Raw genomic sequence first — 52,866 nt, 5'->3', positions numbered from 1 at the left:
TTAGTGTTGCCGAGTATAAGAACACATTATTTTTCATCACACGTGTGTTTTAGTATAAGTTTTTAACCGCGTATCTCTTGCCTTTGTAGTTTTTACTGCAAATTACATATTATAATGTTATGAACGAGATATGTACCTATTCTATGAGTAAAAAGTTTCAGCGAGTTCCAGATTCGATGCGTAGTCAGGCAGACATCTAATCATCTAAAATTTAGATTCTAAATGATTAAGATTATTTAATTAATGAATGAATGAAAATTAAAATTCATTTTTGAAACATTTATTTATTTATTTATTTTATTGATCTAATTGGAACATCCAAACACATTATCCTCCGCTGGGTAAAAATGTATGTTATGGTATGTTACTAATGTACAAAATTCTAAATATTACATATTGGCACAATGCTTTAACTTTTTCCCTCCAAGGCATTCGAAAATAAAATTTTCACGTTACTACAAATCCAAATACAGTTTTTATATATGTACAGATTCATGTTAGTTTAACAAAGTAAATATTAGATAGTAGCTCACGACCACCAAATCAGCCATGCTGTCCCCAAGGACTCAGTTGGAACACCGATTTTGGTATAAAATAAACCTAGTTCGTGCGTTTGAGCTTAACATAACCTTCGAGATAAGAATACCCTATAGAATCGCTATTTCCTTTTTTCTATTTTTATAATTCATTTATCGCCCTATAACTTGCGATGTATCAAAATCCACACGCTTCCCTTATATGAGCGGAGATGTATTGCGGGTTTAGTGTTTTTATCTAAAATAGCTAGGGGCATGTCTTGAGCTGTTAAGCAAACTAACACTCCGTGTGCCTTTACATAATTTTCGAAAACCAACTCTTATGTCAGTTCCGCTTAAAACGTAAATATCGACGAAATTCATTTTTTCCGCGATCTTGCAGATCATTCAACGAAATTGCTCGTACTGTTGACCCATTCTATACCAATGATTCGCAACTTAAATCTAAGCTAGCTAATAATTTCTTTCTTTCTTTCTAGACCAACTCATTTTGATTACACTTTTTAGGTGGACTACATGATCTATTTGTTTTCATATAAAAATACAACTACAACTACAACTTATACTGATATTTCCAGCTACGTAAAATATCTATAAATAACTTTGTAAAGCGTCATAAACGCATTTTTATTCTTCCACGTGATTTCATCTTTTTAGGTTCAACGAAATATTTTTGTAGGCAAAAAATACTCGTATTTCATCCGTTAGGTAAGCTGTATTAAATTTGTAAAATATATAAACGAGATAAAATAATTTCATATTTACCTTAAACGACAAAGGGACATGTACGAGTGAACATAAGAGGCCTGAAAATATCTTGAAGATGATGATTTCTGCCTTATAATAGTGTTCAGCACTGTGTTTTGGTTAAAAGGGTGTCATCATCAACCCATTACTGTCCCACTGCTGGGCACGGGTCTCATAATGAGAAGGATTAGGCCATAGTCCACCGCGCTGGCCAAGTGCGTATTGGTAGACTTCACATACCTTTGAGATTTCTTTTTTTTTTATAAATCTCTCATGTGTGCAGGTTTCCTTCCAGGCCGAGATTCTTAACCATTAGGCTCTCACTGCTTTAAGAGGGTGTAGTTAAGGAGAAATACTAAACACAAAGCATTCCGACTTAGACTTAAGGGATATCAACGATTCTATTGTTAACCTCAGGATTTTAAGTCTATATGGAGATGATTATAGAGTGATAGATCGTCTTCATATCAAAACACCTTCCGAAGCGGTGGTAGTTTAACCAAATTAGGTTGGTTCGTAACATTTTATTTAAAGGAAAGGAATCCATGTTTTGTTGATTATTTATTGCTGTATTTTTGGCAGAAAATAGGACAAGCATGCAGTCCAAATGATATGTGGCTACTGCCTGCCATGGATATATGTAATCAACCCCAGATTAATTAGAGTCCTGCCTGACGTCAAGCACAAATGTGTTGCTGACCCCTGAGGGCTATCTTTCACTACACCCTTCAGACCAGAACACAGCGCTTAACTTTGAAGATGATTACTTAAGCATTTAGTGCAGAAAGGCAGAAATAGATTTGGCGGTGGCGTTTTCGAAGTCGAATTACAAAAACCTCAAAAATAACACGCTGCTATAGCAATAAAGAAGTCAAAACTATCTTGTTTAGAAGATAACTCTTGACTTGTTGAAATAATAAAAGTCGGCGATGCATTGGCGACTCCTCGGGTGTTGCAAATGTCCATAGGCGGCGTTGACTACTATCCATCAAGTAGCACGTCCGCCTAATCGTTAGGTTAGACTATAAAAAAGTTATATTTTGCACAGATAACTCGGGAACAGTTTTATGATTTTAGATACGTCTGTACAGACGTTGATAAATTAATTGGAAGCGTGAGTCTGAAGTGCAAGTTAATAATAGTCGCCTCGTTTTAATTAATTTCTAAACGGCATTGTTTTCGTAGATGGAATAGAATTTAATTTGAATAACAATTGTCATAACATAGCGTCTAATTATTGCAGACGTTTCTTTAGAGTAGAGAACTAAGAGAACTCATTTGTAGTCTTAAACAGACATCTACTTAACCTTATGTTAGATAATTGCGTTATTGTTTTTCGTTTGTTATAGAGTACTTAACGAGCGTGCAGTTTACTTAATGATAAATAAGCCATGAACGTCAAATTCCAATTCATATCTCACTCATTCAAAATTGATGTATATAGAACGCTTTTTATATCACCTTTGCATATTCTTCATCATCAACCCATTACTGTCCCACTTCTAGGCACGGGTCTCCTCTCAGAGTGAGAAGGATCAGGCCATAGTCCACCGCGCTGGCCAAGTGCGTATTGGTAGACTTGACATACCTTCGAGATTTCTTTTTTTTATATAAATCTCTTAGGTATGCAGGTTTCCTCACGATATTTTCCTTAACCGTTTAGCAAGTGATAATTAATTTCTAATACGCACATAACTTTGAAAAATCAGAGGTGCGTGCCTGGGATTTGAACCTCGGACCCCTCGATCGAGAGGCCGACTTTCTTAACCACTAGGCTATCACTATATCACTTTGCATATTATTTTTTTATATATAGGAGTGGCAGACGAGCATGCAGTCCACCTGATGGTAAGTGGCTACTGCCGCCCATGGACTTCTGTAATCAACCCCATATAGGATTAGATATTCCTACCTGAGGTCGCCCACAGATGCGCCGCTACGTCATTAGGTAGAAATAGGTGTGGCGGTTGTGCCGCCGGAATCGAACCTCAAAAGGTTCTACCACCTTCATATATAAATTAATGATTACTTTTTCTAACGGTGCTGGAAAACATCATAAAGAGACCTGCACAGATCTTTAAAAAATCTCAAAAGTATGTGAAATCCACCAATACTTACCGGGCCCGCATGGTGGACTATGGCCTAATCCTTCTCATTTTGAGAGGAGACCCGTGCGCAGCAGTGGGATAGTCATAGGTTGACGGCGAAAAATCTTTTTGTCCAAACAAAACATGAATCCTTTTAAATAAAATGTCAGTTACCATCCTAATTTGATGGTATCTTTAAAATTGTTGAAACCTTATAATAAAGTTTGTGACATAAACACTAATTAGGCAGCCCGAATAACTGTGTAACATAATATTTATAAGACTTCGTTGTTAAAACTATTAAACTTTGTGCGTTTTACTTCGAGTTAAAATCCAACAAAATGAATTGTCTCCTTACTAACGCTGACATATTTTAAGTAAATCTGATAAAATAATAAAATTTCCATCCATCATAACAACACAACGTTCAAAGAAATTATTAGCAATTCCTCGACAAGGCTTCTTAGGTTGCAATATATTTTCTTAGACATGGAATTTCCAGGTTATTTTTAGGGTTCCGTACTCTAAGGGTAAAAACGAAACCCTATTCCCAAGCCTCTGTCCGTCTACTGTCTGTCACAGATCATCATCTCTTAACCGTAATAGATGACACTTGAAATATTTAAAAAGTGTATAACTATGGTCGATGCAACAAAAAATAGAGAAATTGAGACAAATAAAAACAAGCCATACAAGAAACCGTTATTTACTCGTATCATCATTTTTCGCCCTATTTATTGAACCGTTAATACATAGACAGTTCATAATTTCACAATGCATTTACTTGTATGACTATCATTATAACAAATACTTAATATAAAAATATATGAGAAATTGTTGCTACGGAATCCGTATACGGGTTCGATTCGCACTTGACCATTTTTTCCAGCTATTTCTATTAAAGTCACTTCTATGTAATCAGGCTTGGGCCGAGAACTCCACTCTATTTCATAAAAACCACGATGTATTTTTATAACCCTCTTACAATATTTACCTTTTTAAAAATAAAAGCGGTTCGGGACAATGTTGAGTCCAAGTTAAAAAAATGAGCGTGATATGATTAAATTTATTACCCGCGTGAGCCTCGTACCAAGGTTCTAAAGTAGTGTACCAATTTTACTTCTAAAGTATATCATTTTATTTCAAACACAATTAATTAATTGACAGATAACTGTTTGTATAGTTAATTGATATGAACTAACAAATCTATGGAGCTTTTAACGTCCTGTTAGAATTACTAAAAATTCGTTTTAGACAACAATAACTAGCCAGTAGGTAGTACATAACAGTAGATCGAGAAATGGTTAAACAACTGGTTTCTAGAAAAAAATAATTTATTCGGCAAAATACATAAGCATTAAGCACTATAGCATAAGAAAATAATAAAAAATATTATAACCCTTTTAAACCGAAAAGGTATCCGCAGGTACTCAGCTTTTTGTTCCACAGGTACTCAGCTTTTTGTTTCAGGTAAATAACCGTTACCTGCAATGCTGGTATGCTGTAGAGCCTATATTATCACATTGTGCACGAATTAGAAAATGGTACTTATTGCAAAGTAGCCAACAAAAATGTCGTCTTTATAATATTGATACTATTATAATTTATTGTATATATTGCCGCCTATAACTTGGACCACATGAGTAAATCTGCAGATGTAGCAAAATGTAGCAAAACACAGCGCACTCATTTATCCCATCTGCGGTATACCGGAGACACTTGTTTTACAATGGGAAACTGCTTGAGCTTCTGTCAAGCCTTGTTAGAGGCCTTTTTACTCAACTGCACAGGGTTTTTAGAGCGTATATCTCATTCTTTAACTCTCCGTTAAGCTCAAACGGCTTGATGGATTTAAGCACACGAAGTGTTGTTGGATTTGTCTATATTGTGGAAGTGACACAGGCTATATTTTTAAGCAAATGTAATCAACCACAAATAGAAATATTTCTATATAAATCATTGAGCTCACCGCTGCAAAAAGTCGGAATTATTGAATAGTGCACAAATTAGGGTGCCGTAAAAAACCTACAAACATTAGTTAAGAATTTTCATGAAAATCGGTAAAACCGTTTACAACAAAGAATTACAAACACACGTATACAGGTATCGTATATAACATATGATATAGGTATTTACGTAGATACACAAACATGCATGAAGTACATAACTCAATTATCCAACTTGAGCTCACCGCTGCAAATACTCGGAATTGTTGAATAGTGCACAAATTCAAGCGCCATATAAGGTCTTCGACCATTAACAAAAAGCTTCACGAAAAACATACAAACCGTTTAGAACAATAACAATTACAAACATACGTATACAGTACGTATATAATGTGTAATATACACACGTGCATGAAGTACGTATGTCAATTATCCAACTTAAGCTCACCGCTAAATACACGGAATCGTTGAATATTAAACAAATTCAAGTGCCATATAAGGCCTTCGAGCATTAGCAAAAAACTACACGAATACTAGTCGAACCGTTTAGAACAAGAACAATTACAAACACGTATGCAGATGTCGTATATTAAACACGATATACATAGGTGTGCGCATACGTGAAGTACGTAACTCAATTATCTAACTCGAGCTAACCGCTGCAAATACTCGGAATTGTTGAATAGTGCACAATTTCGAGACGAGAAATTATTTAAGTTGTGAATGTCCCTTTGACTCGAAAATAGCTTTTAGAAACAACTTCTGAAGGTACTACGTTCTCTATAAATATTTTAGATTACTTAAAGCTGAGTTATTTCATATTTTTATGTTCTAGTAATGTCCTTCGAAAATCGGAAAAGTTATCCTTAAAAAATGTATAATGTTTGAAAAAAGTGTAGATTTGTGTGTATGTGTTTGTGTGGTAACTTCTACATACATCTTATGGTCAGTGGCCACTGTCACCCATGTACATATAGAAAAGAGGATCTACCTTTTTTTTGTTTACGAAGGGGAAAACCTTCAAAAGGTACCCGACGACATGGGAGCGAAGCCGGATTATGTGGGTTTTTTACCGCACTAAACCTCCCCCAGGTGGCCGTCCTCAACGCTTGTTGGAGAACTCCGGGATCCGGGGACTCCGGGAACACAACCGGAGTCCTCCAAGCGCGTCGCCCAACGGGCCCTGGGGGAGCAGTTTTGGCTCCTCCCACACCATCTGGTGTTTACGACGGTATGCGACCACACATACCGTCGTCCTTCCCGGGGTTGCTTGCTGGACGGATCGAGCACCCACTCTTGCCGCCCGCAACCCCGGAAGCCCCCATTTAGTCGCCTCTTACGACAGGCAGGGGATACCGTAGCCCTATTCTACTCCCGAGACTACAGGGACAAAAGAGGATGTACCTAAGGTCGACCGTAAATGTATTGTCTTTCTAGAGGACTAAGATAGCCTTATACCTAAAGTAGTCTGCGTCCATAGCCCTCCACCGAACTTTGTTTTGTTTTGCTTCACACTAGAAATAGGTGATACCTCCCCGGGCGATCCATACTGCTACCACCAAGTGGCAGAAACTTACATGTAAACCTGATATCACTTAACAGTAAGCTACAACTCAAAATTAAACTCTTAACCGGTTGTAAGTAATACCATAATGCTACTACCTATAATAGTGGCAGAAACTTGTATATAAGCCTTTTAACCCGTAACAACAAACCACAACACAAAATCACCCGCTAAACGATGTAAGTGATATCATTATGAACCACAAAACCGCCTTCAAAATTACTATGCATTAATCAAATACCATGCATAAACTAAACGCTATCCCGACATTCCGTTAATTCCCTGCTTAATAACGTGGAGTATCCGAACGCAATGTCGCGAATTACTGTCGTTAAATGTTTCAAATACTCCGGAACATTCTAATAACAATTTCGTTAAGATTCTTGGAGTTGCCTGTGATACTTTGGAATTAAGTGTTTAGTAAAGGAAGTACAAAATAACGTTGAATGTCAATGGCTTAATCGACGTTTATTTTTTGGGATTTTCTTCCTTATGACTAGTGGCAGAAACTTACATGTGAACCTTATAACCAGTAACAACAAACAACAACACAAAATTACCCACTTAACTAGGTGTAAGTAATATCACTATGAACCACAAAACCGCCTTCAAAATTACTATGCATTAATCAAATACCATGCATAAACTAAACGCTGTCCCGACATTCCGTTAATTCCCTGCTTAATAACGTGGAGTATCCGAACGCAATGTCGCGAATTACTGTCGTTAAATGTTTCAAATACTCTGCAACATTCTAATAACAATTTCGTTAAGATTCTTGGAGTTGCCTGTGATACTTTGGAATTAAGTGGTGTAAAGGAAATTAAAAATGCTGTTAATGGCTTAAAAGTACACACAGTAAAGTAAAAAATACTGGTGAATGTTAATGACTTAATCTACGTTTATTTTTTATCTTATGTACGTTTATTTTTTGGGATTTTCTTCTTTATGAGTGATAAGATTGTAGTGCTCGACTAGTGTCGGAAAGGATCGAAATTAATCTGTTTATTCCAAAAATTGCAAGTAAGTAAAACAATTTAAACTTCAGCATTCTACGAATAGATGCAAAACTTTTAGTTATAAGAGTCTTGATTTGAAAGACGAGGGTTTTGTATGTAGAACCCTTTTTGTTTCATACTAATCCAAGATGTTACAACTTAGTCTTCAGGGGTAACACACCTAATTTTTTCTTTTTTTTATAATATAGGAGTAGCAGACGAGCATGCAGTCCACCTGATGGTAAGTGGCTACTGCCGCTCATGGACGTCTGTGATCAACCCCACCTACTCGAGGTCGGCCACAGATGCGCCGCTACCCCTGAGGACTAAGCTGGAACGCCTCAGTAAAGTATGTCTCCCTTACCACACCCTTCAACACGGAACACAGCACCGCCTAACACTGCTGTTTTTAGGTAGAAATAGTTGTGGTGGTGATGCCACCTTCAGAACTAATGATTTCATAGACTATAAAAAATCAAAATGATGATTTAGAGCACATGACTATGATGCTTGCCAAAAAATATCACCAATATAATTCCAGTAACGAAAAATTTAAGTAAAATTAAAATCATCGGAATTTTCTTGCGACTTCTAGATTAAATACTCGTATACCTAAATACTAGGTTAGGTTAGATAAAGTACTAGGTCGTTATACGCTTACCTACTTACATTTTAGATTTTGGCGTTGAACACTAAAAAGTACTCACGACTTATACAGATAGCTGGGTACTTTACATAATCACTCAGCGAATATATGCAAATTAGTCAGCCTATAAAGCTTTCCGAAGGCTGACATTCCCACGGGAGTATTAAAAGTAAAAACGTTAAGACGAACTCCTGAATCTGAAGAATTCCAGAGAATACATTAACGTTTACGTTAAATAATACAGGGATGGTAGAAGTTTGAGTTTGTATTTTGGACGAAACGAGATTTGTATCTCAGACATCTTCATCTTAGAATATTACTACGATAATGTAAACATATTACAAACTGACAAACTCTTTATTATTTAACATAAAATACTACAATAACAATAAAAATAAATTAAAATTGACTGAAAGAAAGTAACATTAAAAAAATAGAGATGTCTCGCTGTATAGCGAGATTAATTATTTGAGCAAAAAACAGCTGCCAGCCCTCTGGTCACCCGAAGCGAGGATAAGCCTGTAGGATGTCCCACAAGAGATGTCTCTTTCATGAAATGTTTCATATCAGCCAATCCTTCCAAAATCCAAAATCTTAATTATCCATTAAAGTGTTACAAATGTTGGTCCTTTGGGTGCATAAGACGACACAATTTTACTTTTTACATGTCATGGGCCGGTTTATGTGAAACTAAATCCGAGTTAATGGGTGAAGGCGTAGCGAACAAACAAACTTACTTTCCCATTTACCATATTAGTTAGGATAGATACTTTGGTACTTCCATAAGTAAGAATCGTCTTTGTCCTTTTATTATGAGTGACACGACCCAGCTTTACCCAATTACAGTGGGTCGGGGGGCTCAGAACGCCGCAATGCATGGAATGGTCGGTTTAGATTTATCAACTTTTATTTTAGGACACGTCCCGGGAAATGGCCTCCTTAACATTTTATCCACGGAAGCACTTTGGATAGAGCCCTCAAATTGCATCCTTTCAAATTGGGCTAATAAAAATTTGGGTTTCAAAGTATATTTAAGGTATGTAGGGGAAAATTCCCTAATACTGGCCACTTAAGAAATTTTGAAAATTAAAATCATATATCTATTTTTTTATCGAGTACTCAGAGATGTTACCCTATTCGCATATATGTACATAGGTATACTAACATTATAGTATTAGCTTTAGTCTTGATAGGTCTGCTCCTATTCTTGAGGAAGAGATATGCTTTATGTTTACTAAATAGCAGCACCATATATAGATATTGATAAGAGAAGAAAGGGTTATTTAATACTAATAAATGTGCCAGCGAACTGACAAAACTGCCAACGATATGGTCTATGGCTTGTTTTTCTGTCTCTGATAGGAGACCTGTGTTTTGCAGTGGGATACAAAAGACGTTGACGAGGAAAAAAATGATCTCAAGTTGAAAAAAAAAGTATTTTATACGTCCGAAGTGCGGTCAAATGTTTTGTACGAAAAAGTAACACACAAACATTCATCCACACAAACATATTCGCTTATAATAGTAAAGTATAAGATCATACTTTACACTTTACATACGCTACATATGTATTTCTACAATTCTACTATCAAACCACGCTAATATTGAAGCGCCCTCTGGCGTTCCGATAATCACTTTCAGCTCTTGTCGGCGAAGACATGTAGTCATTTCGAAGTATAATTGGAACCACGATGAAACGATGTTTCGAGTAATAACTATTCTTGAATGAGCCTTGAGGTTTTGATGAAGATTTAATTAAATTCCAAATTGAAATAGACAGTCCTTATGTGATATTTCGACCATATTAATTGCATTGAGATTTTGTCTATTAACATGTTTGCTTAGACCAAAAGACATTCATATATAGTAGCAATTAAGGCTATAATTTTAGAAATAAACTAAAATAGTAATCACCACAATTTAAAAAAGTATTTTAATTATGGTGATATAAATATACATTTTATAAAATCAACTCCACAAATTATTGTAAAAAACTATCGAGAACTAATCTTAAAAATACTGTACATTTCGATATGACTTTTGATGAACTTGCTGAATAAGGTACTTTTTATTTCGCCAAAAAATAGAATTCTGTTAGAAAAAATTAAATTAGTTTGGGTTAAATTGGTTGGATAACTGAATGTATATATTTCTATTTTTATTTACCGCACATGGACATTTATAATCAACCCCAGATAAGTTCAAATCCCCAACTGAGGTCTACCACAGATGCGCCGATACCCCTGAGAACTAAGCTGGAATGCCTCGGAAAAGTCTGTCTCCCTTACCACACCCTTCAAACCGGAACACAGCAGCCCCTAACACTGTTGTTATTAGGTAGAAATAGGTGTGTCAAACCACAGAGGGTTGTACTTTTAAAACCATTTTATTTCATTTGTATAAACCAAGGGCAGAATATGTTTACTTGAACGTATTCTAATGCAAATACTCCATTCCAATTTCAACTTAGATGCATCAGAGCTTCTCAAGTTTCATTGAACATCACGTGGGACAAGTTTGAAAAACTTAGTTTCTATTTCACAAGTTCCAATGGATACCGCTTGATTAGAGATCTGACTCGAACATTTTAGATGCAATTTACTGGTATTCAGCTATGTATTACAAATGAATTATCACTTTCTATGAGAAGTAAAATATCATCATCGTTCCGAAATAGTACATTACGATACGCGTGGCCAAAGTAGCCTATTTTTGCACGGCGTGAAGTTAGCGCCCGAGCGCAGCGAGAGTGCTAAACGCCGTGCACATAATAGGCTACTTATGTCACAAGTATCGTATACTATTTTATAGCTCGTGTGACATAAACCCGCTTATACTTGTGAAGTAATATGAAAAAATATGATAATTATTTTGAAACTTATAAATGATTGAAACCTAAAAATTATGAATTAAAAAAACAATAAAAATGTGACACGACCAAAACCATTGAAATTTGATGTGAAGAAGTCCTGATTTAGAAAATTTAGTAATTATTCTGCTCTTGTGATAAAGACACATCTAACACCACACAAACGTCGAAATCTATCAAGCCATTTAGGCTACATACAGGCGTCTAAACCAATGACTTATAATGGGAACTCCACCTAAACGTTTTAAAGAAACATATGATAAGCAATCACATAATGTAGGCTAATACTTGACTTATACTAGTGATACAGTAGAAAATCGATTATCCGGACCTCAGTTATAAATATTCGCGATTATTCGGATTGACAAACGTGAACAAGTAACTTTGTTTTAATAACCCTTGTAAATCAGCCACATTTTGTGTGACGTGTGCATTTAAATTCCGGAAAGTCGCCAAATCGCAACTAAAAATTACTATAAAAAACAAAAACCTGATTGCTAAAAATATAGCTTATGTTATCTCCACAATTTAGATGAATCCAACGACACATCATATGTCAAAATTAGTGAAGTTGTTTGAGTTTGCCAAAGAATGAAAACTACATGCGTAACAAACATATAGTCGAAAAACAATACCTTCCTAAATCCGTTTAAATAGCTTTTCTTCATAAACTCAATTATCCAAATTTTCGATAATCCGAATGCCACAAACACAACAACAAGTAGGTCGCTTAGTCGAGATTCTACTATAGTAGTATTATGGCTGATTTTGATAATTATTCCTAATTTAAATACTATGGTGTGTAGCGAAAATACACAGTCAAAACAAACAATAAAATCGATAAAGCCCAACAGTTAGTCTTATAGTGATGCTATTGCTTAGTATATACACAATGGCAAAAACATTTATAAATACGTCCAGAATAAAATATTAACATAATTATAGCTTTAAACAAAATACTCATTACTCACTTTTAATTTTTAAATAGCACTTAAAAGTATGAAACGTTCATAGCTATGTTTATTTTTTACAACTGTGAGGGTAGTGTATTAATATTCGTACGGTGTAAAAATCGGCTACTTTTGACACAGAAATGCGTGGCTAAAATGGGGGTTTAGGTCACAGAGTGCTGTAAGTAAAGTTCTTAAAGGTGTGTACAATCTACTAATCATTACTTGGCCAGCGGAGTGGACTATGGCTAAAGCCTGTCTTCATCTGAAACGAGACCCGTGCCCAGCAGTGGTACACTAATAGGTTGATGACATGAAATTAATATCAGATATAATATAATATCAGGTGGCTCAGGTAATAGTCCATCGCACTGGCCAAGTACGAATTGGTAGACTTCACACGACTTTTAAGGACGTTTTTAAAAAATTTTTGGGCGTGTAGGTTTCCTCACAATGTTTTCCTTCATCGTTATAGAAAGTGATAATTCGTTCTAATACACACATAACTTTAAAAAATCAGAGGTGCTTGACTGAGATTCGAACCTCGGACACGCCGACAGAGAATCAAAGTTTCATCATCAACCCATTACTGTCCCACTGCAGGGCACGGGTCTCCTCTCAGAATGAGAAGGATTAGGCCATAGTCCACCGCGCTGGCCAAGTGTGTATTGGTAGACTTCATATACCCTTGAGATTTTTTTAATTTTAATTTCTACTACGCACATAATTTGAAAATCAGAGGTGCGTGCCTGGGATTTAAACCTCGGACCCCTCGATCGAGAGGCTGAGTTTCTTAACCACTAGGCTATCATTGCTGAGCTAAGTTTGAACCACTAGGCTATCACAACAATGAACAAAGGTACAATCAAGATAATATCCACATAGCACTATTTTCTTTATACACGTTGATATCTCATAACTCTATCGCGTAAGTTCTGAAGTTAGCAATTACACGCCCACATCATGTGGTTATGTATCTTAGAGCGAATGTTGGAATTAATTTTCTTACCTTTGACATAACTTTTAAATAACCGACTTCTAGGATCATTGTCTGGAATCATCTTGTAGAACATAAACTTATATTAACTTATAAATTTGAAATCACGGATCAAAGACTTCAGGATTTGATGAATAACTTACAATGTTAAAAATTGCATTTTTAACAGAACATAAAATTTAAGATGAAATAAAGATTGCCTTTTTCGTCAATAAATCAAAAAATATTAGGATTTGCGTATTACAAATATTCCTGTGTTTTTTGGTACCTTAAGTATAAAAAATGCATTTTAATTTGCCGTAAAATCCTTGAGATAAATTTTTCTATACGTTATTTTGAATTGAAATTAATCTCTCATATTTTAGGAGTGTTATTTCTTAGGTTTTTGAACTTGTTGACTAGACTACACCACTAGACTTTGAAAATCAAATCACTCGAACTGCTACGTAAATCATACTTGTTAAACACGAAGAGTATCAATTAAGTATGCAATATACATATACGCTTAAATCTTATATATAAAATTCCCGTGTTACAATGATAGTTACCGTAATCCTCCAAAACGGCTTTACCGATTTGTCTCCAAATTTTATATTCATAATCAGTAGGTTTGAGAATCGGCTACTATCTATTTTTAATACCCCTAAGTAATAAGGGTTGTTCACCCTTAACATTTTTTTATTTATATGGCAACACAACGTTTGCCGGGTCAGCTAGTAAATATATATAATAACGCTTTCTACACTCGCAGCCCCACACTAGGATTCCCTTTATCGTGGGTGCCATGGAAACACATACTGACAAACACACGAACACCCAGACCCAGAATAGATAGACTAAATATTTAAATTCGTCATTGTCTGGCCGGGAATAGAATCCGGAACCCTTTGCGCGTCAAATCGGTATGGTGCCTCTGCCGCCCCACGTGTGTCGTCACATAGTGAATTGATTGTGTAGTAGTAACCGATCTTCAAAGTCAAGCAACATAGTTCCTAGTCATTATCTTTTATATAGAGGTGTAAATTATTATGAAGGTAGTAGACCGCTTTGTGATTCATCTCCGCAAACACCACCTTTTTTTGTTTACTAGGGGAAAACCTTAAAAAGGTACCCGGAGCGAAGGGTTATGTGGGATTCTTACCACACTAACACTCCCCAAGCTGGCGTCCTTGCCGTTGCCAAGAGGACTCCGGGATCTCCTACGGAACGCAACCGGAGTCCTCGGAACGCGTTGCTCCTTCTGGCTCCGCCTAGGTGAGCTTCAGGACTCACCACACTGGTGTTCACGACGGTATGCGACCACACACACCACCGTCCTTCCCGGAGTTGCTTGCTGGACGGCTCGACCTCCCAATCTTGCCGCGCGCAACCCCGGAAGCCCCCTTTTAGTCGCCTCTTACGACAGACAGGCGATACGGTAGCCCTATTCTAGTCCCGGGACTACAGGGACACCGCAAAAACCACCTAATTTGCTTAATAACGGCAGTGTTAAGCGCGGCTGTGTTCCGCTTTGAAAGGTGTGGTATAGATGACATATTTACCCGAGATACAGAGAAGCGTGGGAGGATCTTGTCTTATCTGGGGTTAAGTACAGATGTGTATGGGCGGTAGTAGCCACTAACCATCAGGTCTGCAGACATGTACCTCTGACTTTTCAGTATTTTTGAATACATATATGGTTATCCATTTCATAACCACGAGAATTTCAACCACGCTAAATTACAGCCATTCTCTAACGGCAATAAACACCTACTTAAGTGATCTAAATTACAATTTCCATTTATTACCATGTAACTACGTGTTCTATTACGTTTCAATTTCCCATTCAATTACTTTCTTGTTAACGCTTGTTAGAAGCTCTTAAAAGCTTATTATGATCCGACGTTTATTGTGCGATTAATGTCACTTGGAAAATTTTACCCTCAAGAAATATAACTTGAATATTAATTAGTTGAAGGTGGTAGAACCCTTTGTGGTTCGACTCCGGTGGCACCACCGCCACACCTATTTCTACCCAATAACAGCAGTGTTAGGCGCTGCTGTGTTTCGGTTTGAAGGGTGTGGTAAGGGAGACAGACTTTTCCAAGGCGTTCCAGCTTAGTCCTCAGGGGTAGCGGCGCATCTGTGGCCGACCTCAGGTAGGAATATCTAATCCTATCTGGGGTTGATTACAGATGTCCATGGGCGGCAGTAGCCACTTACCATCAGGTGGACTATATGCTCGTCTGCTACTCCTATATTATATAAAAAAAATTAATAAGGAAGGTTTCAAATTATATTGCATAAAAGAACAAAGAGAATATCACGTTTATAGCTTTCCGTCCTGAAAGAAAAAAACAAAACTCTATTACTCAGCCTCCGCTGTCTGTCTGTCACAGGGCTCTATTTCTTGAATCCACGGAACAATAAAAACTTGAATCAGAATAGATAGCATAAATAGATACTTTTTACATAATAAGTATAACGGTGGCCGCTATCTACTCTATCAATAAATACTAAAAATATATAAATCTTGAAAATAAATAGGGGTCGCCATACAAGAGACCCAAATTTGTCGGCGTTTTTATCTATTGAACCTTAATAGGTACACAGTTAAAAATTTCACAATGCATTTACTTTTATGGATGCTACATAGATTAGTCAAGATTACTTACTCCTAACAAGAAAACGTACCCAGTTTTGAGAATTGAAATAGTTGCGTAAAAAAGTTTTGCCACGTCTCCGTGCTAAAACGTCCCTAAAATATTTGAAATAATTACTTATTTATTATGTAAATTACGCAGTATTAGTTATTTATTCGTAAATTTTCTCTAAAAATGTTTTTATTTGTCAAGAATTCAAAAAAAGAACTTACTAATAAGCCGTGTGTGGCATCATTCAATTTCAAGGCGACGAAGTATATTTACTTTTATGGGCTGCTATATAAAAAAACAAATACTAAAAATAAAAATAAAAACAATGAAAATTTGGCAATACAGAACCCAGTACAGTACGCCAGTACGAGTCGCATTACCCAATTATTTTAAAACAGCACTTACCTTACTTAAGTACTGTACCGTAAGTACTAGATACCTTTTCCAGGTTAAATTTACAGCGCCCTCAAACAATACACCTGCGACCAGCTTTATTCATAAACACTTTGAGTACACAATTACTTTTGTACAAAGGTCTTGGACAAAATTTCTTTATTTTTATTTGAAAGCTAACGCCCATATTATTTGCTTTTTTGTCTGTATGGTGAAAATACAAGTAATTTGGAATTGTTTTTCTAAATTTATTACCCGATGTTAAAACATTTTAGGGCGTACCACGGCTATCCTTTGAACTTTACTATGAAAAAATATTTTATGGTGATGTTCATTTGATACTCAGCGCGGCATAATTACCATTATTTTGTTCAGTTCATGAATTTATATGCTTTAAAGGGCGTCTTATTAAATTTAATCAATTTTAATCTAGACACATCCAACGATACCACATTTATGAAATTATATAACCTTAGATGATATTAATATGCAGACACAGGAGAACATTTTCATTTTAACCGGTATGTATTTATGACGTACGTACATATATACAGACTGAATTTTTCAAATAGGCCTTCAGGGCCAAATCCGAAACTATAAGGATTAGCGAAAATGCTGAAAGAAGCAAAGAGGCCGATTTTCATAAAAACTAAAACTGCATCGTTCGTTTTTCAAAATTATCCTTTTCCCTAGCCGGGAATTGTACGAGTTCATTTTGAAAAAAAAATACGTCTCTATATTATTCTTCTATCTGATAGTGTTGTTCATAAGGATCAAATTCCTATGCCTAAGTACATACCGATCAAAATTTAAAAGTTACTTTTTACTTCCCTGAACTCTGGTAAAAATCATAACCTTCCTCTTCGCCGCCCGGGTAAAAAAATGACGATCGTGAATGTTAATAGTCCCCAACTTGTCACGATCGCTGATGACCTGGTAAAAGCCGGTAACTGCCGGTAATTACCGATAATTGCTCACTCCGAGTCTTATCTATATTGCGGTGGAAGTGCGGCATAGCTGTTAATTTATCATGAGAACTTGAGGGCAATATTTAACGGCATTTTAGAGTAGCGTGAAGCTTGAAGTGTCTAAGTCGTTATGGTAATAAGAGTGAGATTGATGAAAAAGAAATGGTATCGAATTCAGGAGACAAAAAGTGTGAAATAATGGTCTTGCAAACATTGAAGAAACGGGAAAAATTAGCCAAGCGCAAGTCGAACTCAAATACGAAGGGGTTCGTATCACCAAAATCTTTTTTGCTTTTTTTAGTATTTATTATTGCTTCCAGTGCGGCATTGTGAGTGTTTAATTCATCATGAGAACTTGAGGGCAATATTTAACGGCATTTTAGAGTAGCGTGAAACTTGAAGTGTCTAAGTCGTTATGGTAATAAGAGTGAGATTGATGAAAGAAATGGTATCGAATTCAGGAGACAAAAGTGTGAAATAATGGTCTTGCAAACATTGGAAAAGGAAAAATTGGCCAAGTGCAAGTCGAACTCGCACGCGGAGCGTTCCAGACCACCAGTCTTTTCATTTTTTTGTATTTTAGTAATTATATGTTATAACAGCCGTATAAGGGTACAATATACTCAATTGTGAAAATTTGAACTATCTATCATTACGGTTCAATAGATAAAGCGAAAACGTCGAAAAATAGCGGTTTCTTCTATGGCGCCCCCATTTATTTTTAACCTTTTTTATTTTTAGTATTAATAAATTTGTTATACCGGTCACCGTTATACACTTCTGTTATACGTTATACTCAATTAGAAATTCAAGTGTCTATTACGGTTCAGGAGATACGAGCCCTTTGACAGACAGACAGCGGAGGCTTAGTAATAGGGTTCCGTTTTTACGCTTTGGGTACGGAACCCTATAAATGTTATGAGAACATCGTCGTCCATGCGTTATCAATACCAAATAGTATTGGAGTCTTAATTGTTGTACTTGTAACCATAAGAACCATAGAATTTGTGTTGAATTTACCTAGTAAATTATCAAAATGATTAATACCCCGTCTTCCTCAAGACTGGAGACATTTCCGACTAAGACAATACAATAATACGTTTATGTTACGAACATTTCCCGTATTCAAGATCCAGGCACAATGTCTAATCTGTCCTAGGGATGGCGATCTGAGATCGAATAATAAAGGAATCGGTCTTTTGGGCCAAAAAAATCGATTATTTTATTCGATCTCCAGTAATGGATCGATTCAGTGAATCGACCTCACAACCTAGAAAATAAAAAGTCTATATTTTCGAAGTTGGTTGACCATGTTATACCTAGACATTTTTTACTGACGAATATCTTTTTCAGTGCTTGTTTTGCTAGATGACCTTTTTTCGCTATTTTCGCCCTTTTTAACTGAACAGATTTTTGGAGCATCGATGCGTTGGGCCTCAATTTTTTTGTGAATCGATTTATTACACTTCGATTCGAATCGATTCAAGAATCGATATTTTACGGAAAGAAGCCATCCCTAATCTGTCCTGTGAGACGTCCCACGTACTCATCCGCTTACGAACATTCGTCTTCCGAATATATTCGGTAGATTTCAGAGAAATGTTGATACGTGTTTGTTTGCACTAGACAATAACGGTTCTTGTTTGTGCGAAAAACACGTACAAATTAAATATAAACAAACGGTGTGTTTGTAGGGAATTCAGTTATACGTATATGTAGGGTGGCTCAGTAGTCAATGATAAACAAAAGATCCTACACTAGCTTTATCATCAAACCATTATTGTCCCACTGCTGGGCACGGGTCTCCTCTCAGAATGAGAAGGTAGTCCTTAGTCCACCGCGCTGGCCAAGTGCGAATTGGTAGACTTCACATACCTTTGAGATTTTTTCTATAAATTTCTCAGGTATCCAGCTTTCCTCACGATGTTTTCCTTCACTATTTAGCTAGTGATAATTAATTTCTAATACGCAACTTTGAAAAATCAGAGGTGCGTGGGATTTGAACCATTAGGCTATCAACACACTAGCTTATGACGAGACAAATTCGATTTTTATTTTACTTTGGAGCGCAGATTCAAAAGTGGTTTTCAGTACAATTAGAATACTAGTGGTAGTATCTACCCTTTGAGATTCGTATCCGAAGACACTAATTTCTGTCTACACTCTTCAAACAAGTAATTAATTAAAAAATCAAAAAACCCGACTGCACTATAAAGCTAAAGTCGAATTTCCAAAAATTGTGAAATAGGCGTTTTATTATTTTTATCCAGAAAGCCAAATACATAGTTTTATAGAAGGTATCTGCTTAAAAATCAAAAGATCTTCAAACAATATTATCCTATTTTATCCTCGTAGAGCTCATTTACGCTAAATAAATACCCTATGAGTAAATTTCGAGCACTCTAAAGTACAGCGGTTTTCCTTTGCGTTGATCTTTATCACAGCAACACTACTCATTTAGTCAGAAAGTCATCTCAATATGTTTTATATATGTATATATTATATAATGTATGTGTAATATCTTTTAAGTTCCTTTATTTTGATACCCTACTCGATAGGTTTGGATTTTTTTTAAACGTGTTACTATTTCGCAAAAAAATATCCACCATTTACGATCTATAAAAGATCTATCCGGTGGTTATATTATCTCGTTGGGGTAGAATTTCATTATTTTTATCGAACAACCCTGATACAACGTTTTATAGTGTTTGCTTCAAAATTGACGGTTGTTCAAATGAACTTTTAACCCTTATTTAACCCTCTACGGGGTTGATTTTTCGGAGGGGGATAAATAAGTGCGTCCTTGTTCCTATCCAGAAAGCCAAATACTAAATTTTATAGTAGTTGCTTCAAAATTAAAGGATTTCAAAAAAACTGTTTTTTCCTATTTTACCCTCTTAAGGGAAGAATTTCCAAAAGGCCTTTCTTAGTACTTATTCACGCTATATAGAGAACCTATGTGCAAAATTTCAGAACTGTAAAGTCCTTGGTTTAGGCTGTACGTTGATTTCTGAAAAATGAAAAAGTCATTTAATTAGTCAGTCAGTCAGCCATCTTGCTGTTTTATATATATACAAATATATTTTTATAATCTACGTTTAATTTACTTTCATTTAATATCCCACTCGATAGGTTCGGTTCACTTTTTTTTTTAAATTTGTTACTATTTCGCGGCAAAAATTCACCCTTTTGATTTTTTTTTTCTAACACCTATCTAAGGACACTCGGGTCATTGAGACGAATGTAATGACACATTAACTGTCGAAATTCATCCAGCCGTTTGTAAGATCGGATCAAATAAAGAAAGACAAACATACAAGATACGCGCGAAAAACATAACCCTTCCTTGGCAGTCGGGTAAAAACAGAGCTATTACCCTGTTGTTTTAATCCAAAAATAGACCATTTTTAATATAGAAGTAGCAAACGAGAAAGCACTTCACATAACGGTATTTTTTCTACTACTACACATGGACATTTGTATGCAAGCCCAGATAAAATTATATTTCTACCTGAGATTGGCCAAAGATAGCGTACCTACGCCAGAGAGTAGTTGTGACACCTCGGATATGTCAAATCTATCTCTCTTCTACACCTTTCAAACCAGAACACCGCAGTGCTTAACGATTCTAAGCAAAAATACGTGGAACGATGATACCACCGGAGTCGAACCACGAAGGGTTCTACCACCTTGAAAAGTAAATTTGTAATTAAGTTTATAACTTAAATGTTACCCAAGATATTACTGTCAGAAATTAGATAAATTCTAGAAGGTACGGGTATTTTAGCGAAAACCTAATTAGATTGTAATATGTAATTAAGTAAATAATGAAATTTTCCACTTTACATAATTTTCTATAGCCCTCATATGAATTATATACTTACATTAAACGTAATTTAAGGACATCAGATGCTCCTCAAAACTTTGTCTTAAATTTTGTACAATGTCTGACCGAGAACGATGAACGATGTCTACATTCATAATAGCTTCTAATCATTTTTTAAAATAAAAACAGGTTTTTGATTTCAATTTTATTCTAGTTTACCAATTATTTATTTTCTGAAATACAAATCATACTTTTTTATATGAATTAAGTGGCCAATGCTTTCAGCCTACCTGGCGGTAGTATTCACTTCCTCCAGTGGACATCTGTAACCAACTCCTTATAAAACAGAGGTTCTACTCCTTAAGACTAAAATGGTGGCGTCAAAGGGCCGACTTATTGTCGAACGCATATTTACCATTAACATTATTAACGTGTGTAAGTAAAAATATCATATGCTCTATATTTTTAACTGACTTCCCAAAGAAAGAGAGGTTATCTATTCGACACGTATGAATTCGGACCTTACCTTCATTCATGATCACATCTATACAATTTTATATAACATTAATATAAACGTTAGTATGTCATCACTAAAAAGGGTGAAATAAAAAAAAATACAAAATAAAAAGTGTAGTGACATAGAACTCGGTTTTATTATTTTTGTTAAAATTTTATTGTAAGTTTTTTTAAATCATTGGTGACAATTGCGTTTAACTTTTCAGTGTGAATGGGGATTCTTATTAAAAATACATTATTAAAGAAACAACTGTTAGGTAACTGAATATCATTTAATTATAATATCGCTTATAGTTTCTCGTTGGTTCTGAAACAATACTTTAAACTGTCGTTTCAGAAGCTCCCGTATGTGGAGAGCTGACAAGTTTGAAGTTCCAAGTTGTTAAGTGGAAACTTACGAATGCCACTTCGGTACATTATGGTCTTAGATGGGTTATTGAAAATGGGTTATGAATAGGTATACGCTACACGTTTTTTGCAAATCCACGCTATTATCTGTCGACATTTATGGAAATTATTTTACTCGTAGTTCCAAGAAAATTTTAATTTATTTATACACTTTAAAGTTGTGATAGTTTTATCACATCGAAGTTAGACTTTGGAGACACCACTACCACACAAATTTCTGCCTAATTACAACAGTGTTAATTGCTGCTGTGTTCTGGTTGGAAGGGTGTAAAGAGTGGTAAGAGAGATATTCTCATTCGAAGTTTCAACTTAATCCACAGGAGAATCAACGCATCTTTACTTTACTAACCTTTTTTATTTGGCTTAAACCAATTTGCAGATTAATACAACACGACAAAACATAATTACAGAGATCAAAGCTTTAGGGCTTTTTACAATCTGATCTGTAGATAAGCAATGGCAATGTAGCGAACATTCTGTGCAGACTACATAAATATGTAGCAGACTGTCAAGTGGAATAAAAGATTAGTAGGTACTAAGTAGTAAGTCAGAATATAGTAGGATTTGTCCTTCTTTAGACGTTCCTCGCTTCACGTACCTACTAGATAGTAAATAGCACTTATTTCTGCTATAACAGTACCCTTACCATTACTTTTTATGTTTTGACAAATATGACTGTTTTGGTATTTGTTTACGTATTTGCCCATACAATTTCCAATCTGCGCCCCTAGCGGATTGCGTCAGAACTTGGAATTTGTATAGGCCAATACGTAAACAGATACCAAAACAGTAATATTTTTCAAAACGTAAAAACTCATGGTAAGGGTACAAAAGTGTTAAGCGCTGCTAGTTTCTGGATTGAAGGGTGTGGTAAATGCGATGTAATTATAAAGGCGTTCCAACTTAGTACTCAGCACCCTGTGAGATGTTTCATAGGATTGTGTTCTTCATCCTTACTTCCTTACTAATATTATAAATCCGAAAGTAACTCTGTCTGTCTGTTTGTCTGTCTGTCTGCTTGTCTCTTCTTCACGAACCGATTTTAATGAAATTTTGTACAAAGATAGTATGAAACCCGAGAAAGGACATAGGATAGTTTTTATCCCGAGAATACCACAGGAACTAGGGATGGCGATCTAAGATCGATTAATCGAAGAATCGATCTTTTGATATCGATTATTTTAATCGATATTAGTAAGGATTGAATCGTAAACTATGCATTTGATCAAGTGATGATCTTTAGCAAAGTTGTTGCCCACGAAGGTTTCAGAGTTGGTACGACCAATTTTCGCCGATGGTGCCACTGTCATTCCAATGAAGGTACGAATTTTTAAGTTTTATGTATGTTAGTATGTCATATTATTTTCTTTTGAACGCGGGCGAAGCCGCGGTCAAAAACTATTATACATAAGTAAATCGAACAGGAATATCAGAATTTTGCTTTTACTCTTGTACTCGTATGTCCAACGATATGCAAGATCACCATCGAAATTATATGGACTTATCTGAGGATTGCAAATGTAATTAATGTAATCCATAAAACAAAGTTGGAACGCCTCATATTTCTGTTAATACGCCCTAAAATACCTACCACCTTCAAATATACACGGAGAAAAATAAACATCTTATTTATCAACAACATGTATTGAATATCAATTAGCAAAATTTAAAGAGCAATTAATTAATCAATCATATTTTATGAAACCAATCATGGTTCCAACTTAAGCTCATTAGCACAAATTGATAAATTGATACATTTATCAATCAAATTATTCTTTGATGTTGAAAACGGTACGGTTGATTTTAAAATGATATAAATAAACCTTCGCGGTCATTATTTGAGCTTCGAGAGCAATTGAATGGCATTTGGTAACAAAATGAATGAAGCAATTTACTCTTAAAGTTAGCGGTTTGGTTAAGGGTTCATTACTCAAAAAGTAAAAACAGAACTCTGTTACTAAGCCTCCGCTGTCTGTCCGTCACAGGACTCTATCTCTTTAACCGAGATAGACACTTGATTTTTTCATATTGCTATGTTCGCTATAACAACGAATACAAAAAGAAATGGCGATACGGAACCCTCTGTGTGTGTGTGTATAAATTTAAACTTACTTATAGTTTCGTTAACAAGATGAAAAAAATCCTTTCTTTGTATATTTTTTGTCCTTTTAGTCTACTTTTGAATAACAGATGACCGTTATGGAGATATTACTAGTATTGGTGTCTAAAGGCCCAAAATGAATGCCTTTTGATAACTCTAAAATGTTCACAAAGAAAGACCTAATAAGTTTCTTTTCAATGGCTTTGTATTTTTCCGAAATGCTGGTTATTTTAAATACCATTTCCCTTTGTTCGTATTCATATCACCATTACACAATACACACACCAATAAGAAAAACTGATGCTCACATGAATATGTAGTACGAAATCCACCGGCATGATTAATAAGGCTATCTTTGCTATCTTTGGCAAATACTTAAAATTAAAAATTCATAAAAATTTATTTTCAATAAATTAAGTTACTTAAATAATATCAAAAGGTTATTTTCAGAACAATTAATTTGCTGTTTAATCGACATTAATACGAGGATCTTTTTTTGTTTCTTACTCGATTACTGCAACACCCATGTAGCGATTTAGAAAATACTAGTATTTACCCGCGGCTTCGCCTGCGTTTAAAAGAAAATAATATGACATACTAACATACATAAAACTGAAAATTCGTACGTTCATTGGAATGACAGTGGCACCATCTGGCGAAAATTGGTCGTACCAACTCTGAAACCTTCGTGGGCTCATGGACAACAACTTTGCTAATAATATCATCACTTGATCAAATGCATAGTTTACGATTCAATCCTTACTAATATCGATTAAAATAATCGACAATTTGGTCCAAAAGATCGATTCTCCGATTAATCGATCTTTGATCGCCATACCTAGTTCCCGTGGGAATTCCGGGATAAAAACTATCCTATATCCTTTCCCGGGTCTCAGACTATCTCTCTACAAAATTTCATTAAAATCGGTTCAGTGGTTTAGGCGTGAATAAGAGACAGACAGACAGACAGAGTTACTTTCGGATTTATAATATTAGCAAGGATAAGGATTAAAATTAGATGAAAAACTACAACCCTTCAGGATGGAAAATAATAGGAGATGAAGTTTTGTAATGGTTTGAATATGGCATTACTGAGTTCATTAATTAGGTTTAAAAAAAATCTGGTGTTCTTTCCCGTCCTAAAGGGTCCAATCCATCCATTTTGTCCAAGTAAAGATAGATAGACTTCACACACCTTAGAAAATATAGTAGTACAAGTATAATATGTAGAACATTAATTTTCTTGGAATTTTTTCGTCAACCATATCGCAAATGACTTCTTTAAATACGCACAATGCAAATAAACTTCAATAGTCAAAATTCCAGAATGAACTTCAGACACCCTGGACAGCTGATCAAAGCATAGAGTATCAAAACATTGTGTGGAGTTATTGAAGACAAACATTGTGCGCTATCTTGACATTTCTAATAATATCTTTCTGAAATGGACCCTAACGTGGGTTCCTTTATTCTCAGAATAGTACAATATTAGATATGTTCCCAAAACAACAATGAATCTTCGCACTTATAAGAGCTTTTGTACATTACTTGATCTTATCGGCTGTGGAATACAATGAATGGTGGTAGAGCTACGAGTATGTTTCGACCAGGGAGATACCACCGTGCCTATTTCCAGAATAAAGTAGATTACTTGTATAAGAATCGTAAAGGTGGTAGAACCCTTTCTGGTTTGACTCTGGTGGCACTACCGCCACACCTATTTCTGCGCCTTAACAATAGTGTTAAGCGTTGCTGTGTTCTGGTTTGAAGCGTGTGGTAAGTGAGACATATTTTTCCGAGGCGTTCCAGCTTAGCCCTCAGGGGTAGCAGCGCATCTGTGCCCGACCCTAAGGTCGGCCACGGCTTACCTAAGTAGGAATATATAATCCTATCTGGAAATTTCCTCTTATGTTTCTTAACTTTCAGGCAATTGTGATTTTCAAAGTTATGTGCCATTGCGTATTAGAAATTAATTATCACTCGCTTTAATAGTGGAGAAAAAAATCGAAACATAAAATAGTCCACAAAAGTATGTGAAGCTTACCAGTCCATTTTAGGCTACTTCTTGTTCTAAGAGCTGAATGGTGCTCAGAAGTAGGATATCAATGGGTTTAAGATGTAAAGAGGTACTAGTTAGGAAGGATAATTCGAGACTCCATACAATTCAACATTAGAGAATACTCTTTAAAAATTAAGGTAAAACATCGTGAGGAAACCTTGACGCGCAAATGGTTATGATATAAACATAAATGTGTCACAGTTAACCGTATTGATATTTGACTGAAACCACGTATACATTAGCATTTCGTTATTAACCGCTGCCGTATTCACCGTTGATGGAACTCGCGGCGTGAAATTACGGAATTACTACGCGTGGGCCGATGCGGATCATTTACATTTCAAATGAGAATCACGCGGATTTGTAATCAGAGTTCGGGAAGTCGGATTTCAGGTGGATTTAGAGAAACTTCAAGGTTTCTACACGATAGCCTTCCTATTAATTTGAAAAATTTCCTCTTATGTTTTTTAACTTTCAGGCAATTGTGATTTTCAAAGTTATGTGCAATTGCGTATTAGAAATTAACGATGCTTTAATAGTGGAGAAAAAAATCAAAACATTTAATAGTCCACAAAAGTATGTGAAGCTTACCAGCCCATTTTAGGTTAGTTCTTGTTCTAAGAGCTGAATGGTGCTCAGAAGTAGGATATCAATGGGTTTATGACGTAAAGAGTTACTAGTTAAGAAGGATAATTCGAGACTCCATACAATTCAACATAAGAGACACATTATCACTCTTTAAAAATGAATGAAAATCATCGTGAGGAAACCTTCACACCCAAAAGGTAATCATATAAACATAAATGTATCACAGTTCGCCGTATTGATATTTGACTGAAACCACGTAAACATTAGCATTTCGTTATTAACCGCTGCCGTATTCACCGCTGATGGAACTCGCGGCGTGAAATTACGGAATTACTACGCGTGGGCCGATGCGGATAATTTACATTTCAAATGAGAATCACGCGGATTTGTAATCAGAGTTCGAGAAGTCGGATTTCAGGTGGATTTACAGAAACTTCAACGTTTCTAGATCGGTGACTAAGGAGGTATTTGTGGTTTGATGGACTTTCTCGCAATGTCCAGGATTCAAATCCCAGGTAGAAAGACAGACCCCAATTTGCTGAAGTTATGTGTATATTCGGAATTCATTATTATTTGACTAGTGAAAAAACATCGTGAAAAATATTTCATGTCTGAAATTATGTTTAAAAAAACAAGTCTACTAGTTCGTACTTGGCCAGCATGGTGACCTACAGTCGAGCGCCAAACTCTTTTTGTTTTGAACCCGTAGTAGACGATTAATAGGTTTGATATAACGAAGTACTAAACTGCCGATAACAAAGGTACTCATACGCGGCAGAATTTAACAGAATAAAATATCTTGACAATCTCTGTCTCTCTTCCTTTTGTTTTTGCTCTCTTTATCTGTTCAGTCCACGTTAGTCCACTGCTTGACATAGGCCTCTCCCAAGGCACGCCACTGAGCCCTTTGGAGTCAGTGCATTATGGATAGTCAGAAAATATGTTGCTATTAACTACGTTTAATTTAGTTTTCAAATGAAATGATATATTATTGCATTTTTTTCCTAATACGATTTTGGATATAAAACATTATTTAAAAATGTTCAGCTACCAGACAAGCTATTAGGGCAGTTTGTATAAATTATAATTTCTGAGTATTCCTAATGCCATTAATTAAAACTGTTTTAATGAGTTCTCTTTTAAATATGTCGGAGGAGATCTCTCAGATATTTCCTTTGATATTATCAGCGTATATTTTTTTCAAAAACGTATTTCGTATGTAGCTTCTTTGGCACAGTGTTTGGCAAAAACGGCAAGATGAATTTTAATATAACATGAGATGGTAAAATGGAAACAATTTTGAAATTACCTATACTTTTATTTTTTAGGTAAACTTATCACGAAATCTTTCTTAGGGCAAAATACCCTAAGGTTACTATTTGAGCAACTTAGTGATTAAGTTAAAGTTAAAACGACTGTCAAAGATTGCACGGCTACTTTTAAATAGATAATAGGAATAGATAATAGGTAATAAAATAAAAAAAGAATAGAAAAATACGTATCAATATAGATATTCACAGATAATTTTAATAAAATCAAACAAGAGTCACTTCACAGCCGCTTAAACAGCAAATTAGGCGCCCAAGCGGTAGCGACTCCTCAGTAGCTTAAGCAACAAGATGGTAGCCTAAGCTTCAAAATGATAGCCATACGCAACTGTCCCTTATGCAATAATAATAACCAATGAACGTCAGCCTAAGAAATGAGAAATCATTTCACAGAATATTTAAAGCCTTGAGAATTACATTATTCTAGCAAACTCTACTAGACCGGCATACACCTCTTTAACAGCGATCTCTATCTGCTTTGGCTCCAAGAAGTACGCTCCGATGCCTTCCCCTCTGGTCTCCAGCATGTAGGAGTGGACTACTCCTTGGCTGTACAGCCAGTCCACAGCCATCCCTGCGCCGTTCTCTCGTCCAGCTCGGTTGATGCTGCCAGTCTTGAAGGTGTGCTTGTCTACTGCGTACATGGCCTGGAAATTACAAGATTTCGTTACAATTTTCATTAGTCCAAGTATAGCAATGACGTTAGCATAAATCCTGTACTATTCAACTGCTGCGCGCTTCTTTTCATAAACAGAAGTGTGCAAATTACAACGCTGGTCAAGATAGAATATTGTGGGGAAAGATTCTCATATTTTTGAAGATTTTTAAAAATAACTTTCAGCCATGTGAGTTTACCGCTAATTCCTTTCTACCATTGGAAGGTAGTTGTAAGTGGTAAGAGTATTACATATGGCAAAAGGTTAGGTTATAAGATATTTTGAGTGGTAAGAACTGTGAGGGGAGCAACCCTGAAAAAGATTTTATTCTGAACAAATGTATTCCGCGTAGATGTGTACATGACGAATTTAGACATAGTTTCTAGCTTAGCGTATGTCTTCCATCCCTTTCATTTCTAGGATCATACAATATATGAGTTAGTTAGGAGTTACAGAAAGCATACTCGTAATTCTCAACTTGAGGGCATAATGTCACATACTTCGGCATAAATGAGTTTAGTTTCTCAATTAATTAGGTATTCTCAACACTAACGTATTGTGGTTCTGTTAGAACCCTAAGGTACCTTGAGTTACGGGATACACACTCGTAAATCTTGTAACGCTTACCATAAATCCTTTGACTAAATGTAGATTAGAACTAATCTTGGTTTGTGTAGCGTATTTAAGATGTAGATCCTTATATATAGGAGTATCAAGTAAATTAGGCTAACTGTTTGTTCCTTACATTTCCTTTGTGCTGAATACACCCTTAAGAAGTAACCACAGGTTTGAGTTGCTTCTCACTTTTACAAAGGGTACCTAAGTGTCTGAGTGTTAGTGATGTCATTGTATATACTGTAACCGTCCGCACACATGTAAGAATTCATTTACTTCTAAAGACATAGAGTGGGTCTGTCCCACTGCTGGGCAGAGTGGACGGGTTAGGCTCGTTTGACTACGCTGACCAAGGATGGATGGCCAATGGATTGGTGGACTTCACACACTCAGCCATGTAGATTTCCGCACTACGTTTGGTTCACCATTATGTATTAAAGTGTTAATTAATATCTAATACGCACATAACTTTGAAAATTCAAATTCATTTAAAATTTAAACGTTGGATCCCCCAATTGAGAGATCAAGGTTCAAAGCTTTCATTGCCATTCCTCATGGAAATTTCCAACACATTGCAAAAACATAATAAGGAAACCTCCATACCTGAGAGATTTATATAAAAAAAATCTCAATGGCATTTGAAGTCTACCAGCGCGGTGGACAATGGCCTTATCCTTCTCATTCTGAGAGGAGACCCGTACCCAGCAGTGGGACAATAATGGGTTGATGACTTGTGTTAACGTGTTATTTATATCAAACGAAGCACAATGGCACAGACACGAACACTGTTTGTCAAGGTAGAATAATATAATTGTATCTACCACGGCCATATCTGATACATTCCCGTACATAAAAATGGAGTCTTAATTCGCAAGTGCCTCGCATTGTACATTTTTTCTTTGGTTGTTATCGCTAGAATGTTTGATACTTACAGAAGCAACCGAGTTACTGACTCTGATGTGTTCTCTGATATCTGGCGTAGGCGTCGGGGTCATAGCCCAAGGAAATAAAATCTTCTTTCCATAAGAACGCACAGATATGTACGCTAAGAAATGCCGCGCGGATACCAAATCCTGGAACAAGGATGTTATCATGTAAAGGTATGCTTTCCAGTAAACCGGAATTGGGACTTTTATTTGTTTCTGTGGGAAGTTTCGTTTATCAAGTCATCGATTCAGCAAGTCGCCTCTCTAACGCAAATGTTTTACACAAAATAACGCACAGTCGTATTCTATATCTCTTTTTATGTGCTAAATTAATGTGCCGATAAGATAAGGCAATTTTCAATCAAAAATTATATCTAAAGACGCTATGAGATTATTGTAAAAAATTAACATAATTTAAATGCCAAAATCTAATTAGAAGCAATTCCTGAACTTGCATCAAAACAAACTTATTTTTAAATAAGGGAACTTCATTTAGTCTTCAATTGAAATGTTAGAAATTTATTACACAGCATCGCATAACCAAAATAAAATCGCCAAAATTGCTGGGCGGAAGCCAACCTTAAAATACATACTTAGACAAGAACACATTCATTCCATTCGAGTTAATCCTACACGGTGTCTCTTGTTTCAACTTGAGAAATTTTCAAAGCAATAAACAATACGCGATGTAGACACGAAGTGTGCTTGAGCATAAGAGTGTGATATTAGAAAAGTAATAAAACCATCCTCTTTTGAAGTATTGTGGGAAGGAACACAGAAATCATAGATAGAGACATATTTATAAATGTAAGCGAAAGTTTGAAATTGATATGATACTTTGTGGTTCGACTGTAGAAGAACCACCGCCCCATCTATTTCTAGCCTACAGCAGTATTCAACGATGTTGTATTTCTTGAAGGGTTTGGTAAAGGAGACATTTTTATCTGAAGCGTTCAAATTTATTCGTTAGAAATAATCGCATCTGTGGTCCAACTCAGACATGAATGTAATCTTACCTGGGATTGCAGATATCCCTGTGTTGCAGTAGTCATTTAGCATCAAGTGGACCGTGTGCTCATTGCTACTTCCATATAATTTAAAAAAAATCTTAAACCTTTCTATATTAAGAACGATTTGCCCGCGGCTTCGCTCGCGTTACGATGTAATATTTTCATCCCCTATTTTATCCCCTCGGGGGTAGAATTGATCAAAATCCTTTCTTAGCGGATGCTTACGTCATAACATCTATCTGCATGCCAAATTTCAGCCCGATCCGTCCAGTTGTTTGGGCTGGGCGTTGATAGATCACTATGTCAGTCAGTCACCTTTGAGTTATACATATTTAGATAAGCTAGACCAAGTAGTTGTATATCTAAGCATGCCCTTTTGTGTCAGAACACTACAGGCCGTTTCGAGAAAATAAGCCAATAACAGCCTATTTTGAAGTTAAAGTTACAATAAATGATACGAGAAATGTTAAAATGACTTACCTTGATTACCTTAGACTCAGCTTCGGAAAATGGTTCCACACCGCAATAGTTTGCGCTGCAAATACTATTGGAGCCGCCTTTTTGGCACCAAGAATAACTGAAATTAAGATGAAAATAATTTAAAAACTTTTTACAAAGAGCGCCAAAAATAGTTACAATAGGAAGTAGTGATGACGTTGCGCGCTTCATATAGTATATACTATACTATATAGTATATACGTTCGAATTGAGAAACCTCTTTTTTTTGAAGTCGGTTAAAAACAAGCTTACTAGCAGTTGTTTGTTGCTTGTTACCCAATTTCATTGTTTTTTGAAAAAAAATAAGTGATAACTTAGTAAACTAGAGGATTATAATAACAAAAAGCCTTACTGCTTAAAAATATATTTTAAGACGAATTTAACAACACCTCATATAAAAAAAACGTTAAATACGTTTAGGCTGTGTTGCTTTTCAAAAAATAAGACATAAATATGCTGGAATAACATTACCGTCCACAGTTTGGTAAAAATGGAACTATTATTAAGTTATTACTAAATTATTACTATAGGGAATAAAAAAATCTAAACAAATAACTTACTTAAATGCTTTCTTGTACTTAGTTTTTTGAAAAAAAATATAACTTACAAATGAGGCTGTTAGAACCAGAGTAGCCTAACTACAAAAACATGATTTACAATATGGAGAAAAGTAAAAGTGTATAGTCCGCTCTGAAGTTGTTGCGAGAAGGTGTAATCTTACATTTTACTATGGCGACGCGATTAATTTCTATATTCAGAGCGGACTAGGAGTTTTACGCGGTATAGTCCGCGTTTTTAAATTACGAAAATACAGATAGGTCAAAAATCATTAAAATGCAATTAAGCCACTCTGGTTCTATAATAGAATAAATCATTACAGACATACTCGGTTACGATTTTGCATGTTACAGATTCCCTCAAAATAGAAATTGGATTTGGATAGCTTCCTACGCAAGCAATCTCGGACGTGAATTGAAAAATGGTTGTATAGTAGGATGGAGTCTGACTTTTTCGTTTTGCTATCGGCTATTTCTGGTCACCAGAAAATAGATTTTCACGAAAATAGTGTCAAATATAGTATTGGATATGTGTCTCGTAAATAAATGGTATGGATACTAGAAATGCACTTAAACGAGACGTTCTAACTTGGTTTCATGTGCATTGCTACCGACATCAGGCAGGGCTCTAATTTAGTTAGTTTTTTGTTACAAATGCCAATATGCGGCAGTGCCACTTACTATCAGGTTGATTCTTCGTCTGCTACTTCTACTTTATGTATCACCATCAACCCATTATTGTCCCACTGCTAGGCACGGGTCTCCTCTCATAATGAGAAAGATTAGGCCATAGTCCATCGCGCTCGCCAAGTGCGTATTGGTAGACTTGACATACCTTTGAGATTTTTTTAAATATCTCAAGTATGCAGGTTTCCTCGCGATGTTTTCCTTTACCGTTCAAGCAAGTGATAATTAATTTCTAATACGCACATAACCTTGAAAAATTATAGATGCGTGCATGGGATGAACCTCGGACCTCATGATCGAGTTTCTTAACCAATAGGGTATCACTGCTATTTATGTATAAAAAAATAAACATTTAAAGATGGTAGAACCCTACAAAATCCAGGGATCAGGGGGTTTTATTTTAGTTTCCTTGTATAAAGCAAAATAAACTATTTCTAGAAACGTAGCAAGACTAATGTGTTTCGACCAAGCAGGTTCCACTGCCACATATATTTCTAGCGATAAATGGATCTGCGTTTCGGTGCCGTTTGGATTCTTCAGGTAGAATCTTTTCTATTCTATATGTAGTCATTGTAATTTGTAGTACCTACATATGGACGCTCATGAGCGGCAGTGACCATTATCATCATGTGAACTGTAAGTTCTTAAATATGATTGGTCGTAAAATGCCATTCTAGGTTTATACTAAAAACAACATAACATCTTATTTTTCTTTAGAAAGTTTGTTATTCCATCACTATGACGTCACACTAATTTCGAAATTAAAACAATCGTCAGCATAATTAACAAGGCTTAAGCCAAAACCAACAAGTTGAAATTTGTTGTATTGCAATGCAATTTGTTGTAACTCGCCCTCTAAAGGGGTTGATAAATTCAGGATTTACGGGAATTAGGACGATCCCTTCATCCAAAAGTTGTGAAGTTGGACGGATCCTACACCTATTCTGCTAATTAAAATACTTTAGGACCATCAAAACGGTTGAGTCACTTTGGTATTTTGATTGCAAGACAAAGTTATAATATAATTTTGATTTGGACTCATATTAAAATTCAAATAAATCATCATTTTATATTTAGGCTAGGACCCGTGTAACAAACATTTCACCATCGCAATCTGTCGCCAAAAGAGTTCGGATTTGACCGCTGGCCAGATATCAAGGTAAATTTATAAAGATATTCTGGAAACTAAGGCAAACTACTTTTCTTAAATTACAAAGACATACATACCTGCTCGTATACTTCCTACTTAATCAAATTATTTGATTATATTGAGTGATATTATAACAGAAATACTAACAAACTTCGCCACTATGCGACCAGACAAACAGAATTAACTAATGGAACCACTCCAAATCTCTGAAGTTGACACGAAATCGTGTGTCAGTTTCCGTAGCTGTTGTTCTTGTTGAGTAAGGGTAGATGGACACGTTATACTTTTGAATGATTCTATTCGGATACATCTTTTTTGCGTTAATATTGCAAGTTTGAGGAGCAAATGAGGCAAGATGATTAATTCCGAGTATACGAGTGACAATCCTCCTGTTTCGAGGTAATCATATATCGAAATTAGAACCTTAAAGGCATAAAATAGATGCGACGATGGTGCCTAGCGAGTTTTTATTTTAATACAAGGTACGTATGAAGCGATCGTTAACCAGTGAAGAATTTATGCATTCTTATATCTTGATCATATTCTGGAGGAAGTACGCCTTTAACGCAAATACAAAATGAATAAGTGTATAAACTTCTACAGAGGTAAATATGGAACAAATCCCTTTATTCATTCGTCTTACTCATAGATTAGTAAAGATTACTCACGCCTAACAAGAAAATGTACCCAGTTTTGAGAATTGAAATAGTTGCGTAAAAAAGTTTTGACACGTCTCCGTGCTAAAATATCCCTAAAATATTTTAAACAATTATTTATTTATTATGTAAATTCATGTAAATTACGCAGTATTAGTTATTTATTCGTAAATTTTCTCTAAAAATGTTTTTATTTGTCAAGAATTCAAAAAAAGAACTTACGATAATAAGCCATTTGTGGCTTCATTCAATTTCAAGGCGGCGAAGTATCTTTACTAATCTATGGTCTTACTATAACATTGAGGTGAAAAATTGAATATGTTCTAGCGTCCTAATAATTTAGCAAACTCGGTCTTCATGTTTATATTACCTAGGTTTTGGGTGGTGCGAATACGTCTACGTGTTACTTTGCTGTGGGGAGAACGTTAGTTTATTAGGAACTTAGTTAGAGCATACCGATACACCATCCAACAGAAATAAAAAGAAAAACATAAAGAGAGACAAAAAGAAAGATACAATACAATTCACAGTAAAAGTACTTAGTACTTATCGATTTTATGCAGGGAAATTAAAAATATTGAGATGTTACAATTACCCAAAGTTTCTGTTGATATCTACGCCATCACAAGGGCCGCTAAAATATCGTCTATTCTTTCTCCAAAGGCGGTCTTTGGTCATGCTGAATATGTAGCCATCTGGGTTCAGAACAGGTATTATATACCTGGGAAAAAACACTGGTAATTGTACTTTGTTGGGCATGACCACTATGCTGAAGGACAGAACCCTTTGTGGTTCGACTCCGGCGGCACGACCGCCACACCAATTTCTACCTAATAACAGCAGTGTGAAGCGCTGTTATTTGTTAGAAATGATTATTGTTATGGTTTGGGTGTGGTTTGAGACATACTTTTCCGGGGCGTTTCAGCTTAGTCCTCAGAAGTAGCGGCGCACATGTGGCCGACCTCAAATAGGAATCTAATCTGGGGTTGATTACAGATGCCAATGAGCGGCAGTAGACGTTTACCATCAGGTGGACTGCAAGCTCGTCTGCTACTCCAAAAATAGAATTCGAAAAGTAATAAGATAACAAATGCTTACCAATCATTGTTAGTGATGAAAGGGGGTTGCTTACTGTAGTTCCTTGCTATGGCGTCTATGAAATAAAGTACAGAAACCACTGAGGTCCACTCCCGAGCATGCATTCCTCCGTCGATGAGAATCGCTGGGTTTGAGGGATTACCATTAGACAGTTTTATCATCTGTAAAAACATTTCAACAAATAAAATCATAACTAATTTTGTAGCTACAAAATCATGTTTTGGATGCAACCGATAATATTAATGATGTCTTACTGTTGTGTACAATTCTCCTCTTATAACTGTGTGAAGCTGAGAGTATATCCAATCTCACTAGATAATAGTAAATGGACTTTATTTTTTTATAGTTTTGGTAGTCCCCCTGTACACTTAGTATGAGTTTTTAAGTTTTGACAAAAATGACTGTTTTTGTTTTTGTTTACGTATTTCCCATATATTTCCAATCAGTTATGATACAATGCGTTCGGCTGATTTGAAATGTATGGGCAAATACGTAAACAAATACCAAAACAGTCATTTTTGTAAAAACATAAAACTTATACCAAGGATACTGTTCTACTGTAGCATTACCATGAGTTGGCATGGAAACGCCACTATAGAAATGGTAAATAGAAAACTATTGTCATTTTGCTAGTGAATAACATAACTACTATCGTTACGGTATTTCTTGACAACGTCTGTCAAATTAATGACTCATGGGACCGAATTTGTATGGCAATAGATCATAATGACATTCGCTAGCGATTTGATTTCGATAGGTTTTTTACGTATCGAGTTACGTCACTACGGATTTTAGTTCTACGAGTAACCACCAGAGGCGCTGTACAATTTTTCATACATTTATTTTACGCTGTCGCTAGCGAGTAATACTTTTGTAAACTCATGGTAGTCCTACTGAACTCAATTTGATGACACTTATTTACACATGTACAAACAACGTCATATATCACTATTAACGTATCTGCCATCAACTTCAGATAGGACTCCTGTTTTTGGGCCACATATATCCATCAGTTGCAGACCACTTAACATCAGGTCCCCTGGTTGCAATGAGGAAAATTATCTCTATATTTCTCTCTCTCTTTCTCTCTATCTCTTTTGTTCCCCAGTTCCCGTTTGGTCTATTACAAAAGTTGACAAACAGCTGGAATTTACAGCGTTCCTCCATTACCCTCATTTGAGTACTCATCACCTTTATGAGACTCTGGGGAAATATCATCTCTATACCTGTTTTTGTCAAAGAGCTACATGCGCTTATGTATAAGAATAAGATTGATGTTATAATGTTTAGATACTTATACGAGGCAACCCAAATTAGTCTTTAGGTAGCAACTCATCTACGGCAGATTTTAGGTAGGACTCTTATACTAACTGACAGCGTCCGCATTTTGAAGTTGGTAGAACCCTTTGTGGTTCGACTCCGGCGGAACCACCGCCACACCTATTTCTGCCTTATAACAGCAGTGTTAAGCGCTGCTGTGTTCTGGTTTGAAGGGTGTGGTAAGGGAAACATACTTTTCTGAGGCGTTTCAGCTTAGTCCTCAGGGGTAACGGCGCATCTGTGGCCGACCTCAGGTAGGAATATCTAATCCTATCTGGGGTTGATTACAGATGTCCATGGGCGGCAGTAGCCACTTGCCATAAGGTGGACTGCATGCTCGTCTGTTACTCTTATATTATAAAAAAAAAAATTGAATGTCAATTACCTTAATATCTGTCTTATGAGCTGTTTGGCCAACGACCGACAAACTGCAACCCTTTCCGCTAGACGCAACATCAGCGAGAAAAGCGTAGATATCCTTAAGGTTAGGGTATGAGGTCCAGGATAATTTTCCTGTAATTGATTAAATATTAAATACCTAAGCTTTAATAATAATTTACAAAAGATTACATTATACAGATCAGTTACAATTTGAAAATGATTTCCAAAAAAATAAAAATAGAAGTATTGAGGGCAGAAAAGAATTAAAATTGCCTTTAACTAAGAAGATCCTCTTTAAATACAGTTCTCGTAATGTACCTTAACTTTGAAAATAATAATAAATTCTAATGACATAACTTTTGAGTCGATCCCGAAAATTCCGCCCATATAGCGCCCAAAATTCATGCTGTTATCATACCGTAATTGCACTATAGGCTTTGTTTAAGTACACCCAATTAACACCTCAGTGATACAAATAATCGATGTGCGTTCATGACAGCGTCCGCATCGTAATTAGAAGCTCAATAAATAATAACATGAATACATCGTGTTCATATTATGATTGTATTAATTCGTGTAGGAAAACATCCAAATAGCAAAATATTAATACAATGTTCTGTGTGTTACGTTGCTGTGTTCTAAGTTGTAAAAATATAGATAATATAATTTAAAGGTAGAAAACTTTGGTTAAACTTCGGCGGCACCACCGCCACACCTTTTTCTAGCTAATAACAGCAGTGTGGTAAGTGCTGCTGTCTTCTAGTTCAGGAATTGAATCCTATCTGGGGTTGATTACAGATGTCCATGGCGGCAGTAGCCACTTAGCACCAGGTGCACTGCATGCTTCTCATTTGCTACTCCCCTATTACTTAACAAAGCATTCTAACATAGTTATTTGTAAAACACTTCGATTAGAATGACAATAACTACTTGTGATCAAGTAACTGCGTACTAGTTTTTAATCTGTAATATATTAGAACTAGTTTCATCTAAGTTTCGGATAATACTAACTCATGTTACTTGTACATACAATATTTATCGAAGCTCTACAGTAGCATTACCATGAGTTGGCATAGAAACGCCACTATAGAAATGGTAAATAGAAAACTATTGTCATTTTGCTAGTGAATAACATAACTACTATCGTTACGGTATTTCTTGACAACGTCTGTCAAATTAATGACTCATGGGACCGAATTTGTATGGCAATAGATCATAATGACATTCGCTAGCGATTTGATTTCGATGGGTTTTTTACGTATCGAGTTACGTCACTACGGATTTTAGTTCTACGAGTAACCACCAGAGGCGCTGTACAATTTTTCATACATTTATTTTACGCAGTCGCTAGCGAGTAATACTTTTGTAAACTCATGGTAGTCCTACTGAAGTTATAAGAAGTATAACTTAAAACTTCGCAAATCAGGCAATAAATCTATCAGCAAAATTTACAGCATTAATAACAACGAAAGGTAATATAAATCATAATAATTTCAGCAGAACGAAATAATAATTTCATACCGACGAGGTCAACAAGGAAAATGATCTTAGGGATTGTCAGTCCCCTGCACGTCTTCCGTTCTTTCAAAATAATATTCCGCTGAAAGTTTACTATTATTACACTAAAACATTTAATATTTTTGTATAATTCTTAAACATATTTCGGAAACAATGAGGCTAATTTTCAAACATTATTTAGTCAAATAATATGTTTGAAAAATTAAAGTAATTATTTTTTTTTTACTTATAGTTTACCAATTTATATTCTAACATATTTTCAACAGAGAACAGCTTATTAAAATAAGAGGATAATAAAAATAAAAATAGCCCCATTTATATGGAGCGTTTATACATAAACGTACAGGTTTGGATATCATAATATTGCTTTCATAACGATTCCATTTCAATCGGTATAATTCCAATAAAGTCGAACAACAAAGGAATGACTTAATATGCAAAGAGCCAACAGGGAAATGATTCCTGAGGCTGTCAGTCACCTGCTCGTCGCCCGGTTTCATTTTTCATTAAAACCTCCTTATCGATTTTTTCTTGAACATCTTTCAATAGGACCTTATAGCTCATATTGTGGGCTTTAAGACATTCTTCCCACGATCCTGTCTTGTTTGGACTTATCAGAAAATCGATACTACTTCCATCATTCTTCCACACATCTTTACTGAAACAAAATGTGTTAAGTGTTAATTGTATTAAACGTTAGTAGAGTAAGTTTTTTACCTTATAACAGCAATTAAACGCCACTGTGTTCTGGTTTGAAGAGTGTAGTGAGGCAAAGATATTAACATGAGGCTTTCACTTTCTTTGAAGATGGTAGAGCCCTTTGTGGTTCAACTCCGGCGGCACCACCGCCACAGCTATTTCTGCCTCATAACAGCAATGTTAAAAGCTATTGTGTTCTGGTTTGAAGGGTGTGGTAAGGGAGACATAATTTTCCGAGGCGTTTCGGCTTAGTCCTCAGGGGTAGCCGCACATCTGTGACCGACCTCAGGTAGGTATATCAAATCCTATCTGGGGTTGATTACAGATGTCCATGGGTGGCAGTAGCCACTTACCATCAGGTGGACTGCATGCTCTGCTACTGCTATATTATAAAAAAATACTTAGTTCTAGGTGATACCAGGAGTGAAATCAGTTAAGTCTCTAAACCTCTTTCGTTGCCAATAAATGTTATGGCTCCATATTTGTTTACTAAAGAGATTAAATACAGCTAAAACATTAGAGCGGACATTGTCGAGTTTTTTAACCGACTTCCCAAAGGAAGAGACGGTATTATCGGATAGTTTTTATCTCTATTCACACTGACATAATCTCAGATAGACTGACATTTGAAATATATTAATGACTGAATGAATAACTTTATACCAATTGGTAATAAGTTCGAGATATATTTATCTCTTTCTTCTGTTCGGTCTATTAGTACAACATAGATGAATATAATAATAATAATAAAAAATAAAACGCTTTCTACACTCACTGCCCCACACTAGGATTCCCTGTCTCGTTGGTGCCATGGGCAAGGGCTTACACATCTAAATTAATCATTTAGATATCTGTTTGGCCGGGGATCGAACCCGGGACCCTCTGCGCGTCAGACCAGTATGGCGACCGCTCCGCCACGCGGTCGTTCGCTAGTCTTTGTTAGCTACTCCAATCAGCTAAAAAAATCATAATTCATCTGTACAATCCGAAAATTCCCTCTCATTCTTCAATTCAAACAAGGAAAACTGTACCTTCCTTATTTATTTTGTCAATAAACTCTTCAGATACATTTTTTCCTTGAATATCCACTTCCCATACTTGATGTCCTTTGTAGGACACTTCTGAAGAAAATTTAACTAAAAATAAAAATTTCCTTTTATTAATTATTTAATTCCTTATCCTACCCTGATCCCAATTTTCAATAACTTAAAAAAGTCAAATGTTGTCACAATAATACCTGTGTCTTTAGTTTTTGCAAAGTAAACCAGGTATACTACTATTCGATACTATCTATAATATTAATTAATTATAATGGCACTTGATACCAAAAAATAAAATTCCTTGAAATTTCCTATTATTTTCTGTGTCGCTTTCAAAAGTTGCTAAACAGCCTAATTTTAGAATTGGCTTAATTAAAATTAGTCTCACAGACTCAAAAAACTTTTCATCATTAGACATAAGCTTTCCTCATAAAATGTTGGGCTTTGTAAGCAAAAAAAAGACGACCTAGTTATTGTTAAAATATAAGACATTTCTTCCTTTATAAGCCAAATTAGGATCCAAAAGCTTCTAATAAAGACTAATAGAACCAAAAAGATTAAAATGAACTTACCACCAATAATAAAATTATAAAGGTAGAACCAAATCCAGATATACATTAAACCCATTTTTACCACCAACTACAGCAATGATTGAAAGCCAATACTATGATATTTTTTAATTAGATGCTTGACTACGCATTAGTTATTAACTCGAATGTTTTAATTTCAAATGCAGTTTTGTTGGTCATTTCATTTGAAATATATGCAATAGTATTGGCGAATTGCGAGTCAAACTCGCACGTGGAGGATTATTTTAAGTATTAGTTAATTTTGTTATTACCGCAGACATGGTATGCATTACCATTCTTAAAAACTTTAGTTATTACGAAAATTACCGGTTTCTTGCACTCACTTTTTTATAATACTTTTATATTTTTCGGCAATAGAGCGGCAATAGGATATAGCGGCAATAGCAATACACATTATACACTGTGAAAATTTCAAGTGTCTGTCTATTACACTTCAAGAAATAGCCCTATGACTGACGGGAAGACAGCAGAAGCTTAGTAATCGGATTCCGTTTTTACTCTTTAAATACGGATCCCTAAAAATAATCATTTTTACGTTCCTTTTTAACACGTACGTGCAAGTTATGGAATGAACTTTCTCTTAATGAAGGTACTCCGGAAACGTTAGGGCACGGAACTTTTAAAAAAGGTGCTAAAAGCCTTTTTCCAAGCCGACGATACAATGCCGATTACACTACTTTTGCAAAATAAGTAATACGCGAGGTAACCACTTTCGGTCAGGTAGCTTGACTGTCTAATTTCTACATTTAAATAAAAAAAAATGTGCCTGTAGGTTACAACTTCTCAAACTTATTTCGTATATCGCCTACTTTTAGAATAAACTAGAAACAATCAACGAAAATCTTTAAACCCTTCACTGCCCCAAAGTAGGGCTTAAGTCACTTTGAGAAACTCTGAAGTAGCACAGATTAATAAATAGTTACTACAAAGTAGGTAATATGGATACCACATATCCATGTTTCAGTTAATAACTTGTAATATATCTATGCATTCATTACAAAAAATGCTCTGAAAAATCTGAAGTGAATACCATGAACATGATTAATGACCAGGATGAGAGGCCAAATTTCACATCACATATAAATTAATACGTAAATTGGGTCAATGTGGAGCAATTTGGGGTTAAAACTCAAGTCAACGTAAAAACAGAGTTGAGTTTTAGCCCCAAAATTGAAACAAAGTGCCAACTAAATAATGTTATCGCTTTTAACAAAGTTACAAAGTTAGTAATATAGTATTACACGTACAAAACTATACAGAACTGTCAACTACAACACGCCTACAACTTCGAACGTGCTCGATAACTTACAATGGGGATAAAAAGTAACATTTGGGACATTTAAACTTTTACGCAAGGTTTAGTAGTGATAGTCTAGTGTTATATCTATATAAAAATGGATATATATATAATTATAAAACACCATGTAATTGTAAAATACAATTTGTAGAATACCACCAATACAATAAATGCCACTTTTGGAATTTATTATTATGAATATCTAGAATAGTTTCGTAGCGCAACTATCATTATCGGTTTACATGCTCGGAGTTCCAGGTTCGATCCCTTGTCAGGCAGACATCAGTAATTTATTTTATACGTACAATACCCATAATCTTGCCTGCTGTCTAAACTGTGGATTCTTAAGCGTGGGCTAAAATTTATCATAATTATCTATTGTAAAGTTGTTTCGTAAAGCCATTATTTGACCCACTACTGGGCACCGAAGAATTAGGCCGTAATCTCCATCAGCATTTACGTTTCCTTGCGATGTTTTCCTTCGTCGTTAAGCAAGTGACATTTGAAGGTGGTAGAACCCTTTGTGGTTCGACTCCGTCGGCACCACCGCTACACTTATTTCTACCTAATAACAGCAGTGTTAGGCGCCGCTGTGTTCCGTTTTGAAGGGTGTGGTAAGGGAGACAGACTTTTCTGAGGCGTTCAAGCTTAGTCCTCAGGGGTAGCGGCGCATCTGTGGCCGACCTCAGGTAGGAATATCTAATCCTATCTGGGGTTGATTACAGATGTACATGGGCGGCAGTAGCCACTTACTTTCACTTGGGCTGCATGCTCGTCTGCTATTCCTATATTATATATATATATATATATATATATTGATACGCTTAAAAATTTGAAAAATCAGAACTACGTGCCTGTGATTTGAATGTTCAACCTGTCGACTGAGCAGCACAGTTTCAATCACTAACCTGACCCATACACTCAAAGAATTAGTGAATTTTCATTAATACTTTATTGCAATAGTAGAAAGTCCGAAAAAGAGTTTTATTTTAGCGCTATCTAATTAAGAATATGATCGTAAAATAAGGCTACAAGCAATTAACTTAAGTTTACTGTAGGCCTTACCCTACAAAAGGCTCTATATGTTAATTTTATTGCATTATTTATCTCTAACTTTATTTTATATCCGAAAGAGGCAATAAACTTAATTCATTTAAACATTTACTAAGCCAGTAAGTAACTGTAATATTTCTACTTTTTTATAATATAGGAGTATCAGACAAGCACGCAATCCACCTGATGGTAAGTGGGTACTGCCAGGCGGCAGTACCCTCCCAGTATATAGGCATATAAACTCACAGCCCCACACTAGGATTCCCTGTGTCATGGGTACCATGGATACACATAGACAAATACACAAACACCCAGACCCAGAAACAGAAATCTAGATTCATCGTTTTAGACATATATCTGGCCGGGGATCGAACCGGAGACCCTCTGCGTGTCAAACCGGTATGGTGACAGCTCCGCTGCCCGGGTTGTCAATTAGACGCATGTGCCGCTAGCTGTTCGCCAAAAAACAGTGAATTATAATGCTTTGGGACTATTATTAGGCTAAGAACTCATGGGGCGTTTTTTTTTTAAACAGCTATTCCGTGTATACGTGCTATGGCGAAAGAAGAACGCAACCTCAAATTCTTGCGGACATCATGTGGAAAACATATAAGTTCTCATTAAAGTTCTTATTATAATAATTATCTAACTAAACTAAGAAAAAAACAATAGATATTACTAACCGCCATAATCCAAAAACCATCCTTAAATTTTGTACCTTTTGGTAGATAGTGACAGGTTGATAATTAATAATGGAATTTAGTTTAGCAGTGGCTTAGTCTACACTATAATAATATTATACCCGTAACTAGGAAAACTTTGTTTGTTTGTACGGTTGTAATGAATAGGCTCAAAAACTACTGGACCGATTTTAAAAATTCTTTCACCATTTTAAAGCTACATTATCTACGAGTAACATAGGCTATATTTAATTTTATATGAAATATATTGGATAAATAGATTTTGAGGCGGTACAAAGTTTGCCGCTTCAGCTAGTTTCAAATAAAACGCTCGTTTGTTACTATAATAAAAAAGCGTAAAATGAAAATCCTAAAAATGAAATATGACCATAATTCCGAATTGTCCTACTAAAAGTAAACCAAGTGTAAATCCGTTACTATTTCACCATTTATATTTTTGTGACATAACAAATGTTATTGTTATGTGATACACGATGTACACCCAATAAAAATGGCGGGCGCTATCTTATTTCAGAAAACAAAGGTAGCAATTTGTCATTATTTACGACCTCCGACAAAATATATCTTATATTTTGTTTGCACCAAAAGATATTTCTCAAATAAGGTCGTGACAAATATCTTATGGCAGTGATACCTCGGTAGAAAAAATCAACTCGTTGTAGAGGTTAATTCGGAGACAAATGTATTAGCGATTCTTAAAAATAATTCTATTATAACTTTCTTCTACATAATCCTGTATTTCGTACTCAGACCAGACTTAAACCATAACGCTTAAACCGGTAAGTTAAAAATTGATTGCTAAAAGTAATTGATAATAATAAGGCAATCATCATTTGGAGTAATCAAACAAAATACAGATAGAGATCAAAAATATTGCAACCATTGAAACGAATAATTGTTGCAGAAATTTTCTGATGAATGAATTAATGTGTCTGATGAATGGGCTGATAAATTAAATGTTCGCTGTAACAATGTTTTAATGAGGACCAATACACAGATTAATTTATCAAAGCAGCATTCGGTAGTTTTTAAAAATAGTTGCAAGGAATATCCGCCCTCGTCCTAGATACTTGACCCCGCATTATATTCGCAGGCCAAAACAATAACAATAACAGCGTGAGGATATCTGATGCCGTCCTTTGACAAATGTCCTCAATTTGTTCAGATCACTACGGGGATATCTTGCAAAGAATATGGGATTGTGTAATGGATGCAGCATACGACGAATTACGTTAATTAATTGAACGTTTGCTGCGCACAAAACCTAACCCTGTATAGTGTAATTGCCTCTTTCCAAACATCATTTGCATGTTAAAAAGCTAAAAGATCTAATAAGAAAAAAGAAAATCTGAACCCCCTTTCGCCTCCCCCTCCCTCTTCCTTCGCCTCTTTCTACAACCCTTTCCCATCGTTAAAGATTAACTGATGGACAGATGGGAATGAAATTTGGTTAACTTGGTATGTTTCTACATCGCAACTAAAGCGCTATGCGTCATATAAAAATCAACGGATATATGAGTGAAAGACATTTAGTGTGGTGAAAGGAAAACTGGTCGTCGGGGAATGGCTGCTAATAGACTTTATTGTTGTATTCTAAGTGCGGTTCCCATGAAATGTATATTGTCTCGGACTTATAATATTCGATTCGTCGACATACTAGCACACCGTAGTACTAGATTACTTAGGGAACGATCCCCACCCGATCTATATAGATCATTTAACTACTGGGTTTCTAAAGCCACCTTCAAGGATCGTCATCAGACTCTCGATATTATCTAGGATCAGAGTCCTTGCCAAAACAAATAGAACGAGACTAAACTTACAGGGTTACCTTGTTTTATTACATTGATCCTATGGGTCTGGGGTTCCATCATCGGACCAGAACCACCGGTAAAATAAAAGCTTATAAAAATGCCTAAGCCTCCTTGTATTTCAACATTCGAAATTATATTGTGATTTACTGAGAAATGTGATAATTGATTGTCAAATACTGCAGAGGATTTATTTTATAATTTGTGCCCCTACAAGTTCTAACTGAAACAACGGAACTAAACAAGAAGCTAAGCTATATTACTGAATAAATGAGAACAACACTTTACAAGGTCTAGTGGTGGTGCCTCCGAAATCGAATTTTCAAATTTCGGTTCGGTTCTACCTACTTTACTACCTTTATTTTACTTATAGAAAATCTTATAGAAAATCTATGCAATGTACACCTTCGACCTCCATAATATTGATCAGAAACATTTTTAGATCCACAGAAATACAACTCTATTTTCGTGTAGACCAACTTCTGACCTTTATATTGGTGGACAAACTAAAATATATGCCATTTAGATCACGACTAGTGTGTCCACATATTTGATAAGTAGACGCGGACATCTTTGTTCCTACTTATCATTAACTAAATTCATTACTAAGTAAATGGTCTCATCAACTTCTTTTTTCTCAACCAATATAAAATTTGTATGAAATAAACAAAAAGTTTATCAGCATTAAGCTTTTTTTTAATTTGTGTATGTCTTAAAATGTTATAACAATACATATCGACTCCTTTAAAATAACTATTTATATTTTAAGGCAGTCGTTGTAACAGTGGGTATTTTAAAAGATTTTTAGACAACAACATTTTAACACGATTTATAACGTAAATATAAGATACACAGTATACACATGTAATATTACGTACGACCTAGATCAAAATTTATTTAAAGTTCCATTTACATATTTTTTAGACAAAAAATGTATCACGTTTTATAACGTAAATATAAAATAAGCCCGTAATATCACTTACGACCTAGATCAAAATTATTTAAAGTTTCCTTTCATATATTTTTATCAACCCCGGACATACAAACCGTTTTGGCAAATATGGATAACGATAAAATTACACTTTATATTTTTCACAAATTGGGGAACATTTTCCTCTTTCTTAAAGTGGCACTTAATATTAATGCCAACGATATTTTCCATATTAACTGGGAAAGTCCCGCAGATATTGGTCCATCTGGTAAAACGAGTCGGCCGAAGTAATTTTTGGATGGGATATTATTGGTCAAATGACCTACATTCAATTCCAGACTTTGTTATTACTGTCTCAAGGGGTATATAGGTTTGTATGACATAATTGTTTGATTTACTTGGACTTACTTTTAGAGATTTTACTTTTACAATAATGACTATTATGAGTCTAGGGTAACATGAGTTACTTAAGTAAAGAGTAACATGGTATGTTAAGGCAAATACAATGTTATTTTGGAAATGCAAAGCTCACATCAGACGAAGTGATTATAACTAAGAGAAGTTGTGCTTCGCTAATCTCAGTTCTGAACTTTTATATCTTATTCTTATTCACATGGTAACGCGAAGGTTTACGAGGATGGATGGGTGTTTGTTATTCTTTCACACAGAAACTATTGATCGATTTTAGATAAAATTTGGTACAAAAATAGTTTAGGGCCTGGTTTAACTTATATAGATATAATACGTTCTACTTTGGTTAGCGATGCCTACCCAGATGTCGCGGATAAACGTTAGTGTTATGGACCGAACGATGATTGGGTTATAAGCACGAAAAGATTTAGAAAGCAATATTTAAGGAAATTTATTAGCGACTACAAATATAACTTGACAAGGCTCTTTGACAACTCAAAACTATTATGAAAATACCTAACAATCTTAGATGAAATATAAATACATAATATAATAACATATTGCATACTACATTTAGTATGCAATATGTTATTATAGAATAAGAACATAAAATAACTATGTTATTGTATCCAATATTTCTTTCCATCTGTTACAGACTCCACGTAGGATTCCTATTAATTATTTGTCATTAAAGTGTATGTGCTTGCCATTTTATTTGCAAAGGTTCAGTTAAAGGATCAAGAAACAAACGAGCGATTTAGATATTCAACGATTCTGCAAGTCCTACGTAAACAGACAACCCCCTTCCGAACTCAGTTGCTTATTATTCCAAGGACAAAATAGTCGAACTGCAAAGACCCTCATATTGCTTACGTCAGCAAGGATCGAATCTCGGACCCCTCGTTTAAGTACGTGTGCATCTGGTCCATGTCTTGATATTACGTGAGATTTCAAAGATTACAAAGATTTGAAAGATTTATTGATCATTATATACCTATATACATACAAGCAAACTTAATATCGTAAACAGCTGCTATAGTTATAAAACTGTGTTGCAGCTATTTACGCCCACCTTCGGACACAGGAGAAGTACATATATACTAGTAACATTTAATGACTACGTGAATTTATACAATTCTATAACAATATAATCCATATTAAACAAATATTAATATATGTGTAAAAAAAAATACTTTGTAGTAAAAAATAAATAAATAAACAAAATAAAATAAAATAAATATAAAGAAAAGGTGTGAATGTGTTGTGTAGGTGTGTGTGTTAGTGTGTGTATGTGTGTGTGTGTGTATGCGAACAAATATATATCTTGTGTGTAACATATTGTTAGAATCAAGTCACAATAAGTTCAGTCTGGTCGTATGTAAGATTTTGTAGATAGTCTGTATTTAAGTTCCTGCGTTCCCGGTATGAAAGTGGATAAATATTTAATTCTTATGATTAAGATGTATTTTATCCACATTACATGAAAACTTTAAGGTTAGTACTTTACTGAATGATACTCTTTAAAGATTGACATAATATAATGTCATGATCGTAAAATCTTTAAGGCTTGCATCGCATCTGTGACTAGCTTCAGGTAGATCCTCTGTAAAGTACAAGTGATATGGAGTTGGGTACAGCAATAGTAATTTCATTGTTTCTCGTATGCATACGTGCATGGCCTACAAGTACAATGTTAAAGTTATTTATGACTTCGTCACTATCAAAAACTGTTAACCACAGAAAAAACTTAAGAAAAAGTTCCAGTAAATGACTGAAATGAAAACAGCTTAATAAAGAAGACGAGAGGAAAAATAACTTAATGAAGAAAGTTAGAACTAATATTGTTAAATTGGGATTTTAATAAAGAACACCCCAGCTTCATGGATTAAAACACCGACGTCTCTTCATTATTGCAACTAGTGTCGACTACAGAATGAAAGCAAAACTGAAAATTTAAAAGGCAAAATCCCTCAGGTAAGAAACTATGGGACGGCTAATCTGGAAAGATGAGACTTATTATGGATCGACAATGGCTTAACGGGTAGCAAACGGTAGCCGCTAGCAGGAAATTAGAATCTTATACATATTGTGATAAAAATGTTTGTGTATTCGGTTTTTTTTGTTTTTCACCCGACTGCAGAGAGTAGTTTTGTTAAGACATCTTGTAGCCCAGATAGTTTGACAGATTCATATGAAAGGTCATTGGAATCGTCTAAATTATGTGATTATATCCTTTGGCCCCTTAAGGGTCGATTTTAAATCTCATTTTTGGTGCGTATTTAAGTTGTAATAAATAAGAAACTCAAGTGAAAATATAAAGTTTTTAGATTAAATATCATATCTATTATTATCAGTGTAAGTGAAATTTTGTTAATTAAAAATATACTTTTAACAGCGTAAATAAGCAATGTCTTCATTCATATCCCTTTAACACAGACAATACCATAGACAAGTAAACATACATTTAGATCTAGGGTAAATAAGGTAATTCAAAGTTCAGATAATTGCCTATCCAGGGAGAGATACACACAAATGTGGCATATGAAAACAAATAAATCTATCTAATATACCAATTACTACGAGAATACATCGCTTCTGATTTCGCTACGATGCAATTAAACGACAGTAAATTCGCTGTTTGGTTTCGACTCTGAGATGTATCTTGCTTTACTTTATCTAATTATATTTAGGTATATAGAATTATCTACGCTACAACTCTTAATTAAACTGGATACCTTAGATACTGGATACCTGGATACTGATTACAATAAATTGTTAAACGAATGTTAAATATAAACTAAAAATGGACTTATTTACAAAATATATACAAGAAAATTATAAATAAAATAAGCCGTCTAAAATTGCCGTGTGAGGCATGGTTCCCAAAACGCTGGCGGCGTTTCCTTGCTGCACGGCAAGACTTAATCTTTGTGCAAAATAGCCGCCAGCTTTTTGGTCACCGGAAGCAGTGACAAGTTTGGTCGACATATCTGACATGAACTTTTTCATGTCAGATGACCATGGACCCATTGTCTCTAAAGCAAGCGCCGCAAACAAGTAATTGTCTAATAAATTACTATATTTACGACGCTTGAGAGTCTGGGCATGGTCGGCTGCAGCCCCCGCTTTCACTGAAGTATTAGCTAGGTGAGAGGGGGCTAAGGTATCAACGCACGTTGCGTCCCATATCAGGGGTCGTCCGAGACTCCATGGAACTAGAGTGATTCCATCAGGTCTCTTGCCATCGTCTCTAAAAAGACCTAGGGGTTCTAAAGTCGCTGGTATAGAGACGGTAGCAAGAGCCCGACGAATCAAACTGTTCAGAGTCCCGTGACGATATAGCCTGCCGGCACTCCTGATACAGGACAAGCCATGTCGACCCAACGTGTCCACCTCCTGCCCACACGGACAAAAGTGGGACTCCCAAATCTTGGCACCGAGCCGGAGACCTATAGAAATGCGTAACGTTATAGGATCCAGCACGGTGCCAATATTGTTGGAAGGGAGCGCGTGTAGCCAATGTCCTGATTCACTTTGGGCAACAGCTAATAAACGGGCCCTATTAGAGTTGTCAGAACATTGTTCCAGAAGACAGGCAAAAACAGACTTAAGAGCCGGTGTATCCCAAACGGATTGCTTGGTTTTATCTGACATAGATATATCCTCAGCCGGAAAGCAACCACTCCAGGCCTCCTCAGCCTCTGGCATGTACGTCACCCGAACATCATCCAAATTAGAGTTTAATATATCGGAGATGAGGGCGATCGTACTATGACAAGAGGCCAAGAAAGCCAGAAGCGCCAAACTTTCCGTGGTGCGGACACCTATGCCACCAAACCTAACCGGAAGAGTTGCCTGCATCCAGGAACGATCATCAAATTTTAAATTTAGAATTTTGGATAAGCAATTTTGTAAAAGCGTATCTAATATGTGAGTGACAGATGGGAATTTCCAAAAAGGACAACAACGAAGTAAGTACAAGAATTTTGGTGCGAATAAACAAAGGCGCAAAATGTACATAGCCATATGTGGTTTTAAATCAAAAAGTCGCTCCGAAATATTTTCAAAATTATGTAATTTTGAATTTACAATAAACGAATTAATTTAATAACTACTACCTTTTCCGGATAATAATAGATTTATTTCGGGCGGATTTCTTTTACAAGTGACGGCTTGATAGTTAGATGGACTGAATGGAGGTAGAAGAATCAGTTTTATTAGGCGTTGGTGTATCCCGCCGGTACGAGACTTAGCCGAGGTATACCAACTTAGTCCTCATGGATAGCAACGCATTTTTAGCCAAGATCCAGTAGGACTCTAAACTTATCTGGGATTGATTAGAGATATCCATGGGCAGGAATGGCCGCTAACCATCAGATGGGCTGCATTCTCGTTATCTATTTCTATAATATAAAATACTAGGTAATATCATTTATTCTTCGAAAAGGACGTCGGTAACTAGAATTTGTAATTAATTTATAATGAGGAAAGTACGAAACTCCGGACAAAACTACGGGTTTCATTCATATATAGTCCCCTGCATGGAGACTGTTATTCCGAGATCGAACATACATTTTGCGATGCAATTACTACGATCCATTAGCAGATGTTTGTGTTCTACTCCGAACTAATTGCAATCTACGTTTGATCTACGGAGTAGCTGCATGAGATTAAATCCTCAATTATTCAAAGGAAAAGAAAAGCACTACGAAAAGTACCTTAAATTTTCTTATCAAGTATTTACCACTCAAAGCTAATTAAGCCATTATTAATGTGTTTACTTGGGACACATTAATAATTAAACCAGTCTATTATATAAGACAGTTCTATAATACTCGTATATAGGTAACTTATTTCAAACGCTTCTGCGGGATTTTCAAAAGCTTGTTCTCCATTGTTCACAAGAGAGTCGAGCAAGATTATCAGATTTTGTTTTTACTTTTACATGATCCCTGATATGCAAGTTCATAAGCGGAATTACATACAATTTACAGGAATATTTTAATCACAGTAACAGTATCTATCCTAAAATGATTTCAACTTGAAACATTAAGAACAATACATAAATTAAACTGTTGCAAGGTTTATCATAATTGCAATA

At 35.5% G+C, this 52,866-nt stretch overlaps 1 protein-coding gene across 1 annotated transcript; it reads right to left on the bottom strand.

Annotated features, from left to right (window-relative positions):
- Positions 1-28,573: 28,573 nt before the first annotated feature.
- On the bottom strand, positions 28,574-39,895 carry LOC140754576 (carboxypeptidase A1-like). The gene is made up of 7 exons (XM_073089620.1): positions 39,712-39,895; positions 37,719-37,846; positions 36,014-36,174; positions 35,511-35,636; positions 31,848-31,944; positions 30,364-30,504; positions 28,574-28,807 (listed from the first exon to the last, which is right to left on the bottom strand). The coding sequence occupies exons 1-7, from the start codon at positions 39,794-39,796 to the stop codon at positions 28,574-28,576; spliced, it is 972 nt and encodes a 323-aa protein (XP_072945721.1). The 5' UTR covers positions 39,797-39,895.
- Between the last annotated feature and the right edge of the window lie 12,971 nt (positions 39,896-52,866).

The sequence above is a fragment of the Epargyreus clarus genome, unplaced genomic scaffold (assembly GCF_041222505.1).
Source record: "Epargyreus clarus isolate Ecla_fem2 unplaced genomic scaffold, WU_Ecla_fem_2.2 ptg000029l, whole genome shotgun sequence".
Taxonomy (NCBI): domain Eukaryota; kingdom Metazoa; phylum Arthropoda; class Insecta; order Lepidoptera; family Hesperiidae; genus Epargyreus; species Epargyreus clarus.
The sequence above is the reverse complement of the archived record's forward strand: the minus strand, read 5'-3'. Positions and strand labels throughout refer to the sequence as shown.

Coding starts and splice junctions, on each gene's coding strand:
- LOC140754576 (XM_073089620.1), bottom strand. CDS start 39,796: ATGAGCTATAAGGTCCTATTGAAAGATGTTCAAGAAAAAATCGATAAG. Junction 37,847..39,711: donor TGAAACCGGGCGACGAGCAG/GTGACTGACAGC, acceptor AATCAATTACAG/GAAAATTATCCTGGACCTCA. Junction 35,637..36,013: donor TTCATCACTAACAATGATTG/GTAAGCATTTGT, acceptor GTTTTTTCCCAG/GTATATAATACCTGTTCTGA.